This window comes from Gracilinanus agilis, chromosome 5 (genome assembly GCF_016433145.1).
Source record: "Gracilinanus agilis isolate LMUSP501 chromosome 5, AgileGrace, whole genome shotgun sequence".
In the NCBI taxonomy this organism is placed as follows: domain Eukaryota; kingdom Metazoa; phylum Chordata; class Mammalia; order Didelphimorphia; family Didelphidae; genus Gracilinanus; species Gracilinanus agilis.
Genome location: NC_058134.1, coordinates 297,958,205 through 298,019,152, shown reverse-complemented (window position 1 = coordinate 298,019,152; position 60,948 = coordinate 297,958,205). Strand labels below are relative to the sequence as shown.

Below are 60,948 nucleotides of genomic sequence, written 5' to 3'. Positions count from 1 at the left end.
TGCAATGAGGTTTTATTTTCATTAAGCATCCTCTGGAATATGAAGTACATACAACATGAATCGAGAAAATAGGAATTAAGATGAATACATGACTACACATATGCTGTGTAACAGGTAAAAGGACAAGTTCCCACATGATTTCTAATGCTTGATGGTCACAGTTTGATATGTTCAAGGAGCTCAACAGAAGATGCATAAATTTTGATTGTTCTCAGTGCCTGAAGGTGCTGGATGCCCTGAAGTAGGAAAGGAATTTATAGCAGAGGCTCACCACAAAGTACCAGATATTCCGAGCCATCTGTGATCTTGCAATGAAGAAGCGCCAGATGATGAGGAAGACGACGGTGTTAAAGAGGTAGTAAGTGTTTCTGAGCCTGAGAAACAGACATGTGTGATTTAGGGGAGAAAAAAGTGAAACAATACTCTAAACCTAAAAGTATTAAGCACCTATAGAGTATGTAGAATTACATTTCAAAGAATGTGTCCTAGTAAAGATTAGGACATAGTCTCTGCCATCAGGGACTTTATAGTCTTAAATGTTAGGATTAGGAAATTCTTAAGTAAAAGCTGTAATAAAAGCAAATTAATCTCTAAAGTACCAAGCAGGCTGGAAATAGTTTATTTACATGTGATAAGATCAATGTGTTTGGTTTATAAAATGGAATTAATGTATTCAAGAATTTGGTACAGTTAATCCCCCAAACAGTTATGAGCAAGATTTATTTTCTCCTTAGGCTGGTAGGTCACCTTAGCTAATTTTCAGAGGATCAGCACCTGATCTATTCTAGGTCTATGGTCTAAGGATATTTTCATATTTCATGTACTCTAAGTGGAAATGACTAGCTCTAGCCCAGTACAGCAGAGCTAAGTTAAGCCTCAGTATTCTGTTGAGTACTCTGAAAGAGTACTAATAGGAATAAAATTAGAGAATTGTATTAACCCAATATGGAGCAGGTGGTTTCTAAATCTAAACTATCCAACACTGGTAATATTATCAGAGGCTACATCGATACTGTATGATTCTAGTGCCCCAAAACACTGAACTCCAAACATTCTCTTCTCCCCCTACCAAATTATTTGGATTTGGCCTAGCTAGTAGCTCTAGTATAAATTGTAATCCTAGCCTCATCAACCATTTAGTAAGCTACTTGATCATTGGCAGGTCTTTGGTGATCAGAATACACCATTCCTCTTAAAATACACGTTTTCTCTCATGTGAATATGCCTAATTAAGGAGCAAGTTCCACCCTACCATACCCACACACAAAAATATTACATGAATCATTTTTTATATGTTGGGGAAGGAGAGACCACTCCTTTCATCAACGTAAATGGTTGGCTAAGCTTCTGAATCAGGAGTAGGCCAGCTAAGGAATGGTTTTGATTGATTTATACATGTGCTCCATGTTCCGTTCAGACAACCAGTGACATGAATGCTGAAAGATAACTTCCTCTTTGTTTTTATTCCACTGATTGAAAATATGTTCCCAGGCAGGAAATATGAAGTTGCTTTGGGAACCTTCTTAAGCATCTGTGAATATGATTTCATTGTCTGGCCTGTGTTAAACACTTTAACATATAATTTATTGAACCATCGAATTGATGTTTACTTTAAAAACAATTATTTTATTGCCTCAAAAACATTAACTTTATTGCTTTAAAAACAATTAAGGAAGAGGAATTTTAAATCGAGTCTTGGTTGTCCCAGTACCACAGCCCTGTAGACAATTTATACTTAGCACAAAGCTAGAATACTGATGTAGGAAAAATGCCCTCTGAAATATACCTTAACTGAATTTGGAGCAAGTTGTTAATTCAACTGGTAAAATTTAATTAGAAATTCATTTAAATCATGCTAGGTTCTGGATATGCAAAGCAAAAATAAAACCACTTCTTGGTCCTCAATGAAGTTATTCTCTACTGGAAATAAATTTCTACTAAAAACAAATTTCCTCTAGATTTATTGCTTTTTTTTTTCAAAAAGCAAAAAATTTGCATTATTACCAGGTACTCTTGGAAGTATGAAATTTCATTAGTATGCTTAAAAATTTGAGAATCAACTTTGACTCCTTCCTTTTTTTCTTGCTTCCTACTTCTAAATTAGTAATTTGTGAGGATGACTACAGATTTTCTCTTTGCGTATGAGAGTATATCTTTCAAGTTCTACTACTACCACTTGGGTTCAGTTTCTTATTACCTCTGCCTCAATAACGAATAGTTTCTTAAGTAGCTTCTCTCTCTTGATCCATTCTTCTCTTTCCTATGTAATATAGGCAGGTGACTATTCATAAGAACATTTTTATCATGTTAATAGTTTATCTTCTCAAAAACTTTTAAGTGGCTTATGTCTTAAAAAAATAAAATCCAGATTAAGCCTAGTAATTCAAGGCAATTTGACCTCAACCTCTACTGTATTTTACATTGTTCTCCAGTTTTTACTCCTTGCTCCAATTAGGCTAATTTAGTCATCATCCTGTAAACAAGTTTTGCATATTTACAGCTCCATGAGGAACATCTTTCAGATCCCTAGCCACAGATTCATAAACTCACAGATTTGATTGGAATGGCCGCCCCAAATATCCAAGTCTTGTCTATTATCAGCCCACAGTTTTCTTTTTCAGTTATTACTTTCAAGAAATAGGTTTTGAAGTCTTTAAAAATTACTGACTAATCCTCTTGTTTTGAATTTGTCAGATACTATTCTGTTTATCAAATTTTTCATTGCCCCCCTGCTTCATTTATAAGTTCGTTGTGGTTATACAGTTCCTAGCATATTGGTAGTACTCAACATTGTTGATACTTACATTCTTAAATGTTTCTTTGCTGCAGGAATCCCAGCCATATCCTCCTTCAGGAGGTATTTCTTAACTCCCAAGCAATAGTTTTCAGTGTACTCCAGCCAATTCAAGTGGCGCACATCAAAGTTGAATAACTGAAAGGAAATAACTGGTTTTACTGCAAAGACTGAACAGCTGAGGTGTAATGTAATAATATAAAATTGAAAAATTTTTATACATATGAGATCACAAAGTGCTGGGGAGTGGAGATTAAGTTTGTTCTTGTTTGGAGAAAGATTAAAGGTAATGGTGGAAAGAAATGGGGAAATGTCTGGCTCTAACTGGTTACATTAAAGAATTATTTAAATACTTAAGAGTGAAAGAAGAGGACAGAAGCTAAGAGTATACTAGGAAAAGTTTATACATTAAATTAAGTTAGAGCTGTAAAAAAAAAAGTAGAGTTGCCTACTTTAGAAGGTAGTAATTTAACCCCCTTTTTAGGTGTTAGGGGAGAGGCTAGATGACTATTTGTCAAGTATGTTAGAATGGGACTTCTTTTTGCTATAAATTGGACTAGAAGGCTTCCAACTCTAAATTCTGCAACTTTGTAATAGACATTTTAAAGAATTTGAAGGGCTGTCACATGGAAAGAATTGTTGAGGGCTTGGACTATGGTAATATGAGTGGGACTGATAAAGAGGAAAATAAGAGACCTTAGAGAGAAGAAAGGAGGGAAGAAGAAGAGAGGGACGGATGAAGGAAAGAAAAAAGGAAAGTTTCAGTTTGCACTCATCAGTCTATAAGCTTTCTTTCTGGAAATGGATAGCATGCTTCAACAGGAGTCCTTTGAAATTGTAGTTGGCCATCTCAAGTTTCTTACAATATTATGTAAGGGGTCAGAGGAGTGGTCCCAGTCAGTATGTGACTCTCCAACAATGTTCTTGGTTTCTTAAGCTGATTCCCTATAATTTTGCTTATACTTTTAATTTTTTTGCTTTGCAAAATTTTTCTACACTAACCAGCATAATCTGGTCAAATCATCATAAATTCTAAATTATTGGGGTCCAAATAAATAAAGTTTTAAATTGAACATAATACTTACTTTCTGATCTTCATTACTCAGCTGAGACATTAACATTTCTGTATTATATGTACTCCATTCCCAACTGTGATTGATGAAATACTCCAGCATGGAAATGGTTTTCAACATGCGATTCATGAGTTTTGCCATTCTAAAGTAGAGATTAAACAGAAGTCTCTCTTTCAATTTTTCTACAAAATACATCTATTTGACAACCCACACTATGAAAAACAAGTTATCTTTAAGAAAACACAAATTATTTTGAATTATTCTCAAGAATATTTAGAGTTTTATGTGAAAACTCAACTCTTATTTCTTCATTTATTCCCCATTAGGTAATTTCCACTATTCAGATCTTCAGCAGGCCCATCACCAAAATTTTTAAAAGCCTCAAAATTGACCCTTTTACCTTTATTAATATACATAAACACATAAATATACATAATATATGCTTTAGATGTAGTGGGGAGAAAACCAGAATTCTCTATCCCAGCCCCCCCAAAAATCTCATCTCTCCTTATAACATTGCATGATGTTATTGCATGACATTAAAAAAAAAAGATAGGGACTATGTGCTATATAGATCAATATGATCATAATTACCCATATTATAAGAGTCACAACTTCATTTAGTATTTATATTTATATATTATATTCAATGCTGAAATTTGACAGGGCAGTGATATGATAAGGGGACCAAAGACTCAGAAAAGTACTTTAGAGTTGAAGTAGTTCAAGGGTCAAGATAGGAAAAAGAAGAGACTGGTTAGTACAAAAGAAAGGGCTGGGAGAGAACTGAAAAGTTGAGGAACTGGAATTCGCAGTGTAAATTGCTAGCACTTTCCCTCTTAGATTAACTTCCATATATTCTGTATGTATTTTTTGTATGTCATCTCTCCCATTAGAATTTGAGGAAAGAAACTGTCTTTTTGCCTTTCTTTATATTCCCAGTGCTTTGACACACACAGTATTTGACACACATTAAAGGCTTAAGAAATGCTTTGTTGACTAACTCATAGATTTATCTGAAATCATTTTTCTGTGGTTAGTTCAAATTGTCTTGAAGAAACATTATTTTTAATTGTCTCATAATGGCCAACTGAAAATGGTTGTACTTTGTAAGTATGTTTTGCTTGGGGCTTCACATGTGATTAATGCAGCTAAATTGGTCTGATTCCTGGTAAAGGTATAGAAAAAGACCTTACATCTTAAGGCTGTATTATCAAAGGTGGTTTTTCAGCATTGAATGTCTTAACATCTACTACTTTACTTCTACAAATTACTGCTGAACATAGGTAATCATATATCTGTTCTGACCAGGTCTACTAGAAATTTATATTATACAACTTCATCTATGTCCTCGCTGCTACTAGGCAATCCTACAACTCCTTTATCAGTTCTCTATCCCTCTCTCCAAAGTGGTTCCCATCTAACCTTTTCATCCTTCTTCAAAACTCCCATGGCTCACTCTTCCAGCTGAGAAATTTTCATATGTTGATATGGGGAGGAATAAAGGAAGGGGATAGTTGAGGTAAGGGACGAATGGGTAGAATATAGGAAGGTAAGGGAATGAATGGGAGTATAGGAAGGGCTGCTCAAACAGGCTAGTCTCTGAGGCTAGAGACAGAGGGTACTGTGAGGAAAATAGGTTGAATCTTTCAGGCAGGGAAGGTATCTTTATGACACAAGAGGAATTGGGTCAGTCAGAAATGTTTTAGATCTGGCTGGAGGGTTTCTCTTGTTAATTTCTAAAGTCCCTTGAGGGAGGAGTCAAGAGGGCCCCTCCCTGCCAGTGAAACTGAATGTCTGCAGGAAGTCTCGGCTGGGTACTTCTTGCCCAAGATGGATGCCTAGGTTGCCCTCAAGAAATAAAAAGGAAAGTAATGTCTTCCCTTTTCAGGCTTTGCCTTAGTATTCAGTACAACGATTCACCAGAGGCTTTTGGGTAAATAACAAAGGGGATTTATTGATGTCAGGGATAGGCTGAGGGAAAGAGGGTTTTAAGGGTTTTGTAGCTGCTGCTAGGGAGAAAGCTAGTGCTGGGGGAGGGATCACAGGAGAGAGGGTCAGATTGAGAGAGTCTGGCTCTCCCAGTTAAGGAAGGTTTCACTGCCCTGTAGTAAAAGTATTTATCAGATCACTAAATAAGGGGGTGGCTTGATTTAGGATGTTCTTGCCTACAGAAGCTAAACCCATGATATCCAATCACCAAACCACCCTTCCTCCCAGGGCCAATGGGGAAATTCAGGGAAAATAGCAAGATGTAAAATGGAGAGGCCAGGGAGAGGTCCAGAGAAATCAGGCTAGGTCTAAATGCCCCAAAGACAAAGGCCACAGGCAAAGCCAAAAGCCAAATGCCCCAAAGCCAACAGGCAAAAGCCCCTCAGTTGGAGCTTCAGCACTATTTATAGTATCAGGCTCCAACTGTTTTTCTGTGAACGTTCTAAAACTTCTAACTGCCAGAGCTGCTACAGTTGATTTGCAAAAGCAAAAAGCTTCTGCTGCAACCCTGAATTATTCTAATTATTATTATTTATCTCTTCTGCCTTCATGGCAAAACTCCTTGAAACAGTCTTCATCTACAATGGCTACCTTCATTTCTCTCCTCTTATTCTTCTTAACCCCTTACAATCTAGCTTATAATCTTATCATTTCTCTGAAACTTCCTCTGAAGTTATCAATGATCTCTTGATTATTAAATTTAGTGACCTTTTACTCAATCCTCATTCTTCTTTACCTCTCTTCTAGCCTTTGGCACTTGATCACTCTCTTTGAAACTTTTCTTCTTTCTATGTTTTCAGGGCACTACTCTATCAGTTCTCTTCCCATCTATCAAACCACTTCTCAGTTTATTCTGTTGAATCTTCATCTAAGTTATGCCCATTTACCATAAAAGTCTCACAGGGCTCTGTTCTGGGCTATTTTATCTCTACTCATGTATTGATATCATCATTTCCTATGGATTTAATTATAATCTTTATGCTAATGATTATCAAATCTATCTATCCTCCCTTAATTTCCATGCTGATCCTCAGTCTTGCATTTCCAGCTGTCTTTCAGACATTTTGAACTGGATGTCCTGGAGTCATTGAAAACTTAACATGTCCAAAACTGAACTCATCTTTCCCACAAAACCTTAGGCCCCCACATCTTCCCTGTTAGTATTGACATCAACGCCATTCTCCCAGTCTCTCAGGTTCATAACCTAGTTGCCATCATTGATTCCTCTCTATCTCTCACCCTCCATATATTCAAATTCTTGCCAAGACTTATCATTTTCACCTTTGCAAATTTCTCTAGTCAAGAGAGATTTCAAACATTTTTCAAATAATTATTAATAGCTTTGGTTTTTTCATTTGAAAAGTGCTCATTCATGTCCTTTGGCCATTTGACAATTAGGGAATGGTTTTTCATTCTTATTAAGTTGACATAGTTCTCTATAAATTGAGTAATGAAACCTTTATCAGAGAAATGTAACATCTCTTAAATATACCTTCTTCCCTCCTTTGATATTATCACTGCTCTAGTACAGCTCTCATCACTTCACACGGTAATTTGCTGGTGGGTCAGCCTGCCTTAATTCTCTTTCTACTCCATTCAGCTATACAAGTGATTTTCCTAAAGCTGTAATAGGGAAATAGACTTTAAGAGTAGGAGAGCAGATTTAGCAGGCAGCTAAGGACAAAACCTTGGCTGTCAGCCATGGACATTCTAAATGGAATGCAGGCAAAGGGAGAGGAGAGAGAAAAACTGTCAGTGCTGGTGTGAGAGGGGTTTGGAACAGAGTTCCCCTATTACAAAGTACAGATCTGACCATGTCATCCCCTACTCAATAAATTCCAGTAGCTCCCTATTACCTCCAGGATCAAATACAAAATGGTCTGTTTAGCTTTCAAAACTTTTCATAACCTAGTTCCTCCCCTTTCCCAGTCTTCTTACACCTCATTCTCCCCAATGTACAGTGACATTGGGTCTCCTTGTTATTCCATAAACAAGATATTTTTATTTTCTCTGCTGTCTTCCATGCCTGGAATGCTTTCTCTATTCTTATTTACCTACAGATATCCCTGGTTTCCTTCAAGTTCCAATTGAAATCTATCTTCTTTAAATAACTTTTCCCAACCTCTCTTGATTCTAATGCCTTCCCCCATTTAACCACTTCCTTTTGGAGTATGGGGTGAGAACTTGCCAAACCTTTTTCAAGGCTGCTTTCCTTTGGTGGGTCAAATTGTTCTCTTTTTGCTGACCAGTTCTCATAGCTCCAGGAAGCTGTCACAGTTACAGTGGCCACACCCTGTTAAGCTGCCTTGACAGGTGGGCTAAACCAAGTTGAGGATAACTCACTCATTGGTGTGTTAGGCGGGTAGTCTACCTCAGGCATATGAAGACTTACCCCAGTGTAAGGAGTGAATGAGAACAATTTGACCCACTGGTCATGAAGGCAGTAGAAGCATGATCACTTAGATTTTGGTTAGACATCAAAGAAGGCAAGGTCATCTTGACTTTTGTCTTTCCACTGGACTTTGCTGACCCTGGAAGAGAGTCTTTGTGCAACTCTGTCTCACTTAAATCTAATTTATCTGCAAGATATATTATTTTGCAAGATAATTAGAAGATATCACTCATATAACATTTTGGTCCTCTTTTAAGTATGAAGGCCATTTATTTTGTATGTAGTAGCTTGTTATATTTGTTTTCTTATCTTTCCCATTAAATTGTGAGCTACTTGATGACAGAGAACTGTCTTTTGCCTGTTTTTGTGTCTTCAGTGCTTAGCACAGTACTTGGCACATAGTAGGCACTGAATGAATGTTTATTGACTAACTAGGGATGAGGAGATTACCAAGAGAGTCTTCCTGCAGAAGATAGACTTTGTTCTGAATTTTGAAGGAATCCAGGAGGCAACAGTCAGTAGGAAAAGCATTCCATACATGAAGAATAGCCAGTGAAAAGGAAGGAAGATGGGAAATGTGCTATTGTGTTAGAGAAAGTAAACTAGTGTATCTGGATTGTAAATTGCTTGGAAGGGGGGAAAATGTCAAGTAAATTTTAAAGGAAGAAAAGGGTTAGATTATGAAGGCCAGACATGATTTCTGACTCAGTGATGGGCAAACTACAGCCAGAAGTCCAAACGCAGCCCCATGAACAACATTATTCCTAATCTGACGAATACAATGAGTAGGATACAATACAATGAAACTTGGAAAGAGTTGCCCTAGAAACAGACTGACAGAGGAGCATTTCCTTTCCTTTGGTCCCCTCTTTAAAAAATTTGCCCATCACTGAATTGATGAAGGTCTGAATTAGGATGGTATTTGTGTTCATTGATAAGACTTGGGAGAAGATTGGATATGTGGGGTGAATGTCAGCAAGGGATGTTATAAGTAATGGTGATAGAAGTCTCTCCTTCTCTGAGGGTTTAGGAAAATGGTGGAAGAGAAGGATTTGGAGGAAAAGATTAGATCAATTTTATACATCTTGTGTTTCGTTATCTTTAGCACTTATCCAGTTTGAGATAATCAAAGGACAGCTGTCAATGTGAGATTACAATTCAGTGGAGAAATTAGGGCTTCATCTATAGATAGGGAAAAGCACATATATAGATATGCTAATCCAACTCAGGAGCTAGTGAAATCACCACACAAGAAATTATATGAGAAGAGGTCTCAGGACAAATACTTAGATGACACCCAAGGTTAACAGGAGTGATCTAGATGAAGATCCAGCAAAGAAGACTGAAAAGCAGTCAGACAAGGTAAAAGAGGAACCAGTGCTATAAAATTTAGGGAGAAGCATATACAAGAAGAGAGGTTTATCAGTGTCAAAGTTTACAAAGGAGAAAAGCCATTAGGTTTACCAGTTGTGTGCAGTCTCAGTTGAATAAGGAAGCTGGAATATGTTTATATTTCCTTTCCCTTTCTTGGGTAAACACCTTGAGAAAGATCTATGATCAGTCTCTCCTCTGACTAATTTCTAAATTCTCTGCAATCTGACTTCCTATCTCACTGATAAGAAAGTAAGGATTTTAGAGGAGTCATTGTGCTGGAAAAGAAGAAAATGTGGAGGAATTTGTCTTGACAAAGGGAAGAGCCATCTCTTCATGTGCAAGTCAAATGAGATGAGGAAGGAAGAAAAAGAAGCTCCTGGTAAATGTTCTCAATTTTTTGGTGAAGTATGACCCATGGTCCTCAGCTAAATAGTTACTATGGCAAGTTTGAGGATGGGTAAAAAGGCCTTTGTGGTGATTGGGAGAATAAATTGATAAGAGATTATAATAGGGATAGCCTTGATACAAAGCTCAGTTTAAACTATGTAATAAATTTCTAGGCATAATTTCATGATTTTCTCTGTCTTTTTTCAGTAGCCCATTAATAGGAATGAAGTTATTGGATGGTGGGAATAATCCCATTTGGTACTGTGTGATTGGTGATAGGACAAGGGATCAAAGGGCTAGAGTGCAGAAAATAGTGTAGAAATGGACTAATTCACAATGAGGTTGAGATAACAAGGAGGAGAGTATACCTAGTTCAGGATCCTATTCAGAAAAAGAACTCAGAACTCAGAACAACTTGAGGAATTAAAGGTCATGGTGAAGGTGAAAAACTAGGTTTGAGATTGTAAGAAAGAAGGAAACATTAAGAGAAACTATGCCTAGAAATTTATTTATTCATTTGTTAAGAGATAAAAGATTTTGATCAGATAAAGTAATCTTGGAATTCATGAATATGGCAGTGAAATATATGTGGGTGAAGATAACATCAAGGGTATGAACTTTGTGTAACTAAGGTAGAAAGGAGGAGAATGAATGAGACACTTCTCATGATTTAAAGAAATGGAAAGTTATGATATTTACATAGTGAGATTATAATCTCACTATTCCATGGATTCAATTATGTGCCAAGTCATATATATACTTGGTAACCCAAAATTACAAAAATATGGTATATGAATTTCTTATAAGTATAATCCTTTAAAATTGTCATTGTCTTTCTTATCCTCTTATTGTCTTTTCTGTCCTTCATTTTTCTCCTTGACTATTTCTTTTCTGGATTCTTATACAAATTATAGGCTTCCACAACAAAATATTGCTTCTTCATTCTTCCTCTTTCCCCTTTCCTTTTAATAAGAACCTCAGACAACAACCCAAACCCAATAAATACCAATCTCCTTGAATTCATAGCTTTACTATTCCTTTTTTCCTCACAACTTCCTGGATGGGAGCAAATTAGCATTATTAGTAGTGATAAAATTCTCCTCCTTTGGGTTTTAAATTCTATTATCAACCAACAAATACTGGACATCATAGTGCCTCACAAAAGGACCAGAAAAAGTGGTAACATTATTTAAGCATGAAGTAGTGTAAAACTGATGATTATAGTAATAGAACTATATTTTGTACTTTCCTAGCCAGTTTCATACACTTCATAGTAAAACTCTTGATCTTCACCATCTATGAGACAAAAGAATGGCATGTGACACAATTCTTCTTATAGATGAGAAGACTGAAGTTTGAAAAGTTGGAATCACTTGCTTAAGTCATTTCAAAATGACTCAGAGCCCAGTAGTCAAACCCAAGTCCACCAGCTCCAAATTCAGTGTTCCATTAATTATATTCTCTTATTTTTTTTATTCATATCTGAAGGGTGTTTATACCTTGAATGTATTCCAAACTCATTCAGCATGAATTTAGTTTTCTCAGGATTCTACTACTCAATAGCACTAAGTAGTTTGTCTTCTTACCTGGGTTTTCTTCCTGTGAGACGAAGATAGAAGTCATATATCACTGCTGGAGCCATGTGACTAATAGTGTTCCAAAGGTAAGTTGTAAAGCTGTTGGTTGTAAAGTCAGCTTTTGGCCTCCTAAATGCTTTCTCAAGAGGAGCTTTTTCAAAAGTGGCTAAGACTTGAAATCCTGGAAAATAGACAGAGAATACAATCAGTAAGTTCTGGTATAGTAACATAACACCAAATTAATTGGAATATAAGAAGTATTACATAGATGATGGCAAGTAACAATATTTATTATACTTTTTAATGATGAGCCCCTCCTTTTAGAAAATAAGAAATTTCTCCTTGTTGATTACAAAAATTAATACCCTAAATATGCTAGTCCCGACTCTACCTACCTTTTTTTTTTAAATAAAGACAGAAAATTGGGTTATTCTCACCACAGGCTACATAGAGAAATTGACTTGGGATATTAACTTTAAGGAAAAAGCATTCTTTATTCCTAAATAAACTTGTCACTGCCACTAAGCAAAAGTGAAGTAGCAACCAGCAAAAACAAATATATGAGTATTATGTATAAATGTTAAGGATGTAGTCCTCTCTGATGAGTTTTAAGTCTTAAAACAGATTTATGAAAAAGTGTTATGAGAAACTAACTGAAGTTACTGTCATTGAGACTCTAGGAATCCTTAGACTATAAAGAATTGACAATGTAGCTCAAATTGTGTTGATCTGAACAACTTAAGAGTCTCATTACACTTTTTCACAAATCTGTTTTAGAGTTATCAGAGGACCACATAACTGAAAAAATTAAGTTAGGCAATAATCATTTATTAAGAACGTTCCTACCATGTGTCAAGCATTTTACTAAGCATTTGGGATACAAAGAAGGGCAAAAAGTTCACAATCTAATGGAAAAGATTACATGTAACTAAATGTAGAAACAAGCTATATACAAAATAAATAGAAAATAATCAACAGAGGAAAGAATTACCTTAATTCCTTGAAAGGCTTCTGACTGAAGGCTGAGACTTGAAGGGAGCCAAAAGGCAGAGATGAGGAGGGAGAATGTTCTAGGCATGAGGGACGGCCAGAGAAAATATTCAGAGTTTGAAAATGGAGTGTCTTGTTTGGGGAACAGCAAGGAGGCCAATGTCTCTGGTTCAAAGAGTTGGGCTATCCCTCAATTGATGAGAACCCCATCACTTCCCATTTTTTTGTCACCACAAAGAGCTGCTCTATAAAATGTGTATTTATGGGTCCTTTCCCTCTTTCTCTAATCTCTTTAGGGTAGCAATATTACTGAGTCCAAGAATATGCAGAATTTAGTAGCTTTTTGACCATAGTTTGGAATTGCTTTCTAGAATCTCTGGGCCAGTTCAGAGTTTCACTAAGTGCATTAATGTTGCTCTTCTCTCCAGCATTTGTCGTTTTCCTGTTTTGTTTTTTTTTTTAATATGTCAATCTGAAGAATATGAGGCAGAATCTCAGTGTTGTTTTAACTTGAATCTCTCCTTAGTGATTTAGAGTATTTTTCATATGACTATTAGATTTCTTTCTCTGAAAGCTGCTTATTCATATCATTTATTCTTTTGCATTTGAATCAGTTCCTTATATATCTTAATGATACTTTTACCACAGAATCTCACTGCAAAGAATTTCCCCAAGTTTTCTGCTTCTCTTCTAACTTTAGCTGAATTGATTTTGTTTGTGCACAGACTTTAATATTTTATGTCTATTTTACCGCCTATGAAGCTCTTTATCCATTTTTCAGTCATGAACTCTTCCTCTAGCCATAGATGACAGGCAATTTCTTCCTTGCTCTTAATGTGTCACTGTTTATATAAAAATCGCTTGGTATGTGGTATAAGTTGTTGGGTTTATACTTGGTTTCTGTCATACTACTTTACAGTTTTTGTTAAGTAGTGTATTCTTGTCTTAATATCTGGGATCTTTGAGTTTATAAAACACTAGGCCACTGTGTTTGTTTCTGTATATTGAATACTCATGTTGCTTTGATGATTACAGTATTTCTTTTGTAGTATAGTTTGAGATCTGATACCTATAGATCCCCTTCCTTCCTATGTCTCCCTCAATACTTCCCTTAATATTCTTGACCTTTTCTTCTTTCAGATAAATTTTGCAAATATTTTTTCTAGCTCTATAAAATGATTATAATTTGATCAGTTTCATTCTGAATATGTAAATTAATTTAGGCTGTATTGTCAGTTGTATTATATTGGCTTAGCTTGCCTGTGAACAATGAATATTTCTCCAATTATTTAGATCAGTATTTGTGTAAAGACTGGTCTTTTAATTGTATTTATATGGTTCTTATGCATGGCTTACTAGATTCCAAATCTTATCTGCAGTTATTTAAATGCAGTTGCTTTTTCTTTTTCTGTTGGATTTTGTGGGTAACACACGAAAATGCTAACGGGTTTATTTTATATCCTAAAACAATGCTAAAGTTGTTAATTGTTTCAATTAGTTTTTTTAGTTGACTATGGTCCTCTAAACAAACCATCATATCTGCAAAGAATAATATTTTTGTTTCCTCTTTGTCTGTACTTATTCATTAAATTTCATTTTCTTGCTGCTATAGCTAATATTTTAGCACTATATGGAATATTAATGATGATAATGTATATTCTTGCTTTACTGTTAATCCTCTTTAAAAAGCCTTAAATTTAACCACATTACTGATACTGCTGCTTTTTAGTTTTAGATACATTCTGCTAATATTAAGAAAATGTCCATTTATTCTTATGCTTTCTAGTGTTTTTCCTTATTTCTACTTATAAAACTGCCATAGTAATATTACTTGAAATTCAGGACTGTCCATGTCACTCATCTGCTCAATAATCTTCAATGGTTTCTAATTGCTTATAGGACAACATGGTAATTTCTTTCCTATCAATTAAGATTTCTTAATTGTTAATAAAATAAAAAAATAATAAGTTTTACTCATACTCATTAATGGGCTTCAAACTATCTTCCTCAATATTCTGCTTCATAAACTGGCTTATTGCTATTTACTGAACTTGACATTCCATCTCCCAACTCCATTTATGAGCATAGACTGTCTCCAATGCCTGGAATGTACTATCTCCTCATTGTTGCCACCTCCTTGAGACCTTTACTGATGCGCCCAGTTATTAGTGCTCCCTTCCTTCTCATATTGCCTTGTATTTGGCTTATCTGCATACACCTTGTATTTCCCAATAGAATGTGAGCTCTTTAAGCTTAATGTTTACTTTTCAATTTCCATCATTTAACTTATTGCCTTTCACATAGAAGGCACTTTTTACATGTTTGTTAAAGTGATATTGGAAGGATACAATATAATTACTAAATTAAAAGAAAACGTTATGCTGTATTTATTAATATGCTTTATATATTTATATACATACGCATGAATTTATAAATTATGAGTAGATGGCTCAAATGATTAGATGTTAACACCAAAGCAAAATCTGCTTTTCTGCAACTTTTGCCCATTGTTCCTAGTTCTTTCCTCTTGGGCTGATGAGAAAAGTCTAATCTGCTTGTACTCCCTTCAAGTACATGAAAAACAGATGTCATGTTCACCTAAGTCTTCTCTGCTTCAAAATAAACATCAACTTTTCTTCATACGGCATAATCATAAACATCTCCTTGTTACCCTTCTTTGGACACAGATTTGGCAAACAGAAATGGACATACCAGTTAGGTGTAGCCTGATCAAAATGTAGAACTTTCACACCCCTAGTGCTGGTCACTCTGCCTTTCTTAATGCAACCTGACTGTTTCAGATTTTCTAGCTAACATATATTGCTGACTCATCAACTTTACAACCCATTCATCCTCAGATCTTTTCCAGATGTACTCTTTTGTACTTGTAAAGTTGATTTTTTTAAGCTTAGTTATAAGACATTTTTCTTTACTAAATTTCATTCTGAAGCAATGAACTAGCCTTAAAGTCAGAAAACTGTATTCAAGGCCTATTTATGGCATAAGCTAGCTATGCTACCATAGGTAAAAGTCATTTTATCTTTTAGTGTAACAGGCAACTCAAAGTTATAGGCAGATTATCAATATCTCTGAGAGGGTGTTTCCAGACTTATTAGGCATTTACAACACCAAAGGGGTCTGGATCTCTTCCCCTTCTATCTCTGTTTGCCCCCAGTCATCTTATTAAATTGGACTGATATTCTATGTTAAGATATTTCTGGATCCTTACTCAAAATCTACGTAGACCCAAATTCTAGGAAATTTATGTTGTATTATTTGCAAATTTGATAAGCAAGTCATCTATTTCACTGATAAAAAAAAAAGTTAGATAGTACAGGGCCAAGCACAAAATCTCTGAGACAGTACTGGAAACTTTCCAAATTGACTACCCTAAATCAAGGCAAGCCAGCAAGCATTTTTAAACACCCGCTGTAGGTCATGCATTGTGTTAAGGAGTGGGGCTACAAAAAGAGGGGTGGGGAAGGGAAAATAACTTCTTTAAAAGTGCTCGTAGGGAAGACAACATGCAAAAATATTTGTACACACAAAATATATGCAAGATAAAAGGAGATAATCTCAGAAAGAAGACAATATGGGATTGGGAAAGGCTTCTTGTAGAAATTATGATTTTAGCTGAGCCTTGAAAGAAGCCAGTAGAAGAATGAACAGGAAAGAGGGAAAATTCATTAGAGTCAGTATAAGGAATAGCAAAGTGGACAGTGTCACTGGATCATAGAATAAGTGAAAGGGGGAGTAAGGTATAAAAAGACACTAAAGATAGGAAGGGGACGATTTATAAAGGGCTTTAAAAGCCAAGTATACTACAGAAAGATCACTTTGATAGCTGAGTCGGGAATGAGCTGCAGTGGAGAGAGGCCAACTAGAATCCTATTGAAGTAGTGGGCAGTGATGAAGCCTTGTACCAGATGGCAGTGTCAGAGAAGAGAAAGAGGCAATGAACAGAACTTGACAGTTGATAGAAGGGTGAGAAAGTGAGGAATCAAAGATGGATCCTGGGTGACTAGAAGGATAGGGGTGTTCTTGTACTAGACATTTGGTTTAAGATTTCAATAGGCAGTTGGAGATATGAGACCATAATTTAGGAGAGAAGTTAGGGCTAGGTAGATCTGCTAGCGTGACAAGCCCTTTCAATCTAATCATTCAGCCAGTTCTAAATGTATTTGACTGTATTGTCTCATTTATATCTTCATATTATGTCTTATTCTGTTTATCCATGTATTTTAAGTTTTTAAAAAATATTAATTCAGTTTCATTTATAGTTTTGTCTACATATTAGTGATAAAATAGTTTGTAACAATTTTCTTTGTTTTCTCTTCATTTCTGCTCTGAGGCTCCACTCTTCCTGATTGGTGATTCCATCTCCTCCCAAGTTGGGAAACCTATGGCATGCATGTCAGAGGGGGCTGCTCCTCTCCCCCTCTCCACACAGGCCTAAGGACATTTCTCACAAAACCTTTCCCTCTACTCAGTAGCTCAATGGGAGCACTTTATTCCTCCCCTGTCTGGGGTAAGGCAGGGGGGCTGACTTGCAGTGTGAGGGTTGCAGTTTGGGCACTCAGTCTCTAAAAGGTTAGCCATCCAGGATCACTTCATTCCTCATTCAACTTACTCAATGAATTTCTCTACTTTCTTGCCAACTATCTTGCCCACACTGTAGAACCCTTCCACACACCTCCCTTTGCATTTTTCATCTCACCTTTTGAATCTCCCCTCATTAGAATATAAACTTGAGTGTAGGAATTGTCTACATCCTCAGAATTGAGCACAATGCCTAGTGCATAGTAATTGCTTAATAAATGCTCTATCTATCCATTTTCTATTGTAAATTCTCCTTTTTTCATTTTTCATTTTAACTTTGGTTTTCTTCTCTTTTAAATTAAATGAGCTAATGGTTTGTCTATTTTATTAATTAAAAAAAACAACTCCTAGCTTTATTTTACTCAATAGGTTTTGAGTTTTCCCCCAATTTTATCTAAATCCTCAATGACAAAATATTAGGTTAGTGGTTAATCAGTTGGCAATAAGCATTTATTAAGGATCTACTATGTACCAGGTATATTATGTGTTATAGGCACAAAAAAGGCACTCAAGGAATTCACAAGGCTATTAAAGGAAAAATCATGCAAACAATTGTATATAGACAAGACATAGAAGATAAAATGAGATAGTCTCACAGAGAAGGCCTGGAAAGTTTCTTGTTGATAGATTTTGATTGGGACTTGAAGGAATCTAGGAAAGTCAGTGAGTAGGAGGAGAGCATTGGGAATAGCCAGTGGAAATGCTTAGTTGGGAGATGGGGTGCTGAGTGTGAAGAACAGCAAAGTCAAATACAAAACAAGGAAAGGCAAACTTAAGACCTGGGAACAATTTTTCTGTAGTTTATATTGTATTAATAGAAGAAAGAAAAGGGAGAGAAGAGGAAACACACCAGGAAAGAATGAAGAAGAAGAGTGAGGCAATTACTATTTCTCTTAACTCAAACATCAAATACATCAAGAGAAGTCTATATAGGCATGAAGGCAGTAGAGAAGGGAAGCTGGAATTTCATGAACCTCACTGTTATCTGAATTAAACCAAAGAAGATAGAAAACACACTCAATACTCAAATAGGTTTGATCAAATGCTTTTTCATAACTCTCAAAAGCATAATGGGATCTTCTATTTTTTATATCTTTCAGCCAATTGTGAATTGATAAAGGTGTGATCCATTATAGAATGAAAAGTCTACTTTTTCCTTACTAACATGCTTATTAAGAATGCTCTCAAGATGAGAGCAGATGATTATTTGGATGAAGATTTTTGTACAGATGGAAAAATAAACATATTTGTCAATAGTTGCCTATATATATTTTATATGGATATATTTATATATAAATCTGAAAGCTCTGGATTAAGTCTTTGACATTTCTATTGAATGTGAGGTTTCTTTCAAATCGGTTGCAAAGAGGACCTTCAAACAATGGCTGCAAGTTCAAATGAATATATAAATGTGTATATAAATGTATATACATTATATTCAAGTAGTGACTGCAGATGTGTGTGTATGTATGTATTGTGGATAGGAACACAACCCCTGATCACATATTACTGTCCTCTATTACATACACCCATAAAAGTAGTTGTTTAATGTAATTAACACACACACACACATACACACACACACGCACGCACGCACGCACGCACGCACGCACAAGCACAAATATTCTGATCCATTGATCAATGACCAACCAGAGGACCATCATACTTATTTCCTGATAAAGAGATAAAAGACAAACATTTTTTCATAAGGTGATGGTGAGGGTTTGTTTTGCCCAACTATACTTATTACAAGGGGTGTGGCTTTTTCATTCATTTGTTAATGGGGAAAAGTTTGGAGGGAAAAAGGAGCCATTGTGATATCAAAAAAAAAAAAAGGTGATTGTTCCATTTACAAAAATGCATAGAAGAGAAAAGAAGTAAATATAATTAGGACAATTAAAAAATAATTTGAGAATGTGTTACATTTTTTTTGGAAAAGCAAGTGGTAAGAAATGGAGGTTCCTGGTTTTACATATTGTTGTGTTATTAAACAATAAAATAAGTAAAGCTCCTAGGAGTCATTCAGGTTTCAACATTGCACATATATCTTTAAGGTTCCCAAAATGTTTGTCTATTACTAGGTATGAGTTTAATTTTATTAGAAAGTCCAAAACTAAGAAATACTCGGGGATTCCCCACAAACCAGTCAGAAATGTGTGAAGGGAAGTGGGTCAAAGGTTCAACACTTTCACTTTGTAGTTCTCTAGCATAGGAACCAACCAAAGCACTGAGGAAGTACTCTTTACTGGGCCTCATGGTTCACATTACTTCTCTCTAATTCTCTATCATATTCCTCACAATAAATGTTCCAAATCTTTTCTCTTCAAGCCTCCCAAACTACCCTTTTCTCTACCTTGTCACCCTGTCAGTAAAGGACCTCATTCCATCCTTTACTGTGAAAAAGAACCATTTGCCATGAATTTCCTCTTATTTAATTTAATGCATTAGCTACATCTCAAAACACCTTGAAATCATCCCTTATTCTTTCCTCATAGTCTGGTACATAGTGAGGTGGTGCAAAATAGAGATAGAGGTAGAGAACTGGGCCTTAAGTTAGAAAGACCCGAGTTCCCTTAACTAGCTGTGCCCCTGGACAAATCACTATTTGTCTCAGTTCTTCACATGTAAAATGGGGACACACTAGAGAAGGAAATGGCAAACCATTCACTGGAGTAATGACTGAACAACGAAAGGCTAGTCTTACATGTTATTTGCTCCCATCCCTTATTTTTCTCCAGAAGGTTGTCTCCACAATTGCTTTCTTTCTCTCTTTAATATTCAGTGGCTCTCCATGTGGCCGACAAATCCTTAGTGGTCCCCCTATCCTTAAAAAACCCTTTACTTGACTCTACCATGCCTATCTCTCTGTATCTTTCCTTTCTTTGATAGCTAAAGCCCTAGGAAAAAAAGCTGTCTTTTGCAATCTGGTTTCTAGGCTTATTACTTAATTCAAATTCCTCTCTGTGAAGTTACCAGTGATCTCTTTTCATTGCCAAATATGACCTTTTCTAAATTTTTATGCTTCTTGACCTCCACATTTGATACTATTAACCCACCTCTCATATACTTTTTCTTTTCTGAGATTTTGTGACACTACTCCCTGTCTGACTACTCCTCCTTAGGCTCCTTAGATGGATCATAATTCATATCATGCCTTCTAACTGTCTTACTCCAAAGAGTCTGTCCTTGACTCTCTTCTCTCTCTTGCTGACCTCTTAAATTCCCAAGAGTCTGATTAGCATGTCTAAATAGATAACTTAATGATAATCTTTTATCCAGCCATAATCACTCCTGAGTGCTAATCTTGCAATATCAACTCTAATAGTCATTAAATTGTGCTCTTTAAGCACTACACCTTTTGCATATTTCCTAGTAGTAATATCCATTCTTACAGACTCCCGAATTAAAAACACAAGAAAAGAGAATAATGAAAAACATGAAATGACACAAAATATAGAATTCAGCTGATTGAGAAGAGAGAGGAAACTAACTCAATCCAGTTTCATTGGGTCAAGGTCAGGAGATCTAAATCAGTCTAGTGTCTGGAGTATAACATGACTACTCAGACAAAATAAAAGTATATTGAAATTGTTTGTTCCAAGTGACATATACTATTGTAGAAAGCTTACCCAGGTCTATCCATGAGCAAGGATTGAGACTTCCACTTGTGCAGTGGTAGATTAAAATAGATTTTGGTCTGGAAAATAAGAGGAAAGTTAGGTAAGTGTAGCTTTGTAGAGAAGAAGATAAAATTATGTCTCAGGAAAGCAGCTATTATTTAATAATAGGTAATGATTTTGAGTACCTTGGGGTTTCCTATAAAAACCTGGACCATTCTCATTTTCTGCTTATACTTTAGGATTTATTTTGCTAAATGAATTAGCAAAATCAAGCTGAGCTGAGAGAGTTTAGAGGTCAAACATATGATGACAACTCATGTCAGGTTTCTGGGGGTACAAGATATATCATGGAGATGAAAACTTGTATAGTCTACAAGTAACTCTTTGGACATATTTGCAGAGCAAACAGTTAGGCAGTGTTTTTTTCTTAATGCAATTAAGATATGTCGGATTAGGGGGAAAAAAATCTAAACATTTGACTCCACATAGTAAATGACATTCTACTAATTATTATGAAATTATCCCCTATAAATGAAAAATTGGAGCTATTTGCCATGAACTTTCACCTTTCCCATTTTCTTCATATTCTATCACTTGTATGTTTTCTGCCACTTTCTTCTCCTTTATTCCTGTCTCACATGATGAAGTGGCCTTACTCCTCAATGAGCCTAAGTCTTCTGTTTGTTCAAGGAAGCCCACTCCATCCTGTTTTCTCCAAAAGACTGTCCCCTCAGTCATCCCCTCTCTTTCACTTATTTTCTGAAATCTTCCTGCTCACCATTTTTTATAGCACAATAGTATTCAATCACATTTATATACTGTAACTTGTTTAACCATTCCCCTATTCAGAGAAATCCCTGCAATTTCCAATTCTTCTGCCAATTGTTCTCCAGAATGGTTGGATCACTTCAAACAGCTTCCAATTGTGCATTAGTGTCCCAATTTTCTCATATCCCCTCCCATATTTATAATTTTCCTTTTGTGTCATAGCCAGTCTGACAGGTATGAGGTGGTACCTCAGAGTTGTTTTAATGTGCATTTCTGAAATTAATAGTGATTTAGAGAATTTTTCCATATTTTTCATGATTATAGATAGCTTTAGTTACTTTGACTGAAAACTGTCTTTGATCATTAGTCATTTCCTTTGATCATTAGTCAATTAGGGAAATATTTATATTCTTATATTTTGCTTGATTTTCTATATATTTGAGAAATGAGGCCTTGCATTTATAGCTGTGCTTAAAAATTGTGTGGACTTATACAAATCTCATAACCCCTCTTTGAGGCTCAGTTTTTTTCATTGTTAAAACTTGGTTAATATTAATAAAATTAAGCAAAGAAACCAATAAACAATTAATTAAATTATAATATTAATTACTTTCTAGTAAATAATTAATAAAAGTGGGAACAGTACTGTCAACTTTATGGGGTTATAGTAACAAGCAGAAACTGCAGGTTTTGTTAGAAAGCTTAAATATTTAATGAATAAAGCATTTATAAGGTACCCATATCCATATGGTATTATACTCAGTCCTTTAACATTAAGAAAGGTTTAATAAACACTTCTTAATTGAGATCTTCCATTAGAAAAATCTTTATTTTCATATATACTCAATACATTAATCTTACTTGTCACCAATATTACCAGAAATACATCCATACCTGTGAACTGCAGTGTGCCATCCTACTGCTAGGGTGAGGTTAATGACTAGATCCACTGGGACTACATCTGCCACAGCTCTTGGAGTGGCCTTTATGGCTCGGAGAAACCCTTTCCCAGTCTGCACAATGAACAAGAAAGAACATGATTACAGTCAGACTTTTCAGTAAATGATATAGCTCAAATATCTATATGTTCAATTTTTGAAGTCTCACTTGAATATTCTTTGGCCCTCTTGGGGACTGACTATTAAAGCATCCATTTGCTCATCAGATTACATCTAAACTTCTCATCCAGTGTAGAATGGTTGACAGTTTGAATGCTGAGGTTTGAACCTGGGTTTGAATCCTGCCATTGATACTTATTAGTTGTGTTATGGGCAATATCAAAGAAGAAGTTTCCACATCTATAAAATGGGGGCAATGACTTCCACAGACAGAGGCAATATGGTTTCAAAAATACTGGGGTTCAAATTCTGCTTCTGACACACACTTGTGTTGCAAATAAGAATGCTGCAAATAGGAACAGTCAGGAATGTTAATATAGGAATGTTATTGTTTCGTCTATATACATACCGCAATAATGAGTCCACTCGGTCCATTTAGGTTATCCACCCAACCCTGAAAAAGAAAGTTCTGCATTTTACACAGAGCATGCAAGATCTGTGAGATTTTTCTTTTTCTAAAAATAAACAATCTCAAAGCATGAACTAGCTTTGTCCAGTTCCTAACAAACCAGGGGGTTTAAAAATTCTATAAAATTGAATCTCAAATGATGTAGTTTTAATTATAGGCACTTGAGACAGTAGACAGAAAATTTGTCTTATGTGTACAGTGGCATTTTATGGGAGTTTAGTTCTAAAGGCTTTTTTCATCAAAATTACCCTTGATAATCCATTTAGTTGCCCATAAAATGCACTATGTTATTTTTAAGCAGCTGTAGTTAGAAAGGGGGTAGGGTAGCTTTAAAAGAGGGTGCTCTGCATCAGTAGATCTAATGGCGCTAAGACAATTATAGAAACAATTGAGTATAAGCTAACTTATTCACCAAAAGAATGGGCTAAACTAGGACTTCTATTCAAAAGAAAAAAAAACAGGTAATACTAGGTTGGCAGGAAAATTTGGGATTGGGGGAAAAATATTCTCAAAGGACCTTCACATATAAGTAAGATTATACTATAGAATAATACCCCATCACATAAAGGTTTCTTTTTCTTGTTATAAAGAAAGAGAGAATACAGGAAACCCAAAGGGAAGCACATCAGGGAAAGTTTAATTAACCAGTTGAGACTTTGCCACTTTCAGATAAAACTAAATGGAAAAACAAACAAGAAACAAACTGTAGGGTTTGTAAGTAGAAAAATCTAGCCTTACACTTGTTCCTGCAAGATGCCTGAACTATAGTAACTGTGCAAGAACTGAGACCAACTCAAGGAGCAGCAAATGTATGTCTCTCCTGTTCACTTCAGGACCTACACTCGTTGAAGGTAATGGCAGGGCATAATTTTTCTTTTCTTCTAGTCCATATCGTTAAATTTTCACATAAGTTTAAATGCCATATGATGCCATTCCACTGTTCTTAGTCTTTAGATGAATAGAAGACTTCAGTAAGTTATTTATACATATATTTTAAGGTGTGTTTTTCAATATCCCAAAGCAAAGCTCACTGCCACAGATCATGGAAACTTTCTTCTGAAACTCAAGGGAAGTAAATATATCACATTTCTGCTTCTAAATTGAAATTCCCCATATTATAATATTGGCAGGAAGCTGAAAGTTAAAAATGGATTATTAAACTTACTACATTCTTGGAACTGGTCCAGCTCTAGCTAAATATCTTTGAGTCACCCAGGACTACTTCAGCTAAGCACCTTATTCTTGTTGGCAATGATTCTATGTAATTCATATTGGGTTTAAGACAGACAAGAGGGAAGTGGGAAACATAGAGAACCAAGACAGGTAGAAGCCCGGATTCTTGTAGCTTTCCCACTAACTAACTGTGTTGGCTTTGGACAAATCAGCTAATCTTTTGTTCTTAGTTTCTTGAGACATGAAACCCGTATAGGTTGCAGTGGCCATAGAACATGAATGTAGGAATTGTACCTTTAGCATACTATAAAGTAATATACCAGGTATCAACATTCACATTCATTAGCATTAGTGATGTCTTCTTTATTTTACTTATTCTTTTGAATTTGAGGTTAGTGGCACAAAAAATAACCAGTGCCATCCTGGACAACCTAAATCCAAGATCTTTTGACTGGGGAAGGGATATCATAGGGGAGTTCATTTAAGCTTACCCTACTAAGACCATTGTCAGTATAGGTAGTGTCCTTCCCAGGGGATCCCCAGGCAAAATTTCTAAATGTATTCCCTGGGATTTTCTTTGAACTGTACCAGTATTCATCTCATAAGATCATCTCTGTTAGTTCCCTAAGATTGAACCCTGAGAGGAAAGAAGACTGTCAAAGTAAAGTGAGTCAGGAAGCAAAACTAGGTTGCTGAGGGAGTGGGAAAGCTTACTGGAAAAGGCTCTTGCCAACTAGCTCCAACGATGGATGGTCTTATGATGGCAATGTTTAAGTTCCCACTTTCTTGAAATACCACCATCTCTCCCAAGGCCTTGGTATATGTATAAGTGTTGGGCCGATTTTCAATCAACTTGGGTGTGATTTCTTCAATGATTGAATCATCTAACCATCTGGAGGGTAGAGAAAGGGAAAAGAATCCTATTGGTTTCTATTAAATGGGTCAGCAAGAAAATACAGGAAGTCAGCAGAGTAGGGATTGTTTTAAGGTTTGTGGTTTTTATTTTATTTTAATTAAAAATTTTTTTCCATAGTTACATGATTCATGTTGTCTCCTTCCCCTCTTCCTTTCCCCATTTTGGAGTTGACAAGTAATTCCACCGAGTTATACATGTATTATGACTCAAAGCCTATTTCCATATTATCCATTTTTGTAATAATCTTTTAAAACTAAAATCACAAATCATATATCTATATAAACAAGTGATAAATCATGTTTTCTGCTGCATTTCTACTCCAACAGTTCTTTCTCTAACTTTGGATACCATTCTTTCTTGTAAGTCTCTTAGAATTGTCCTGGATCATTGCATTGCTCTTAGTAGCAAAGTCTATTATATTTGATCATTCCACAATGTTTAAGTTACTGTGCATAATGTTCTCCTGTTTCTGATTATTTTACTCTGCATCAGTTCATGGAGGTCTTTCCAGGTCTTAAAGAAATCAACTGGTCCAATGCAACTATCAACAATTTGGAAATAGGTCTTGATCAATGACACATGTTAAAATCAGTGGAAATGCACATCAGCTATGGGGGGAGGGGAGTCGGGGGGTGAAGGGGAAAGTAAGAGCATGAATCATGTAACCATGTTAACTTTTCTAAAAGATAAAAATTATTAAATGGAAAAAAAAAGAAATCAACTGGTTCATCATTCCTTATAGCACAATAGTATTCCATCACCATCATATACCACAGTTTGTTTGGCTATTCCCCATTTGAGGGACATCCTCTCATTTTCCAATTTTTTTGCCACCACAAAAAAAGCACAGGTATGAATATTTTTGTACAAACAGATCCAGCCCCATTTTTTATCTCTTTGGGATATAATGGTATTGCTGTATCAAAGGGCATGCATTCTTTTAAAGCCCTTTGGGCATAATTACAAATTGCCTTCCAGAATAGTCAATCGCAACCACACCAGCAATGCATTAGTATCCCAATTTTGCCACATCCCCTCCAATATTTATTATTTTCCTTTACTGTCATATTGGCCAATCTGCTAGGTGTGAGGTGGTACTTCAAAGTTGTTTCAATTTGCATTTCTTTAATCAGGAGAGATTTAGAACATTTTTTTTCATATGATTATTGATAGTTTTGATCCTTTCATCTGAAAACTGTCTATTCCTATCCCTTAACCATTTGTCAGTTGGGGAATGATATGATTTCTTATAGATTTGACTTAGTTCTTTATATATTTGAGAAATTAGACCTTTAATTTTTTTATTTAAGTATTTTTCCATGGTTACATGATTCATGTTCCTTCCCTTCCCTTTTTTTTCTCCCCCCCTCCCAGAGCTGACAGGTAATTTCACTGGGTTATTCATGTATTATTAATCAATACCTATTTCCATATTATTCATTTTTGTAATAATCTTTTAAAAACCAAAACCCCATATCTAATACCCATATATATAAACAAGTGAAAAATCAAATGTCTTCCTTCTGTGTTTATACTTCCAAAGTTCTTTCTCTCAATGTGGATAGCATTCTTTCTCGTAATTCTCCTGGGATCATCCTGTATCAGTAGCAAAGTCGATTACATATGACTGTCCCACCATGTTTCAGCCTCTGTGTACAATGTTCTCCTGGTTCTGTTCATTTCACTCTGCATCAGTTTGTGGAGGTCTTTCCAACTTGTGTGGAAATAAAGCATTTTATCGTTCCTTGTTGCATGGTAGTATTCCATCACCATCATATACTACAATTTGTTCAGCCACTCCCCAGTCGAGGGATACCCCCTCATTTTCCAGTTTTTTGCTACCACAAAAAGCGTGGCTATGCATATTTTTGTACAAACATTTTTCATTATTATCTCTTTAGGGTACAAAAATAGTAATGGAGGGTGGCCTAGCAGAACCAGTTCTTAAACTGTACTACAAAGCAGTGATCATCAAAACAATATGGTACAGGCTAAGAGATAGAAGGATAGATCAGTAGGGGTAAATGTCCTCAGTAAGCTAGTGTTTGATAAACCCAAAGATCCCAGCTTTTGTAATAAGAACTTGCTATTTGACAAAAACTGCTGGGAAAATTGGAAAACAGTATGGGAAAAATTAGGTTTAGATCAACATCTTACACCCTATACCAAGATAAATTCAAAATGGGTAAATGACTTAATATAAACAGGGAAATCATAAATAAATTAGGTGAACATAGAATAGTATACCTGACAGATCTATGGGAAAGGAAGGAATTTAAGACCAAGCAAGAGATAGAGAACATTACAAAATGTAAAATGAATAATTTTGATTATATTAAATTAAAAAGGGTTTGTACAAACAAAACCAATACAACCAAAATTAGAAGGGAAGCAACAAACTGGGGAAAAATTTTATAACAAAATTCTCTGACAGAGGTCTAATTTCACAAATATATAAGGAACTAAGTCAAATGTATACGAAATCAAGCCATTCCCCAATTGACAAATGGTTAAAGGATATGAACACACAGTTTTCAGATGAAGAAATCAAAACTATCAATAATCACATGAAAAAAGTGTTTTAAATCCCTCTTAATTAACAAAATGCAAATCAAAGCAACTCTGAAGTACCACCTCACATCTAGCCACTATGAAAGCAAAGGAAAATAATAGAAGTTGGAGAGGATGCGGCAAAATTGGGATTCTAATACTTTGCTGATGGAGTTGTGAATTGATCCAACTATTCTGGAAGGCAATTTGGAATTATACCCAAAGGGCTTTAAAAGAATGCATGCCCTTTGATTTAAATGTTTTCTAAACTTTTCCCATACTCTTTTCCAATTTTTCCAGCAGTTGTTTGTTTGTTTGTTTGTTTTTTGGTCAAATACTGAGTTCTTATCCCCAAAGCTGGTATCTTTGGGTTTATCAAACACTAGATTGCCGAGGTCATTTACTCCTTAGTGTATTGAGCCATCCTTCTATTAGCCTATACCAGATTGTTTTGATGATCACTGCTTTATAGTAGTTTAAGACAGTGATAGCAAATGTATGGCACACATGCAAAAGATGGTACACAAAGCACTCTCTGTGGGCACGTGTGCCATTCCTCCCCACCAGAGTTCATTACTAGAAAGGCAGAAGGACTTGGGCAGAGCTGTTCCCTTATGTCTTTCCCTGTGCTTGACAATATTTTTTCACATCACCCTCTCCTCTGCCCAGCAACCCAATGGGAGTGCACAGGGAGTTAGCTGGGTAGCTCACAGGTGGCAGAGCTGGAGGGGTGCAGAATGCTCATGCTACTCCCCTCCTCCTCTTCACCTGCACTGAAAATATTTTTTCGCTTCACCCACCCCTCTGCCCAGGAGCCCAATGGGAGCACTTTTTCCAGTGTGGGGTAAGGAAATCATGGGGTATGGCACTTGGTCTTCAGTGGGGTGAAGTTTCTGAGCCTGCTGCTTTTCCAGTCCTTACCCCAGTTAGGTTTCCATGCTCTGCCTGTGGGGGAGGGCACCGAGACAGCATGTGGAATCCATGGTTTTTTGAAAGTCTCTATCTTATTGTACTTTGCTAATTGTTTTCTTTTATGATTTAATTTTGTTGTTTTAAGTTCATGTGCTAATCTGATCAATATCTTTCTGCTACACTGAATCATTTCAAGCGATTGTGTTTTTGACTATTATATAAATTCTGTTACATGATATTATGTGTACCCATGCTGGTACTAGAGCAAATATCATTGTAAAAATATAGTCTACTTACGCAAACCCTTTCATGAGATCACATGTTGCTTTTTATTCTATTTTGACATTGTATACAACCTTTGGAGAATTTAATGAGTTAAATATCTCAATTGATTTTAAGGAATTTTTAGAAGCTATTTTAGATATCTAATATTATTTGCTTGCCTCTGAGTTGTTTGTAACAAGAAATATGGGTCCATTGGTAGTTGAAGACATGTGCAATGGCACTATTTTATCCCCACTTCTGCATTTATAAAAATGTAATGAATGAGAAATCTGAAGTGATTTTCACTATTTAATTCTCTGCTCCACATGAAATGGGTGGGACATTTTGTTACAGTCCCATACCAGAGGGAGTGAGATGCCCAAGAGGCTTAATTAACCTGTAATGGGATATAATTAACCTGTAATGGGATAAAATCCAGGAGGTGTGAAGGATTTTCTCTGAAATATAGTAGCTTCGAAATAATTTTTTAATATTTGTAACCTTCAAAGTACTTATTCTACTTTCCCACCAGAAGGATCTAGACTTTTTGGTGATATTTTAGACCTAAAAAAGTTTTTTTTATCAGCTTTGTTGTTTTTTCTAGGCTCTGCCCTATTTTGGATGAAGGCAGTAATAAATTTGTTAAAAATATATCAGCCAAGGTTGAAATATTTGCTATACCTGTAGAATTTGTGACAAGTATAGATTTTTTAACTATCATACAGCAAGTGGCTATATAGAAACTCATGTGAATCCTGTATGATAGTGGGTTTATTTGCTATTGTCATTAAATGTGTTGTTGTAATTTTGGGGAAATTTGGTACTTCTTTGAATATGCATTATCTACTATATTACTGTTTTATAAATCTGCTATTTTGTAAAAGCCATTTGCACTCCCAGGAGTTCATGGCCAAGTTTTAAAAGAAATTGAATCTCATTTTTTGGGTGAGAAATCTTTCCCTGATTATAAGCTATATATTTTTGATTTTATAGTAATATAAGTTTAATATAAATATTATTAATATAAATTTGCTATAATACATACCCCAAAGCTTTAGACTATGGAAACCTGCCATTTATTGATAAATGTTATGGGACTGTGATTAATGTTTGTGTCTGATTTCAGGAGAAGGGAACAAAAAAGCCACTATACAGTGCAAGAAGCACAAGGTCAAGGAAACTAAACAATCCCAATGAGATTGATGAGAATCTGCATAATGCCTAGGAGCACAAAGTCAAAAAAAAAGACTGAACCAATCCAGGTAGAACTAATGAATTTTTACGCCAATACTAAAGGACTTGAACTAGTGTTTGGGGTTTGGGATCATAGCTGTTCTAACATATGTTAGAAGCCAGCATTCCCTGAGCCACATCCTATTCAAGTAGCGAAGGTTGGCTATCCTGGCTCCCCCTTATCCCTGAGAATGAGGGATATGACCAGGGAATGACACTTCCCTTTTACACAAAAATCTAGTCCTTTTTTTTTTTCCTCGCTTATAATATGGAAACTTTCTATAGTCCTGGCTACTGATTGGGTAAGTATGTAATTACATAAATCATTTCAATTGGGCCTTGATTCAAGGACCTGTTATAAGTTTATTTTTCCTTTACTTACATTTTTGCACATAAGACTTTGACATTTTATATTTCATCCATAAGTTATTTTTTCTCTTTTATTTGGATTTTTTGATGTTTTGGGGTTTCTGTTGATAATTGACTCATATACCCCCAAAACTCAGTTGATCCTTAAGCTGTATCCTTAGCTGATCTGGGTGTTTGTCATTATTCTCCTCAAGGGGGAATGTGTTATTATTCTCCTCAGGGGGGTATTATTATAATCTATAATGTAAAGTTTAAATTCTTTTGAGAGTAATTTCGGGGTAAGAAATTCGCTACTTCCCCAAATCCAGAAAGTGAACCATTTGGAGAAGGCACCATGAAGATGCTTGCAGAAACCAACACTGCATCAAGAAGATACACAATGAACTTTGGTGTGCAGTTGGTTGAACTGTGGGGGGTTGAATGCATTTGTTTTGAATGTACACTCTTATGCCAAAAGGGACTGCCCCCAACTGGCTTTTTATCAATATGCCTTGCAATCATTGGATCATTGGTTTTGTCCTTTTTTCTTTTTATCCCCAAATTACTGTAATTTAAAAGTTGGTTATGTTTATTAGATCTATCGGAGAGACTAGTCTTCCTCAGATCTCAGGGGGCAATGTGTTATTGGAAATTTTGGGGTCCTTGAACTACATTTCTCATGAGCCCACTGGCTTCCTGTCATTATGCAGTGATGTAGACAGAGGGATAAAACTAAGAGACTGGTTTATCACTTCCTCTTTGCTTCCTATCTACCATGGTGAGAGCTGGGAACAGTAGGGCTTTTAAAATGACTTATCTAGCATGGCACATGGCTTTAATTTCTAGAGACTACTAATAAATCTTTAAAAAAACATAATACTTTAAAAGTTATTTATATATTAATTTTATTTTTTACAATTGGAAAATGTAGAATTATTGCCATTTCTGATCTCAAAGTGCCTTGTGTGATCTTTGAAAGTTTAAGCTTTCTTTTGGAATTTTGCTCTTTTCCACTTCCCTTTCCTTACAACCACACATCCAAAATTATTTTTCCCTTCCTGAAATATGAGAGGCCAGTGGCACTGATAAAGTAGACAGAGCTAGCATCACAGTGAAGGGTATCTTACATTAGTCACATCATAGTCACACCCAGAGCGTTTGAGGAATAGGAGAAATTTCTGTAGAAAACTAGAATAGGTAAGATCATAATTAAGGTCATAAAGTCATAATTAGATCCAACTTACTCTACTGAGTCAATCAGTTTCTTGGGTTCCACAGAACATGGGTAGATAACTTCATCAATGTGCTTCAGGTTACAGTTTGCGTAGGCAGTGGAGAAATGGATAAAGACTTCGAGCTTTGGCATCTGGCTGGCCATTAACAGAAGCTGCTGAGTGGCAATGACATTGAGTTGCAAAGCATGTCTAGAGGATATCAGGTAGAAATAAAAACAAAGGAATTTTTATATTTCTGTAATGGTGGTTACTACAGTAGTTAACTTTTCTAAAAGCTTATGCTGACTGTACCTAGTAAATTCTTTCGATCATAGGAATGGTGATAGGGGCTGAAACCCTCTACCAACACCTCCTCTGCAAGACTTGCCTATAGCACTGAGAGGTTAAGTGAATTGCAGTTGAGTAACTGTTAGGGGGGAAAAATTGGACCCAGGCCTTCCTGGGTCCCAGCAAAGGTAGATCTCTATCCGTTGTGCAACACTGCCTTTCATAAAGCAGGTCATACTTAAAATATATAATATTTAATACTTGCATGATGATGCTATACTTAATGAACCTGATCCACTCCATGACGCACCATACTTAACAGTTTTATTTATAAGTAAGAAAGGGAAGGAAGATTTCCTACTGCTTTTGATATAAGTAGAACATGGAGCAAATCAGTGAAGTTCCCTGAAAATCAGACATCATGGAAATGGAAAACAGGCCCAAGGAAATGTAACATGTTTGTGTAAAGGGCAATGTAGATTGAATGTGTCTGGAGGAAGCTTTGAATCTAGAATTAAGTACTCAGACTTGGAGGGACCCTATAGGCCACCTAGTCCAATGTAGTAGTCACTTGCCTATAAAGTTCCCATCATTTAAATTAGTATTTTATTTGCTATCCATACATAACTTCTGTTAACATAGTCCCTCACTACAGCTAGATAATCATTCTTTCTTCCAAATGATTTGCTATCCCATTTTCTAGAGTAGTTATTCCAAAGCATTTTCATCTCTTCTCAAACCCTTTTCGATATTCCAATCTCTACCACAGATCTTGCTTTATATTTCACTTAAAATATCTAAGCCTTTCACCAACATTTTCCCTGTTTCTTTTCCTCTTTCTGTCATCTCATTCAAACATCTTCTCCTATTGCACTTTTCTTCATTCTAGCTTGGATAAAGAGGTGGCCTTTTTAACCACTCTAGATGAATTTGATTGCCTCCCCTCCTACTTCAATAGCATACTGCCTCCATTTTTACCCTTCTCCCTGTCTTCTATCTTGGGGCAAACCCTTCTTTATTGAACAAGCCTTTTAGATAGAAATTATATTCCAAGGCATTTCGAATGGTTTGGCAACAAAAAGCTACACAATGACTAGATGGTGAAATTTCTTAGATGGCATTTCCTAGTACTTGATATGCGAGATATGTCTATAAAGACATGATGCTGATTCTGTATATCATAATGGTAGCTGCTGGTTCATCCCTAATGGAGTGTTAGATAAATTACATAAAATTTGAGATCTGACATTTAATGTTCCTTTGTCACAAGGTAAAAATAGCTGTGGTACTTCCCTTTCAGGACTGTTGTAAGGTTCAGCTGAGTAATGTATGGATAAAAGTGCTTTGCAAACCTTACAGTACTATGGAAGTATGAAATATTATTATTTCTGTGTTTAATCTAGAACCATTCGATTCAATTTAGCAAACAAAAATCCTGGAAAATAATTTGTAATGAATTAAAAGCAGTGGTATGGATGCAGAGTAAACTCTTCTCGTACTGGATTGAAGTTCACAGAAGAATTTGTATGAATGGATTTCAAGGGATTGAAAAGCTGATCATAGTATAGTTTCATAAGTATTTTTTTTTCAAATGCACAACTTTACACTCAACTATTGTCCTAAAAGAAAAGATAGCTAGGTGTTCTTTCAGGCTTCTAGTTTCAGTCATAGAGTATAACCATCTTATTTCACAAATGAACATAGGGAGGTGAAGTGGCTCGCCCAACAGATTAGACTTACAGGACTGGGACTCAGATCAAGGCTTCCTGACTCCTGGCCAAGTGTATTCTTTCAGTTGTGCTACAAATCCAGGATTTAATCCCTCTAAGGCATATAGAACCTTTGTAGAGTCCACAGAATATATCCTTAAGGAAAAGTTTGCTATAGGATGCTTCCCAAATATTAAGTAGCAATACTTCCAAAGCTAAAACTTCTTTCCTCATTTTTTTTTCATCGAGCTGATTTTTTAGGAGAGAGTCAAAATCTAACCCATGTAAGAGAACTTGATGAGGAGACTGTTAGATGAGTTTGCTAATGAACCTGACCAAAGGTATAATATATACATATAGGTATAATTCCTACTTATAATAATGAGTGCATTTTAAGCCCAAAGGTTCACTTGCTTCCTGCCTCTTTAGCTTTAGGGAATTTTAGATGGAAAGTTCTTAGTTCAGGCACCATAGCTCCAAATGTCAAGTTGGGAAAGTTTTTAAAGTTTCGGCAAAAGTTGAATATCATTCTCTACCCGAAACATCTGGATAACAAAATAGCAGATTATGTTAAAGTATCTGTTAATAGTCAGGAATTAGGAGAAAGGGTTGGGGGAAAAGCTGACCTTTTCTTGAGATTTTCCATAGTCCAAGTCCTCAATATTTTTCTATTACAGCTCAATTCTCTTCTCTCTCTCCCTCCCTCTCTCTCTCTCTCTCTCTCTCTCTCTCTCTCTCTCTCTCTCTCTCTCTCTCAATACTCTCAAAACTGAACACAATCTCTTTTTTCCTCCACTTTGGAGATAACTTCTTCTTTTAATATATATTCTCAGAGAGACAACATATACACAGCACTTTGCAAACCTTAAAAGCACTTTGCAAAAACTAGGTAACTGTTATTCATGGTACAATTTAGTGTCTCACAAAATAGCTTTGGTTGATTCAATGAGGAGTATAGATCTTGGCCACAACAGACTATGACTGATGTAATAAAAAATTATTCCTACCTAAGACAGGGCACCAGAGAAGATGGGGCATCAACCCAACTCTTACATTTATGAAATGGATTAGGATGATTAGAATTTCTAATGACATGACTTGATGAAAGTTGCTTCTTCACCTTGAGGAAAGTGTTCTAATTTGTTCCTTCACTCTGACTTAAATGATGATGATTTAAATCACAAGTATTAGCAAATGGGTGCCTAAGAAAAACACTACACCAAATGACCAGTTCCTTGGGCTTAACACAACTGTGGAACAAAACAAATGTCACTGCCACTAGCTAAACCTTTAGGGGCTTTGTTTTGTTTTTGTTTTAATATAGAAGCCTGGTTCTAGGCCTGATTGCTAGATCATATCAGATTTTGTTGGATTAGATGGCTTTGTCCAGACATTTAGACTTTTTGGACATGATTTTCTATTCTGAATCACCAGTTGCTAAAAAGAAAAAAATAGGAACATACCTTAGTGGGTCATCGAAGCGAACTGTAGCAGCACAGTGAAAAATGATATTGGTGTGGTCCAGGAGTTCCTCTAAGTCTTCCTTGCTAATGCCCAAATCTGGCTTTGTGAGATCTGCATAAATAGGTCTGATCTTCTCAAATATATTGGGGCAAATTTCTTTGGCCTTTTCAAAAAGCTGAAATACAGATGTAAATACATAGACTTCATCATTACTTAATTATTCCTTTTCACATTTTTGAATTAATTTTGTAAAATTGGTTAAGTTTCTCAACAAACCCAATAAAGGAAACTATAATCATTATTTTTTTAATAACCCTTGCCTTCTCCCTTGCAATCAATACTATGTATTGGTTCCAAGACAGAAGAGTGGTAAGGGCTAGGCAATGGGGGTAAAGTGACTTGCCCAGGGTCACACAGCTGGGAAGTGTCTGAGGCTGGATTTGAACCTAGGACCTCCCGTCTCTAGGCCTGGCTCTCAATCCACTACCCAGGTGCCCCCTGTCGTTATTTTCAAAAAGTTGTGTTTCGCTCATTTTCTATCCTTTTGTTCTAAACAAGGTAAAATAACTTTAAAAAATTATATATAATGTTTACCTTGACTGAAAAAGCTCAAAATGTATACCTTACTCATTGTATATCAGCATAGTGATATGACATTGACTCAAATTCCCTGATTACCCTCATAAAAAGCAACACCAATATACAGGATTCCTATGCAGCTCCTAATTGGGAATAGAAGAGTTCAAGGATGCAGCAGAAAGATTGCTGAATTTGGTGTCATAGGACCTGGGTTTGAGTTTTGGCTCTGCAACTTAATGACTTATATCACCTTGGCCAAGTCACTTAACCTCTCTGGCTTGTTTTCTCATACATAAAATGAAGGTGATGGATTGGATGACCTGGCAGGTCCTTTTAGGCTCTAAATTTTATGTCCTATGATCAGATTTATACGTCCTTGGACATGATATGATCCAAGCTAAGTGGGCTAACTTATCCCAGAATAGGCATGATAAGTAGATGAAGCAGTTGCAGTGAGAGGAAAGAACACTAGATCCAGAATCAGAGACAGGATCAGAATCAGACCTATGTTTAAATCCTAGTTCTGTCACTTATTTCCTGAGCAAATCTTTCGCTTTCCCTGGGCCTCCAAAGCAACCAGATGAAGGAGTCACGTCCCAGAGCTGACAATAACTTGGTATGTCACCATGAACAAGTCCTTTAACAACTGTTACCTCAGCTGCCTTGTATGTAAAATGAAGGGACTTGTGTAATTAGAATCTGTTACCCTAAAAACTACAATTCCCAGCACCCCCCTCTCCCCACGCTAAGTGCTGATGTAGCGAGGATATAAATTTGGTGTAGCCCTGCCTCTCGCTCTCCTCTTCCTGTTGAGGCTTTTCTGGAGTGTGCTTTTTAAACAGGCAAAGAGAACTTAGTCATGTGGTCTTAATTTTGTCAAATAATTAGGGTTTTTTACTTCTATTTCCCTTTTATTCCTTCTACTTCAAGTGATTATTAATAAACTTCATAAAATATAATTCTTGGTGTGTTGGAAATTAATTTAAATCTTAAGACTGAATTGGATATGATTAGATCAAATCTAATGGATTAAATGAACTCTCTCAAGTCTCTTCTAATTCTAACATCTTAGACATAATGCTGAAAGACAGTGGTCAGAAGACGTGTGTTTGAATCATAATTCTGCTACTTATTAACTCTGGCTTTCTGTAAGTGATCAGCTCTCTGAAACTCAGTTTATTCCTCTGTAAAACAGACATAGCATTAGTAATTATACTACACATTAAATGATGCATATAAAGTACTTTATCAACATTAAAGAATAATTTATTTATCTATTTAAAAAAAAATCCTTCCCTTCCATCTTAGAATCAATTCTGTGTATTAGTTCCAAGGCAAAAGAGCAATAAGGGCTAGACAATGAAGATTAAGGGATTTTCTCAGGGTCATACAGATAGAAAATGTCTGAGGCCAGATTTGAACCCAAGATCTATCTCCAGGTCTGGCTCTGAAACCACTAAGCCACCTAAAGGATTATTTAAATATAAGTTACAGTTAATTTAAGAAGAATACTGGCATGTTTTGTTCTCATTATTATTATGCATATGGAATTGTTATTATTCAGACTGAATGAATCCTTCTTCTCTTGCAAAAAAATTTTTGGTCAAGTTGCCAATATTTCCCAATGGATCCCTCCTTATTCCCTTAGTAGAAAGTCATCGATTAAAACAAAGAAAGAAAAGAAGACAGTCGAGAAAAACCAACCAAGATGTTGATGAAAGTTTGACATTTACTTAGTATTTTATAACCATACCCCCCTACCTTTTCAAAGAAAGTGGGGGGACTTCTCCTTTGTTCAACTATAACTATTCCTTTTTTAAAACTGGAATTCTCTTCAGTTTTGACATGGCAGCAGTTTCCAAAAGCTCTCTTGTTGAGAATGAGTAGTTAGAATGGGCCAAATTTTTTCTTCTAATTTATTTTTGAGCATGATGAACTATTCTTTTTATAGTGATAGTTACTTAAAGCCCAAAGGCAAGACAGAAAACCTGCCAAGTCAACAATAAAGTTAATTTAGAAGAATGAGAAAACTGGTTTCTCATTTCAAGAAATTGTCTCTACTGCTGCTCTACACTTAGTATGTTTAGCTTGCATTCTGATGACAGGAAACATTTGAAAAAAACATTAATATAGCACTTGGTATACTTCTCAGCAGATTACCACATCTTGAAGGCTGACTAAAATGCTGACCAATTTCTTGTCTCTTATGAGCCTAGACTTTTTTTCCCCCTGATGGCTCTTATATGTAGCCAATCTCTTCCTCCAGTGAAAGTTTCATTGCCAACAAAATGTACTTTTTTGACTTTGTATCATAATCATTTCCCATTCCCTTTCCATAATAAGGATTCCTCTGTGACTAAGAAAGATCATTAAACAAACTCATCTGATAGAGACCATGTCTGAAAATATGTACAATATTCTGACCTAGTAGTCTTTCACCTCTTGCTATGAAAGGGGATATGTTTTATTAGCTATTTTCCGTGGCCTTCATTGGCTTTGTTATTCAAGTTTAAATTCCTTTCAATGACTTTATTTACCTTGGTGAAGTCATTGTGAATATTGTTCACTTATTTGGGACTTAATCAGTTCATACTTCCTCTTTCTCTGACTTTTTCATGATATAATAATATCCTAGCAACTATTACTTGTACAATAATATCCCAATACATTTACACAGCATGGTTTTCTTTATCCATTCCTTCATCAATGGACACCCCCTTTGTTTCCAATCCTTTGCTAGCATAAAGTACTACTGTGACTATGTTGATAGATATTGGATCTTTGCTGCTGTATCATGTTTTGTAGCATATGCTCACCAGCCAAATCACTGGGTCAGTGGTGTGGATACCTTAGTTACTTTTGGTTCTGCTCAGATGTACCAATTTTCATTTTTCTTACTGAATTTAATTTTGTCTTCTTACTACCCTTCTCTGTCATACCAATGAAATTCTTATATCAGCCTTCATTCCTGTAATTTGGTCTCACCTTTAGTCTTACGGAAGAGGCTCTTAATTTTATCAGCTGTGATGATAAAGTAACATTGATAACAAAAATAGTCACCATGTAGGCCAAGACTGATTCTGTGACACTTTACCTTGCATAATCCCACAAGAGTTATACTGCAATATTGACAATAACCTCTTCCTTATGAATTAGGTCCCATAAATCTATAGAAATTTTTAAAATAATTTTCTTATTTATAAAATTTGAAAAGGAGCTTAGAGAAACATCAAAATCAACCAGTTCTAGTGCTCCTCAAAACAACTGTTTTTAGACCAGTCTTCATCATCCAGTGAAGCTACTGGTATGGAAAAGGGTCTATACTAACTGTCAAGTGACCACCATTCATAGGGCAGATGGGCTAGCCTAACCAAAGCTAGGGGAAGCCTGAGGGAGAAACAGGAGAGAGCATGTGCCAGACATGTTGAACAATAAATATGGCCTGACCAGCATCTCTCCACAGATCCCATTGGAAACACTGTAGGACCCTGATGCCACTGGACAAAAGTTCAAGTGTTTCCTGGTAAACATAGCAAAAATAGCTTTTATGTGTCATTTCTATTTGTGGTATATGAACCTTCACCAAGCTTTTAAAAATGTAAAGAAATTAGAGGCAGCTGAGTGGCTCAGTGGATTGAGAGCCAGGCCTAGAGATGAGAGGTCCTGGGTTCAAATCTAGCCTCAGACACTTCTTAGCTGTGTAATCCTGGGCAAGTCACTTGACCCCCATTGCCTACCCTGACCACTCTTCTGTCTTAGAACCAATACACACTATTGAGTCTAAGATGGAAGGTAAGGGTTAAAAAAAATGTAAAGAAGCTAAGAATCAGTCTCCAGACAGAGAAAAGTTTTCTTCTGTTGCTTGGTGCAACCATCAACCACTATGGACTATGTCAGTGATTTCAGTTTTCAAGTGATTTCAGACAATCATCAAGCATTTATTAAGTACATTACCTGTCTTGTTTCACATATTATCTATTGCAATTCATATTTTTTGACACAAGTCTGGTTTGGTTATTTTTGGTCATTTTTCTTCACTAAAGAGTTCTCTTGAAGTTAGTAGAAATAATCAACAACTTTAGCAAAGTTGCAGGATACAAAATAAATGCACATAAGTCATTAGCATTTCTATATATTTCCAACACATCACAGCAGCAAGAGTTAGAGAGAGAAATTCCATTTAAAATCACCCTAGACAATATAAAATACTTAGGAATCTATCTGCTAAGATAAACACAGGAATTATACGAACACAACTATGAAACCCTTTCCACACAATTAAAACTAGATCTAAACAATTGGAAAAACATTGATTACTCATGGGTAGGACGAGCTAACATAATAAAAATGACCATTCTACCCAAATTAATTTACTTATTCAGTGCTATACCTATCAAACTAGCAAAAAACTTTTTTACCAAATTAGAAAAAAGCTATAACAAAGTTTATTTGGAAGAACAAAAGATCAAGAATATCAAGGGAAATAATGAAAAAAAAATATCAAGGAAGGTGGCCTATCAGTACCAGATCTTAACTGTATAAAGCAGTAGTCAGCAAAACAATATGGTACTGGGGCAGCTGGGTAGCTTAATGGATTGAGAACAAGGCCTAGAGATGGGAGGTCCTAGGTTTGAATCTGACCTCAGGCACTTCCCAGCTGTGTGACCCTGGGCAAGTCACTTGACCCCCATTGCCTACCCTTACCACTCTTCTGCCTTGGAGTCAATAGTATTGACTCCAAGATAGAAGATAAGGGTTTAAAAAAAACAAAAACAAAAAAAACCAATATGGTACTGGCGAAGAGACAGAAGGGAGGATCAGTGAAATAGACTTGGGGTAAGCGACCTCAGCAAGACAGTCTATGATAAACCCAAAGAACCCAGCTTTGGGGACAAAAACCCACTATTTGACAAAAACTGCTGGGAAAACTGGAAAACAATATGGGAGATATTGGGTCTAGATCAACATCTCACATCCTATACCAAGATAAATTCAGAATGGGTGAATGATTTGAATATAAAGAAGGAAACTCTAAGTAAATTAGGTGAGCACAGAATAGTTTACTTGTCAGGTCTCTGGGAAAGGAAAGATTTTCAAACCAAGCAAGAGTTAGAAAAAATTTGAAAATGTAAAATAAATAATTTTGATTACATTAAACTAAAAAGGTTTTGTACAAACAAAACCAATGTTGCCAAAATTAGAAGGGAAGCAACAAATTGGGAAAAAAATATTTATAGCAAAAAAATCAGACAAAGGTCTAATTACTCAAATATATAAGGAGCTAAATCAATTGTATGAAGAAATCAAGCCATTCCCCAATGGATAAATGGGCAAGGGACATGAATAGGCAATTTGCAGGTAAAGAAATCAGAACTATCAACAAACACATAAAGTGTTCTAAATCTCTTATAATTAGAGAAATGCAAATCAAAACAACTCTGAGGTACCATCTCATACCTAGCAGATTAGCTAACATCACAGCAAAGGAAAGTGGTGAATGTTGGAGGGGATGTGGCAAAATTGGGACATTAATGTATTGCTGGTGGAGTTGTGAATTGATCCAACTATTCTGGATGACAATTTGGAACTATGCCCAAAGGGCTTTAAAAGACTGTCTGCCTTTTGATCCAGCCATACCACTGCTTGGTTCATACCTCACAGAGATAATAAAGAAAAAGACGTAAAAAAAAATATTTATAGCCACGCTCTTTGTGGTGGCAAAAAATTGGAAAAATGGGGGAATGCCCTTTGATTGGGGAATGGCTGAACAAATTGGGGTATCTGTTGATGATGGAATACTATTGTGCTGAAAGGAATAATGAACTGGAGGAATTCCATGTAAACTAGGATGACCTCCGGGAATTGATGCAGAGTGAAAGGAGCAGATCCAGGAGAACATTGTACACAGAGACTGATACACTGTGGTACAATCGAACATAACAGACTTTTCTACTAGCAGCAACACAAGGATCCAGAGCAAGGCTGAGGGATTTATGAGAAAGAAAACTAGTCACACTTAGAGAAAGAACTGTGGGAGTAGAAACACAGAAGAAAAACAATTGCTTGATGACATGGCCTGATGGGAATATTATTGGGGATGTAGACACTAAATAATAACTCTAGTCCAACTATCAATAATATGGAATTAGGTCTTAATCAACGATACATGTAAAACCCATGGAATTGTGTGTCAGCACCAGTGGTGGGGAGGTTGAAGGAGAGGGAAAGAACATGAAATATGTAACTATGGGAAATTCAAAATGAAAATTAAAATTAAAAAAAAAAGAGTTCTCTTGGGAAGAGAACACCAAGCAGAAATTTAAATTCCTATCAACTCAGTAGCTTTTATATTTTTCTGGTCTAGAAATTAGTGGAAGTAGATACATTTTCCACAAATATTTCCAGCTTTGCCAAAACCAAAGCAGACTTTTTACTACTAGAAAAATATTTCCTTTAAAAATTTAGATCTGTTTATTTCAGTATCCCTATTTCCCTATTTTCTTTCCTTCACAGTTTTTTAAACTTTTAGTATTCTTATAATTTCTTTTGAAATCAATTTTACTCCCATACTTTATTTTTCCACGCCTCAGAAATTAACCAAACTGTCAGAATGTGAATATAGACTTCAGGTATCATAATAGGAATTGGCCCATTTCCCTACAGATATGCAATCAGTAAATGGCTTTTTTCAAAAGATATTTTTGGACCAAAATATACTTTTCCATTAAGGGAACTCAAATGATAAAGATTTTATTCCAATAAATATACAAATTTCAAAGGAAATCTAATCATAAAAGTATTTTATTCCTATACATGTTTTAAAATAATAACATTAAAGATAAAAATTGGTTTTGAATAATTTGCTCCTTTAAGGCTTCAATTACCATAGCAACAAATATATGGGTACAAATGAAGGATATATTAACCTAAAGACCCTTCAGGGCAGAAAATAAAGGCATTAATATATGGAAACTGATACATATAACTCAGGCTTACACATCTCTTGAACTTTATATCATTTACACAGTGAAAGGAAAGAAATAATTCTTCCATTTTGTGTTTAAAACTTTGGGCCAATATTTAAACTATTTACTTATGAGTAGATGATATATCTTTTTTTTTCCCCATTAGCTGTGCCCTAGGTTGTTGACAGTAAAGCTAAGCTGGAAGAAGTCAGACTCTGGCATAGAAAACATCACATGCATATGTATGTATCATATATAATTTATGAAGCTAGATGTATGTATTTAGAGCACTGGACCTGAAGTCAGAAGGACCTGAATTCCAATCTTCAAATCCAGCCTCAGAAACTTACTATCTGTGTGACCTTGGGCAAGTCACTTAACCTCTATTTGCCTCAATTTCCTCCTCTGAAAATGGGGATGATTAAGTGTACTGACCTCCCAGGGTTGTTGATGGTTTGACTCTTAAGGCCAACCCTCTATAAAGTGCTTTGTAAATTTATAAAGTACTAGTTGTTTTATTGTTATTCTAAAGTTAAATGGAAATGGCTTTTTATTTCATTTAGATATCTGTATAAACATATATATATATATGTGTTAAACATAAACTTACTGACTGATTAATTGCTCAGTTTGAGTGACTGCTTAAGTTTTAATATACATTAATGCATTAGTGGCTTAGAGAGTTGGTCTTAAGAGTCCAGTTTAGGAGCTCAAATCCTGACACTGACACTTACTTTGTGAATTTCTTCATATGTAAAATAACAGGGTTGTATTAGATGACCAATAAGATCCTTTTAACATTTAAATCTATGTTCCTACGTTCAAGCAATCCACTAAATGGATAATAGGCAATTGATGATATGGCCCTAGAACTCAAGGGAGAGAATATCGCTGTATAGATGTCACTGTGTAGTTATGATAATTAAGCCCTCTAGAGCCGATGAGGTCAGCAAGAAAGACAATATATAGAGAAGAGGACCTTGGACACAACAACAGGTTATTTTCATAGGTTATGATGTAGTAAGGGAGGCTGAGGGATGTTAGAGAGAAAGAAGACCAGGAAAGAACAATATCACTAAAGTTTAGAGAGAAACGAATATTTAGGAATAGAAGATGACCAATAGTGTCAAAAACTATAGAAAGGTTAAGACATATAAGGACTGAGAAAAGGGAATTATAGATTGAGATCTGGAAATTAAAAGATAATTGGTGATTTTGGAGAGAGTAGTTTCCATCAGATATAGAGATAAAAATGTAACCATTTCTGGGGTGAGGTAGTTGCAAAGAAAGCCATTTTGGCCTCAACTCAGTTATATTGGGAATATACCTCCAAGAAAAAAACATAGAGTGTTGAGAGCTTTAGGAAAATAGGAGTGATATAAAAGAAATTGGACCCAGTAGTCAAATGTTATGTTAAACTGGCCTCTATGCAGTGTGTATAATTGAACTGCTGATCTATATGTACTTTATACTCCGGGATTCCTCACATTTGTAAAGTAGATTACTTCTTTGGAATGGTTGGCTGAGTGTATTTTGCATTGACCAAGATCTATCTATAAATGCTCCAACTTTACATAAGAAAGAAGAGGAACTAGAGATTCTATTTGGAGACAGCCAATCAATCAACAAGCATTTATTGATTGTCAGGCATTGTGTTAAGTGCTGGGAAGACAAATAAAGGCAAAAATTGTCAAGGAGTATACAGGAAGCAACATGTAAAAAACTATAGATACAATACACAGAGTAGATGGTAGTTGATTGGAAAGGGGAAGGTATTAGAAGCAGAGAGTATAGGAGGAAGGGCAGAAAAGGCCACTTGAAGAAAGGAGAACTGGAGCTGAGTCTTAAAAGTAGCCAGGGAAACAAAAAAATTGGATATGATTGGTTTGGTGCCTTTCAGATAGGGGAATAGCCAACAAGGAGGCACAGGATGGGGAGGGTCCTGTTTAAGAAAATGCAAGTAGACTAGTGTAGATAGATCATAGAGTACATAAAGGAAAGTAAATTAAAATATAAGAAAGGTAGAATATTGATGAAATATAGATGTGATATCTATTGAAAGAAAAGAGGTTCTGATTAGATCTCTCTTGGTTGTAACCTCCAGGATGATTAGATGCTATTCTAGCACATAGAGGATAAAAGTTCTTTACTCCGACATAATAGTAGTAGGAGCCACAGGTACTCATGTGGAATATGAACTCCAATGGTAGCATTTGTATCAAGGACTCTTGGCTACCTCATTGCTTCTTTTGTGTTTCCTTCCCTAAGCAGGTAACGGAACAGCACTTTCAAGAAGGATATAGCCAACCAAAGACCTTCTGAATCCAGAAATGTTGGAGGGTCCCGGAAGGCTTGCCAGTGTGGGTGACTATGGTTTTCTGGAAATGACAGTGCCTAATGGCAGAAAGAACATCAGAGACAGAGAGCACCAGAAGAAAGATATAGTTTGGGTGCCAACAAAGCAGCAAATGCTTCATTAGTAGCCTTTTTTTATATTCCAACAAGTCTTGATTATTAGTCTAGAGAAATGTTATAGAAAGATTTTTCCCTCCATTCAACCACTTTTCTTCTTATCCTGGATTCATTAATACTGTCTGTGCAGAAGATTTTCAGTTTCATGTAATCAAAGTTATTTTATCTTTTATAAATTGCCTGTTTATCTTGTTTGCTTAATAATATATCTCCTACCACATAAATCATCAGCATTCCTATGTTTCCAACAAAACTCAGCAGCAAGAGTTAGAAGGAGAAACTCCATTTAAAATCACTCTAGACAAGATAAAATATCTGAGAATCTACTTGCCAAGACAAATTTAGGAATTATATGAACATAACTACAAAAAACTTTTCACACAAATAAAACTAGATCTAAACAATTGGAAAAACATCAATTGCTCATGGGTAGGATGAGCTAATATAATACAAATGGCAATCCTACCTAAATTAATTTACTTATTTGGTGCTATACCTATCAAACTACCAAAAAACTTTTTTATAGAATTAGAAAAAATGATTACAAAGTTCATCTGAAAGAACAAAAGATCAAGAATATCAAGGGAATTAATGAAAAAAAAAAGTGAAGGATGGAAGCCTAGTGTTATCATATCTCAAACTATACTATAAAGCAGTGATCATCAAAGAAATATGGTACTGGATTAGAGATACAAGGGAGGATCAATGGAATAGACTTGGGGTAAATGACAGCAGCAAGATAGTGTTTGATAAATCCAAAGATCACAGCTTTTGGGACAAGAACCCACTATTTGAAAAAAACTGCCAAGAGAATTGGAAAACAGTATGGGAGAAATTAGGTCTAGATCAGTGATGGGCAAACTACGGCCCCCTGAGATGTTCTATCTTGCTGCAGGACATTCTTCCTAATCTGACTAATACAACGAGTAGGATACAATACAATGAAACTTTGAAAGAGTTGCCTTAGAAACAGACTGACAGATGAGCATTTCCTTTCCTTTGGCCCCCTCTTTAAAAATTTGCCCATCACTGGTCTAGATCGTCATTTTACACCCAATACCAAGATTAACTCAGAGTGGGTAAATGACTTAAATATAAAGAAGGAAATTATAAGTAAATTAGATGAACACAGAATAGCATACCTGTCAGATCTATGGGAAAGGAAAACATTTAAGACCAAACAAGAGGTCTTACAAAATGTAAAATGAATAATTTTGATTACATTAAATTAAAAAGGTTTTGTATACATAAAACCAATGCAACCAAAATTAGAAGGGAAGCAACAAATTGAGAAAAAAATCTTTATAACAAAAACCTCTGACAAAGGTCTAATTTCTCAAATTTATAAGGAACTAAAGCAAACGTACAAAAAACCAATCCATTCCCCAATAGGAAGTTTTCAGATAAAGAAACCAAAACTATCAATAAGCAAATGAAAAATGTTTTAAATCTCTCATAATTAGAGAAATGCAAATCAAAACAACTCTGAGGTACCACCTCACACCTAGCAGATTAGCTAACATGACAGCAAAGGAAAGTAATAAATGTTGGAGGAGATGTGGAAAAATTGGGACATTAATGCATTGTTGGTAAAGTTGTGAATTGATCCAACCATTCTGTAAGGCAATTTCAAATTATGCCCAAAGGGCTTTAAAAGACTGCCCACCCTTTGATCCAGCCATATCACTGCTGGGTTTATACCTCAAGGAGATAATAGAGGAAAATATGTGTACAAAAATATTTATAGCTGTGCTTTTTGTGTGGCAAAAAATTGGAATATGAGGGGGTGTCCATTGATTGGGGAATGGCTGAACAAATTGGGGTATCTGTTGGTGATGGAATACTATTGTGCTGAAAGGAATAATGAACTGGAGGAATTCCATGTGAACTGGAAAGACCTCCAGGAACTGATGCAGAGTGAAAGGAGCAGAACCAGGAGAATGTTGTACACAGATACATTGTGGTACAATCAAAGTAATGGACTTCTCTACTAGCAATAATGCAAAGATCCAGGTGTAATGAGGAAAAGGGGGTTTTTGGTTTAATATATTAAAAGATTAGGTCCCCAGGGGACTGAACAATTATCAATCCCCAAATAAAGAGTAATCTCAAGTTAAAATGACTTTTATGGAAATTTATTTACAAATGAGAAGAGGAAGAAGAAATAAGGAAATAAGACTCTAACACAGTAGGTAATTTGCTCTGATCCCCTAGTTAATCCAGGTAGATCTAATTAACCCAAGGCCAGAAACTTGGAAGGCCAGAGGCCTGGAGTGCGGGGTCCCAGAGGCAAATGAAGCAAAAGCTTCAGTTACAAAGTCTCTATTAAAAGGGAAGTCCCTTAAGAGAAGTCCAGGAAGATTCAGTCTTAAACTCACCACGTGGAATGCCCTGGTCACGAACCAGCCGAGCTCCCTCAGGTCCCCTTCACAAACCAGAAGACAGAGCCCAGCTGACTGAGGTCTCTTTTTAAGAGGCTTCTTTTGAATCACTTCCTGTGGCCTCCTCTTAGTTTACGTGTCCAATCACAAGAAACTTAGGACTGCCCAAGAGGCAGACAGTAAATTCTGATTTGTTACTCTAGGACACGTGGGTTATAGACCACCCAAAAACGGAGATGTTTTTACCTTTGGTGATTAAATCTAAAGATGGCAGTGTATATTTAATCTAATTATCACACAGGACACTTCTGTGGGACTTATGAAAAAGAAGCTATCCACATCCAGAGAAAGAACTGTGGGAGCAGAAACACAGGAGAAAAACATATGATTGATCACATGGTTCGATGGGGACATGATTGGGGATGTTGACTTTAAATGATCACTCTATTGCAAATATTGACAATATGGAAATAGGTTTTGAATAATGAAACATGTAAAACCCAGTGGAATTGCTCATTGGCTATGGGAGGGTGGAGAGTGGAGGGTGGGAAAGAACATGAATCATGTAACCATGGAAAAATATTCTAAATTAATTAATTAAAAATTAAACTGAACTGTAAGTCATGAAAAAATGCATATTCAGTTAATCATCTCTTTTGTTAATGTATATTTATCTGAGTTGTATTTTATTTTTATTTGCTTTGCTAAACATTTCCCAATTACATTTTAAGTTAGTTAACAGTCATGAGCTTGACTGTTTTGATCTACACTATGACAGTAAGATCAAGTATTTTATTCTATTCTATTATTATTCTACAACCTCAAACACTCAAAAGGATCTGTGACTGTATTCATTTGGATGTACCTTCCAGAAGGCATATCACAAATTTTACAATTGCTATTTCAATCTTCCTGAAAGTTTGACTCAAGGAGTTCACCCAGTGTAAGAGACCTTTCTTGCTTTCTCCTGGAATTGTGAGCATTCTATGGAATGCTTAGGCGATCCATGTGTCATCCCTTACCAGTTCATCTTCTTGTCCTAGCATACTGTCCTTACTACGTAATTTACTTTTTTTTTAATTATTTTTTTTAAACCCTTACCTTCCATCTTGGAGTCCATACTTCTCCAAGGCAGAAGAGTGGTAAGGGTGGGCAATGGGGGTCAAGTGACTTGCCCAGGGTCACACAGCTGGGAAGTTTTTGAGGCCAGATTTGAACCTAGAACTAACCATCTCTAGGCCTGACTCTCAATCCACTGAGCTACCCAGCTGCCCCTACATAATTTACTTTTAATTTTATTTGCAGTTCCTTATTTTATGCTTACGCCCACGTGCACACGTACATACACACACACACACACACACAGTTATCTCATGTTCATTTTGTAATTCTCCAGTTTTCCTCTGTGTGATATTCATTTACATTACATTTGAAGAATGTTGTTTCATGTTTCTTAGCTATGAAGAAATACCTATAGAGTATTAGTATGAAAAAAAGATGATCCTTTTGTATATATGTATGAAAGCTGGAGATCATTAAAGAAGTTTCACAATTTCTCCAAGCTAATCTATCCTATTGTTCTCCTGATTAATTCTGGGTACAACTTATCCACTTGTATTGTCTGACCTAGATATACATACATGCATACATATATATACATATATATACACACACATACATACATATGACATGCATATGAGGATTGCTCTTTTTCTAGGCTCAAAGTCAAGTAGGTGGCCCCGTAGATATAGTACTGGACCTACAGTAATGAAGATTAATCCTCCTGAGTTCAAATCTGGATTCAGTTTTACCAACTGTATGACCCTGGTCAAGTCTCTTACCCCCTTTTGCCTCAATTCCTTACCGTTAAAATGAGTTGGAGAAGGAAACAGCAAATCACTCTAGTATCTTTGTCAAGAAAATCCCCAATGGAGTCATTACTATCAGAAATAACTACATCTTTGATTATCCACTTATGTACTAGGAAATTCCTATGTACTATGGCTTAAGCTGGCTTCATTTAGGGAAGGTCTACAAGGCTCCTCCTGATTATAATCAGATTCTCAAACTTTCCTAATCACAATTGTCCAAGGAGAAGATGGAATACGGTAGCTTGCTGACTGCCCCTAAGGTCCTTCTCCCCATTTAGACTCTGAATTTTCCCAGCAAGAGCAATCAGATTTAACTACAGAGACACAGAATTCTGGGGTCTAGGCTGTGTTATGGATCTCATTGAATGCTGGAAACACTGTGCTTTTCTGAGGGACTAAAGCTCTGAGGAGCTCCATGCTTATATTTCTATAAATAATAAACTGATTTACTTGGGATCCTTGAGTGCTGTCTTCTTGGTACTTAACCAAAAGTCTCACATATGAACTTCCTTGTGTGGATAATAAGGTCAAATTCTTTAGAGTCATGATGAATCTCTTCCAGTAATTTCTACAGTGTTACAAGGTATGATGTGACCAACACAATATCATCCTCAAAGAGGAGCAAATGGAGGATCTCACCATTCAAAGTTAGTAATTCTTCAACTTGAACTACATGCTGGATCTCCTCTACAACAATAGCAAATACTTCTGCCAAGCATACATCTCTCTACCTTATGTCTCACCCGATGTTTGTGATCACAGGATTTTGATAATTTTGAATGGATTGGATTCATTTTCATGAAAGGCTGCCTTTAAGATAGCATTATGCTCTATCAAGTCAAATTTTTTTTCATAAGAAACAAGTAACAAATATAGTATAATATCATATTCTTTATATCTTTCAGTAAATTTTATGATGGCAAAAGCATAGTCCACTATGGAATATTGATTGTGAAAGACTGTCTCTTGCTTACTATCATTATTGACTATTTTTTTTGTAAGGGGGAAAATAAGAAACCAGGGCTTTGCAACTTTACAAACTTAGCAAAAGGCATGGGTTTGCAAAAAGAAAAAAAAGGTCTGATCACACATACAGGACTGAAGGGGCAGTTCCAGAATCTGTGGAAGACATAAAACTGAGAACCAAAGATTGTTGAGGGTCCGTTGTTCCTGTTTGGCCAGGAGAGTGGAGAGTCCACTTCCTGTGGCAGTTTATTTATGCCTGTAGGAGGTGACTTGCCTTTCCTAGTACCCAGAGGTCCTGTAGTCCAACTAGTGAGAAGGTTCCTGATATCTTGCCCATCCCTGTTTCCACTTGCCATCTCCCAGATATCTTGTGAGCTCCTGATTACTGATTCTTAAAGAGGTTTCCTGACTGAGTATGAAGTAAGAGCCAGACCCTGAAAAACTCTGTCTTTGGAACAGAGGCCTGCAGACATCTTGGCCTCTGAAAAGAAGTTCAAGATTTCAACCCTTTCCACTATGACAAACTTTACTGTGACTATCTTTAATTTGAGGACCAGTCAGCTCAGATTTAGTTAGTCTGGGTTTTTAGAGGTATCAGTTCTGAAAGTATAGCTTGAAGAACTTGAAGACAGCTTCATGAAAAGCCTTTAGAAAGGAGGGAGGAATATCTAGGTTTTAGAGTTAGGGACTCCTTTTACCTTGGTCCTCCATCATTTCCTTTTGATTGACTTTAAACTACTTTACTGGTTTAAAAGGAAAGTCAGATAGGGTTGTGGCCAAAGAATGACTCTCAGGCCCGGAGAGTGATTTCCTCTGAATATTAACAACAACTCTACAAACCCTGTTGAATCATTTTACCTATTTCAATTTGATACACATCTGTGCAATTTTTATAAATGGGAAAGCAAGCATATAAAATTTTAGTTGTAGATGTGCTACTGATTACCTTTTTAAAATTATTAAAAGGTCTAAAATGTTTTCCCACACTTCTTTAGTGTCTTCCTCTCTTCCAGATATCTTACGAATTCATTCCCTAATATCAGAATAATTTTGACATCTCCAGCATAGAATATATACTATGGAACACAACTATTTATCATTTAGCTACAAGGTCATTGAGAAAGCAAATTTTTTAAAAATGCCTCTATTTTAAATAGCTAGGAGGATACCTTACACATCTGTAAATTTGTCCATTTTTAAACTTCATCAAGATTGGATTGCTATCTGTGTGGAGTGAGAAATTAGTGTGTTATTCTCACATTATTAATAGTTACTAATATCTAAAGGTTGTAGTCCCTCCCCCCCATATCCTTACAAAAGCCTTCCAGCTTTAAGTAAGTCATTCTGGGAATTGCCTTAGGCAGGAGTCCTAGATTCTGAAGTTCTCCAGATCAAATCTTAAGTACCAATCTTGAGTACCCTTTTGTCTTAGAAGACTCCCTATTGAATCTTTGTAGTGACTGATCCTCTCATCAGCCTCTCCTATAAAACTCAGTCCTGAATTACTCCCCCTTGTATTTGTTTTCAGCTTCTTGGTCATTTCTTTAAAAAATACTGATTTGCTTGGATGTGTCAGTTGTGAAGCTATTCTCCAATTTCTTGAAGATGTTAATTAGCTTGAATGTGTTCATTGTAAAGTCAGTGTAAAACTATTCAATACTGTCTCCAACTATTATAAAATGTTATATTCCCTTCTGGGATACTTGATTACATCAGTATTCTACTATAAATAGGGGATTTTTCTGTGAATTTTTGGGCATTTTGTCTTAGGTTAATAACTTGAGGCAGTGCTCCCCATTTTCTCTCTCAATAAAATCATTATATCTTGAATTACCTGGCCATATTTTTTTTAATAATTGGTAAAAGAGGGTGAACTTTGAAATTTTGAAGGTCCTCTCAATTTCTGCTCCACATACTACCTATTTATAACTTAGTAGATAAATCTTCAAGGAGGCCTATCTTGGGTTGTGACTTACAGCTGGTAAGTGTATGACAGCAGTTTTTTTTTTTTTGAGTTCAGGTTTTCCTGACCAAATTAGTAAGTCTATCCTGTATGTGTGCTTCCTCTTTGTGTGGTAATGAAGATTTGGCAATGTAGAAACTACTATTAACAACTACCAAGAAAGACAGTCAAGATGACATTTTACTTCCCACCCAGATTTCTAATGCTTTGGCCTAATATGATGTCTTCTACTTGGGGTCACTGCAGGAATGATTACAATTCACACTGACTTGTCTGCTACCTTTCTTTTAATTATATGGCAAAGGAAAATAATGTCCACTGGTAACCACTAGATGGAGATCTCCTCAAGCCATCTCTCCTCAGTGGTCATTTCATTTCTTCTCATGTGCACACACTTATAGCTTATAAAAAAGCTCTAGCATCTTCCATTCTTTGTCCAGTGGCTACAGGTCTATTTCTTCCTCCCTCTCTACCACCAGGTCCCTCTAAACATAGAGTAACTCAGAAATCTGACTCTCAAATCCATGAGTGGGTGTGCACATTCAATGCCCAGCCAGCCAGTCATTCACTCACCCACCTACACAGAATAACTTGTCAAGCAGGAAGTCTGAATCTTAATGGAATCTGAATGGGCAAGGGAAGGAAAAAGGAAGGCAGCCAATCCAATAGACAAGTATTCACATCTGAGACCTCCTTTATTCTCCTGTGTGCCTCTAGGTCATCACAGGGAAGCCTGGGGCAGTTCGGTCTCCTGATATCTTATAAATTGTACTTCTTGTCTTTTGAGATCCAGGGACCCTCAGATCTTCACAGAAATGAATGATTCTGCAGAAACGACTTGTTACAATATTAAATATAAAGTTTTCCCGTGTAAATAGTCCATTTTTCTAGGAACTTACTTTGTTAGAAAAGTTAATACGTACTACTGCTAACACTGTCCTTTCTGAGCTCCCCCTACCACCTCCCATAACCCTTAAGTCATAGAAACATAGTAAGTAGAGCAAAATGAATCTACATGGTCACTGTGTCCATAAATGTGTATCTCTGGACCTTGCGTCTATCACTTCTCTGTTAATAAATGGGCATGTGAAAGGGAATTCTATATTCTCTTTATCTATTTTGAGTTAATCAATCAAGAAACTTCTACTTAACACTTTGTTAGCCATCAAGTAAGAGAATTCACAAATCACTTCAAGAGCTCCACCCTTTTAACTCAGTCAGAAACTTGTGAATCCTTTGATAAGAGTTTACCCCCTCAGAGGACAAGAGGTGGATCCCACAGACACTGCCCACCCTGAGCAGGGTTAGGCAATTTGGAAGCTGTAATTGGCCCCTGTGAAGAGGGGAAGGGACAGGAAGTGACATGGAAAAAGGGACTATAAAAAGTTCTGAACTTCCTGTCTTCTCATTTCTCCTTTGGAGGACTGTTCCTTGGTCTTCTCCTTTGGACTTCTCCTTTGGAGGACTGCTCATTGGGATTTCTCCTTTGAACTTTTTCTTTGGAAGACTGCTCCTCGGGACTTCTCCTGGAGACTTCTGGCTTGGAGAGATTCCTGCTTTGGTGGCTCTGTAAGGAGACCCTCTCTGCTTGTTGGTGCTTTGGTGAGACACTCCCTTAAGCATGAGTTCTGTGGAGAGACTCTTTTCCTTGGATCTTGCACCAGCAAGTGACTCAGACTTCGATGTGGAGATTGAAACTCTGTGTCGGTGAGCCAAGCTGGAAGAAGACTCTTGAAGCAGTCATGTTGACCTAGACTCATCCTTGACTGGAACATTCTGCACTGGAATGGCTTGCTGGGTGAGTGACTAGAGTCGAAGGAGGAGGCTTGCATTGGTGGACTTCTGGCTGAAGACTACCTAGACTTCCACATGGAGATTGGAACTTGAGGGAGCCCTTTCTGCCACTGAGCTGGACTTCACCAGAGCAGCACTTAGGGTAAGCTAGACAATTCTCTACCTTCTTCCAAATTCACTTTAATATCTCTACCTCATTGCAAATAAAGCTGCCAACAGTCATTTGGACTTAAGGGCTAATATTTTATAATAGGTGACCACAATCCTTTTTTAACTCATAAATATTTTGTCAAACCAACTTTTTACCTTTAAAGGTAAAATGCCTCATAATAGGTCCTGCATGGATTTAATTGGCCTTTGTTAGGTCAGAATTCTCAGGTCTTTCAAAAGTGCTTTTCTTTCTATTGTTATTATCTTTCATAGCTAATGTGGAAGTTTATTGCATGACTATATATACTTGTAATAAGTTTTGTTTTTCTTGATTTTTAAATGGGCAGGGGAGAGGAGAAGGGGAGAAAGAATTTGGAACTGGAAATATTAATTTTTTTAAATGAAAAAAGAAAGTAAATTTTATATGTGTATACTCAGTGATTACTTCCATGATTTACTCTCCATTTACTACTTTGAACATACTTTGCATCTCTTTACTTGTCTACATTTTGTTTTGTCTCTGAGGGCTAGGTTCCTCCATTTGTATTTGCATTACTAGGAGTTAGTATAGTGCCTTGCATATAGCAAATACTTAGTAAATGTTTGTAGAATTAGTTATTAACTAGTCAAGAATAAATGCATTTTCAGGATTAAAAACATTCTTAAAACCTATTGCTAGGGGCACTCTAGCATTTAGGACTAATACCAGTCCTCTGTGAAAGGTATTGTCAACGTGGAATATAAAAACCAATCTAGAAACTCCAAGTTTGTGAAATCTGGAGACCCCCCCACCAAGTTTGCCCCTGCTCCCCACTCAGAATTTGCCTAGAGGAAGCCCTAGACTCTCCATATCATATTGAATGATAGACCTTAGCATTTAATTTGACCAGATAAATACTTTTTTTGTCCTGCTAGTTTTTCCTAGTATCAAAGTCCTTTTCCCAAGTAACCCAACCCTTGTCTGGATGTTTCCCTTTAGTATCCATTGTAAGCAGTCCACTCCCTAACACCCCAGCCTCAGGCTATGGTTTCTTTCCCCAGCCTGTTTATAATCCTGTCATTGTAGTTTGGACCCTCCCTTTCCTTGTAGCCAAGGTAATGTTAATCAATCATATTTCCCTATCCTCAGTTCCTCAAAAGGTATATAAGTTCCCTAATTTTCATGATTCCTCAGAGCTGTCATCTAGAGCAATGTCATTCCCAGGGACACATAACCCACAGTAGCCAGAGCTTTCCGTTCTGCGTGGTTTTGAGTGCGTGATTCTACGTGGAGACCTAATGTATCGTATCTCTCTCCTAATAAAATACTTAGTTTTTCTGACTAATAGTTTTGTGTTTTTTCCCCAAGTTAATAGTATGAAATAATGATTTCCATAAACCAAAGTATTATAGTTTTCATAGCACAGATTGTGTTTATCAGTTTTTTTTTTTTACTTTTATTTTAAGTTTTTTGAACTAGTCACAGATTTCTTCAATTGGAACTTCTAGTTGCTGTTTTGTTCTCCCTACTAGTTCCATTCAAAATAACTGATTTTTATTTCAGTTTGAAGATATTAGATGGTAACATAACCAGTCACACCTGGAAAAAACTTAATTTTAGACCTAATCTAATCCTGGGAAAATTGAAGTCCAGAGAGGTGAAATAATCCAAATGATTTAGGAACCTACCTTACAGTTGATCATCTGGGAAACCCTCTGCTGCAGAGACTGTCCAGCTTTGGGCCTCACGAGGATATAAATGACTTTTAAGTCTGGACTGGTTCGAAGTAGTTTTTCCACCAGCACTTTTCCCATGAAACCTGTGGCCCCTGTGACGAGTATCGACTTGCCACCATAGTAAGCTGCAATCGCAGACATGGTGATCTCTTGCTTTTTTCTTGCAAGCTTCCTAATTGAGATACCTGAAAGTACAAAGAAAGATCCAAAGATGACACTGTGAATTTCCAGAATATGGGATTCCTTAAAAAACTTCTGGTAGAGTAGGGAAGATTCAGAAAATGTCTGTTGACTTATTATCACCAGCTTTAAAAACCAGATGCCAGTTCTGAGATTTAATAGGATATTCAAGTTTTTTACCTAATGTGTGGAGTGAGAAATTAGTGTGTTATTCAAGTTATTAATAGTTATTAATATTGCCAAAAAGTTAGTAAAAACCGGTACAGCTCCACCCCCATCCATTTCTAAGTGTTCTTGGTTGAGTCTTTAGAATTTTGGTTGGGAAATTGTCTGAGCAGATGTCCCAGACTGACTCAATGACCAATCTTGAGTACTCTTTTGTCTTGGAAGCATCTTCCAAGGGGTCAAGCCCTGATGGCTGGTCTGATCCCTACTTAGGCCCCTTCTACATAACTCTTCATATAATATTCCTGCTCTTTTATTTCTGGATTTAAAATCTTTGTCTCCAACCCTTGACCTTTTCTTTAAAATATGAATTTGTTTGAATGTACCCACTGTAAAGCTATTCTGCAATTTCCTGAAGAAGTTAATTTACTTGAAAGTGTCCATTAGAAATCATTGTATAGCTATTCAAAACACTGTTTCCAACCTCTTGGAATGTTAATTCTATTGTATCTCCTGATACATTGGGAGTGTCTCTGTAAATGAAGGGAGGAACATTTTCTATTGAGAAGATTTTTTTCTGTCAGTCAGTGAGGCCTGACTCTGGTGAGTCTGAGGCAGACTTGGCCATTTCCCTCTCTCTGTAAATCTTTGGGGGCAGTTGCCTTAGGTCAATGACCCCACATTTCTCTCTCAATAAAGCATTATATTTTAAGTGATTGATTTCCCTGGTCATATTGTTAAAGAATTTTGGAATTTTCAAGGTCCCCTCAATTTCTACTCCATATACCTAACATGATAGGGTATCAGAAAAAAAGATTAGAGATACCCCAAGGGTCAAGGCATCATTTACTTATCTTGCTGATTTTATTTTTAAATTTATAATAGGTAAGTACAAATTTTCTACAAATTACAATCATACCTACTAATATTCTTTCCCCCCTTTACATAAGAAAACCCATTTTACATACTTTTGATTACATTAAGTTAAAAATATTTTATACAAACAAAACCAATGCATCCAAAATTAAAAGGGAAGCAACAAATTGGGGGAAAATCTTTATAACAAGAACCTCTGGCAAAGGTCTAATTTCTCAAATATTTAAGGAACTAAATCAATTGTACAAAAAAATCAAGCCATTCCCCAATTGATAAATGGACAGGCAAAGGACATGAACAGGCAGTTTTCAGATGAAGAAATCAAAACTCTTATAATTAGAGATATGAAAATCAAAACAACTCTGAGGTACCACCTCACACCTAGTAGACTGGGTAATACGACAGCAAAGGAAAGTGATAAATGTTGGAGAGGATGTGGCAAAATTGGGACACTAAAGCATTGCTGGTGGAATTGTGAATTGATCCAACCATTCTAGAAGGCTGTTTGGAACTATGCACAAAGGGCTTTAAGTAACTACTTACCCTTTGACCCAGTCATACCACTGTTGGGACTGTACTACAAAGATATAATAAGGAAAAATAATTGTACAAAAAATATTTATAGCCATGCTCTTTGTGGTGGCAAAAAATTGGAAAATGAGGGGACAAATTGTGGTATCTGTTGGTGATGGAATACTACTGTGCTCAAAGAAATAATGAATTGGAGGAATTCCATGTGAACTGGAACAACCTCCAGGAAATGATGCCGAGTGAAAGGAGCAGAACCAGTAGAATAGTATACACAGAGACAGATACACTGTGGCACAATTGAACGTAAAGGACTTCTCTACTAGCAGCAATGCAATGATCCAGGACAATTCTGAGGGATTTATGAGAAAGAACACTATTCACATCCAGAGAAAGAACTATGGGAGTAGAAACACAGAAGAAAAAACATTACCTTGATCACATGGTTCAATGGGGATATGACTGGGGGTGTAGACTCTAAACGAACACCTTAGTGCAAATATTAATAATATAGAAATAGGGCTTGATCAATGATCAAACCCAGTTGGCTACAGGAAGGAAGAAGGGGAGGGAAAGAATACAAATCATGTAATCATGGAAAAATATTCTAAATTAATTAAATAAATACATTAAAAGAAAAGAAAACCCATTCTATTAGATGTTACTTTAATATTTTATTGAGCAGTGATCATAAGATCATGGAATTTTTGTGTAAAATGGACCCAAGATCCTTTAGCCTAATCCTTTCATTTTATAGAATCAGTTTGACAATTTTACAATTATTTGATGGGGGCTAACTGTGAAAAAGACTGTGATAGGCCTAATTACAAAATCTAGAAAAAAAAATCAAACCCAAACCTATTCTATTAAACATTCAAAATGTAAATATTTACCAACCTCATTATTATTCACTGCCTTAGTCCTAATCCCTCTCCTCTAGATATACTATTTTACTTGATGGTCTCATCAGTTCTCCAGGATTCAATTATCATCTCTATTCCGAGGATTCACAAATATGCCTCTCCAGATCTAACTTCATCCCAGTCCTACAGTTTCACATTTTGGGCCAGTGTTGACTATCTTGAACTGGATGTTCTATTTTAAACTCAACATGGTAAAAATGGAAATCTTTTGAACTTCTTCTCTATTACTGTCAAGGGTATTAGTGTCTGCTCAGTCACCCAGACTTTCAACCTCAGTGTCATTTCATTTCCTTTCACCTCCCATCTCCAATCTGTTGCTAAATCCTATCAATTTTACTGTCTCTCTACTTTATCTTTACTTTATCTACTGTTACTCTCTACTTTATCTACTCTACTGTACTCTTTCTTTACATCTCTCACATAAGCCCCATTCTTGTCTTTGACACCGCCACCACCATAACACAGGCTCTTATCTCATGCATGAGCTATTGCAATAGCTTTCTCATTGATCTCCCAGCCCCAAGTCTCTCCCTACTCAAATCCATCCTCCACTCAGCTGTCAAACTGATCTTCCTAAATTACAGATCTGTCCTTCTGTCCTTGTCAGCTTTTACTTAGTCAACTTAAAAGGTTCTCTATCATCTTGTTTTTGGAAGTCCTTTATAACCCATTCCCCTCCTCTGATCCCAATCTTCCTCCACCTTTTCACTGCTACAGTCTGCAACAAACACTGACTTCTGCTGTATCTGAAACAACAGCCCATCTCTCAACTACATGCTTTTTCGCTGACTTTCCTCTCATTCTTTTCTTCCTCATTTCTGCTTCCTAGATTCTGTCTTCCTTTAAGGACTCAGCCAAAATCTTATAAGAAGTTTTTCTTGATCTCCTTTAATGCTAATTTGTCTTATACATAGCTTATTTATACCTAGTTCTTCACATATTGTGTCTTAATAGGCTGTGAGCTTCTTGGGAGCAGGAATTATCTTTTGCCTTTATTATTATTATTATTTTACTATTATATTACATTTACTATTAGTATTCCCAGTGCTTAGTATAGTTCATAAATGGTTGATTAACTAATCTACTACAGAAAACAAAAACAACTATATAATTTTGAATTCGACATGGAAGTACAAACATTGTACCCCCATAGTGAAAAGTTTTTCAGGCAAACTATAGGCAGGAAAATTTCTTTGCTCCCACTATGTACCCTTACCTGCCTAAATAGACTAGTGACCTTTGTCAAAAAACATATTAGCACTGCACAGCTTATGGTCCTAAAAGAGCAATATCAATTCCCTTTTGACCCCCAGGAGCCCCACATGATGATACTAATACTTCTGTTTGAGGATGATTCCTCAAAGGTTCATTAAAAGAAGTGGGGAATGTTAGGCCTGGAAGCCGACTCGGTATAAGAGCTGATAAAAATAGCAGCACCTACTCAATGACAGGAAATCCCCAACCAGTAACATCTGTTAAATGATAGGAAGACCCCAACCAGTAACATCTGCTGAATGAATGAGAGGAAGACCCTCAAACGATAGCATCTGCTGAATAAAAAAACAACAAACACCCAGCCCCCAAGTTCCTACTTAAACTATATATGCTGGCTAGGGCCCTCATTCAAATGTTCCATTGTGGGACCCAAGCTCGAGCTTGCAATAAAACAGTGCCTCTTGCTCTTACATTATCCTCTTGCTCTTACATTATCTGGTGTGCCTCCTAATTAGGGAAATCAGAACCGGGCTGAACATTTGGGAGCTTGTTCTGGGATTTCCTGACTGGACTACACACGGATAGAGGTACTGGTTCAGAGGGCAAAAGGGTCAGAGAACTGTGTGTGATGTGTGATTGATGTGTGATGTATGGCTGATGGGGAACCAATCACGGGATTAAGGCATACGACTAAGTGGCCTGGTTAACCCTGCCAATTTCGGGACTTGTAGGAAGGGGGCCTAGTGTCAAGTCCAACCCCAACAAGTGATTCGGTTCTGCCTGTTTCTGAGTGTGGACAGGCCTAATACATGTTTCTCAGACTTCGATAGAAGCTGAGCCAGAATGGCTGGGAAGCGTTTGAGAAAAAGCGAAAGTGGATTGACCCTTTCAATTGTCCAAACAGAAAAGACTCATTTTGAAGGGTTGGAGGGCCTTCGCCCAGAGTCCTGGGAACCTGGGTCAGAGACTGGGTCTCTGCAGCAGAGATTAGAGTCCCCTGAGATTTAAGGGAAACTTACAGGTGTTGGAAGTCCTTGCCC

General features: G+C 36.2%; 1 protein-coding gene across 1 annotated transcript; it reads right to left on the bottom strand.

Moving 5' to 3' along the window:
* Nucleotides 1–211: 211 nt before the first annotated feature.
* FAR2 (fatty acyl-CoA reductase 2) lies at nucleotides 212–56,162 on the bottom strand. Its single transcript, XM_044678253.1, has 11 exons — nucleotides 55,974–56,162; nucleotides 35,164–35,339; nucleotides 31,734–31,913; nucleotides 24,981–25,158; nucleotides 23,034–23,078; nucleotides 22,461–22,579; nucleotides 20,808–20,875; nucleotides 11,599–11,770; nucleotides 3,880–4,009; nucleotides 2,805–2,932; nucleotides 212–374 (listed from the first exon to the last, which is right to left on the bottom strand). The coding sequence occupies exons 1-11, from the start codon at nucleotides 56,160–56,162 to the stop codon at nucleotides 212–214; spliced, it is 1,548 nt and encodes a 515-aa protein (XP_044534188.1).
* Nucleotides 56,163–60,948: the final 4,786 nt, after the last annotated feature.

What these genes read in the sequence shown, in the direction of transcription:
- FAR2 (XM_044678253.1), bottom strand. Translation starts at nt 56,162, where the DNA reads ATGTCTGCGATTGCAGCTTACTATGGTGGCAAGTCGATACTCGTCACA. An exon ending in CCCAGATGATCAACTGTAAG is followed by an intron (nt 35,340 to 55,973) that starts GTAGGTTCCTAA and finishes TCTGTATTTCAG; the next exon opens with CTTTTTGAAAAGGCCAAAGA. An exon ending in TGAGTAATGAAGATCAGAAA is followed by an intron (nt 2,933 to 3,879) that starts GTAAGTATTATG and finishes ATTTCCTTTCAG; the next exon opens with TTATTCAACTTTGATGTGCG.